Here is a 68,061-nt window from a genome sequence, read left to right on the forward strand (position 1 = left end):
GTTCTCGCTGCACCGCACCATCAGCGACTCCAACCAGCAACCAGATGTTCATTTCAGTATGTATCTGGATGGTTAATTTATCAAACAAAGTAGATGATTATTCTGCGTATATGATACCACTTATTGATTACATGATTATCTTTATGCACAAATGTCGGATGTTTTTGTCTACATATAACTGGCTATTCACAATTACTGTACGCGTGAATAGTTGGTTTTTGGACGCAAGGAAGTTCGGTGCTGCAGTTCACGTCCGCCACGGTGAATGTTCAGCTGCGTTTGGTGCAAGGCAGTTCCTTCCCGCGAGGGAGTAGGAGCTCAGTTCAAGTCGGAGGAGTTGCGCATGGAGACTGGACTACAGTTCGGGTCGGAAGAGTTGTGCGCGGAGGCTGGACTGCAATCACAGTGGGATGTGCAGCGACGACGGTACGAAGGAGTTGCTGCCAGTGAGGGAAGATGCTCGTGAAGAAGGGTGGGCGATGCGGATCTGCCTGGCACGGATGCAGGTTTTAGCACAGACGGTGAGGCGGCGTGCGGGTTCTGCGAAATGAATGGGAGGGATTTTGGTGGAGAAGAATAATCGTGAGAGCAAAAAAGTTAATGAGAAAAAATTGAAATTAAGGGTAAATTAATAGTAGGGTAAATTGAAATTGAACCGGCTATTTAAAATTAAGGTAAATAAGGATTAATTTATTTTTTTAATTTATATTAAATCAAATAAACAATCTATTATAACTATTGTATAAATATCTCATTGTGTCCCTAACAATATTTCATGCATATTGAAGGCTGATTTAATTTGTACGGAAATCATAAATCACGTTTTGGCAAATCATGAATAATGATTTCTCTTATATTTGCCAACATTTTTCTGTGTTGTACATTTCTAAGCTAATATTATAATTGTACTATTACCCCAATCTATAATCATAAGAAAAATAATTAAAAAAATACTAGATTTTTTTCAATTATCTACTATATCTTTTAATTTAATAGATTAAAGATTAATTCATCACAAATTTATTAATAAATTATTGTATGCATATATATTAGACGATAAATTATTTTTTAAACTAAGTCCAATTAAATTTTTTTTCTCTCTTATATCACATCTCTTTTTCTCGTCCTCATTCTTCCATTAAAATTTTTAGCTATTATTTTTTAAGCTATTAAATCAGTTTGATTAAATTTAATTATTAAAATAACTTGATCTCATGTATCATCATTGAAATAATTAGTGACAACTTGATTGTAATATCAAACACTACATATTTCCCCATTAGGAAATGTGTTTGGCTTTTTAAAATAAATCTATTTTTTCAAATAGTAGAAAAACAATAGCAATATATTTTGTTTCAATTCTTAGTACTCACAAACTCAAATATTAATTTTATCTCTAATATTTAAAATATTTTATTTTAGTTTCAAATATTCTATTTCATCTTATTTTAATTTTTTGATCAAAATTAAATTTTTTATTTCAAAAATATTCTTTTTTATTAGAGTTTTTTTGTAAATAACAATAAAAATCGTAATTATAATAATTATAATGATGATTATAGTGATTTGAGAGTGAAAATAATAGAATAATAAAAAAATAATAGAAAAAAATGATATTTAAAAAAAATTAATTTTAACAAAAGAACTAAGAAAAAGATAAAATTAATATATTTGAGATAAAAATATAATATTTTAAACGTTATAGATAAAATTAAGATTTAGTTCAAATATTAAAGATTAAAATAATATTTTATTCATTTTTTTATTGCTTATCTTTTTATTTATTTTTAAAAGTACAGAAAAATCAATTATTTTTATACTCTTATATTTTACATAATGAATGTGTTAAAAGACATAAATATATGATTGTAATTAACTTTCACTTAATATTATAATTAATTTATTTATATCTAAGAAACCTGATAACTCATATATAAGAACCACCTTTTTAGTTTTTATACGAAACATCTATCATGACTTTGTTTGGATAGATTTTTAAGAAAAGATTTTTTTGAGTTATTTTTTTATAAAAAAAAATTTATATAAAAATAAAAGTAATTTTATGTTTAAATATTTTATATAAATTTTTTTATCTATTAATTATGTTTAAATATAATAATATAAAAATATTTTTTTTTATTATATAAAAATATTTTTTTAAAGTTTTTTTTTGAATTATTTTTTTATAAAAAAATTTTATATAAAAATAAAAGTAATTTTATGTTTGAATATTTTATATAAAATTTTTTTATTTATTAATTATGTTTAAGTATAATAATATAAAAATATTTTTTTGTTTATTTATTATATAAAAATATTTTTTTTAAAGAAAAAATTTTAAAAATATAAATTACAACTTCTTAAAAAAAAATTTTATTTTTATTTTTTTAATATTTTTTTACTACAAAAATTTATCAAATACATTAAAAAAATAAATTAAAAATTTTTTTAATTAAAATACTTACACTCAAACAAACACAATATATAATCTTATAATTTCAGTGAGTAAAAAACACACCGTCCTGAATTAAGTTTTACAGTAAAAACAAAATAAAATAAAATAAAAAAAAGTAAAGTAAAAAACACCATAGACCAGTCCAGCAAAACAGGCCTACCATAAGTGTGGAACCGTCCTACCAAATTATATTTTTTTAACGACTCAATCAGTCAATGAAAACTGTTCCCAAAGAAACCAAAAGGAAAAGAAAAGAAAAGAAAACTACTACTAATAAGAAGAGAGGGGAATGAATGAATGAATGAAGGACAGATTGACAGCAATAGAAAGGTGGCCGCAGAAAGGAAAGAGCGAAGACACGGGAATCGTACCTACTGGAAAGCCACGTGGCTGATCTGTTTCCCCCCCCTCCCTTCCTTCTTCCCCCTCCATAAATATATTCGCATCAAAATTTGCATTCCCATTCCCAAATTAATTTTACATAACCTCTCCCACTATAACCATCTCTTTCGCGTCACAGAATTCTCGCTTCCTTACTTACTTCCAAAAACAAAATGGCTTCTCGCGTCAGCATCAACTTCCCTTCTTCTACTCCACCTTCCTCCCCTTATTTAAATCCCTTTCGTTCTTCTCATAACAACCTTCCTTCTAATAATACTCAGTCATTTTCTTCCCACTCTTCTTCGTCTCTCAACTCCTCTTTAACTACCTCTAATATGGCTCCTAAAACTGTCCTCGTTACCGGCGGTGCCGGTTACATCGGCAGCCACACCGTCCTTCAGCTCCTTCTCGGCGGCTTCAGGACCGTCGTTGTTGATAACTTGGATAATTCTTCCGAAGTTGCCATCCACAGAGTCAAGGAGCTCGCCGGTGAATTCGCTGGCAACCTCATCTTTCACCAGGTCGGTCCTACTTAATTTAGATATGCTTATTTTTCTCTTGAAGAATCCTTATGTAGCTTTTACCGATTTGTGCTTGCTGTTTTAGTATTTTATTTTTGTTAATTTCTGTCATTGGATTCGATTTGAGCTGTGTTTTTATGATTGCGGTGGGTCCGAAAACAGCAAAAGTTGTGTGTGTTTTTTTTTTCTTTTAAATCTTTTTTTCTCTCTCTGTGACATTGTTGCGTCTAAACAAGACGCCGACAGGGTAAAGTTTAGCTGTGTTTTTTAGAGTAACGGATTAGGTGCTCTCGGTTTCAATTTTCAAATTCAACTTACAAGTTCATGATGTACTATTTATTTGATTTGATGGCGAATCGGCTGGTATGTTATGTTCTTTAGATCCAATCTTGTTCTAGTAGTACTTTCTATGTATGGTGTCAAATTTGATCCACAAGTTACATCTTTATGTACATAATTCACAATTCACAATTCATAATTCATTTGTTGATGTAACCTGTCTTGCCTTTTTTAAATCCAAAATTCAACTCAATCGTGATGATTTTTTGGGAACTCGAGACTTTTTTGGGGGGTTAAAAAACTAGTGGTTTCCTTATTTATGAAGTTTGGTTATCAGGGCTGTAGCTTGATTCTACTTTGCATGTGTCATTACTAGGTAAACAACTTAAAACATACATGCTAAGCACTTTTTAATCATGAAATTATGTGTCTTATTGAGCATATTTGAAATCAGTTTATTTGGATAGGGATTGACTTGTTTTCATTATGTTTTAATCACTGCAGACTGACCTCAGAGACAGAGCTGCACTTGAGCAAATATTTGCTTCCACAAAGTAAGGATTATGGCACAAGTTTCAGTGATAACAATTATAGTTTATATGCCCTTCCTTGTTGGTGCTTAATGTTCGGTTATAGTTGTGCTTGATCTTTGAAATAACCGTTCTTATCTTTTTATCATTTTTTGTAGGTTTGATGCTGTGATACATTTTGCTGGACTGAAAGCAGTAGGTGAAAGTGTGCAGAAACCGTTACTGTATTATAACAACAACTTGATTGGGACCATCACTCTGTTGGAAGTGATGGCTGCTCATGGATGCAAGAAGGTAAATTCATTGTTGTTTTTGGTCCTGCTTGACAGTCTTCATCTGCATGGAATGAATATTATCAACAGTGTCAGACTTCTATGATACTGTAATGCATTATGTTTCTAGTTCCTTCTTACTGCTTGGAGTATAATTTGTATGGCCTATTGAATTTCCTGAATATTGCTTGTATAATATTCAAATTTCAGTTAAGTACTTAAACTACATCTGTGGAGGAATATTTTTGAGAACATTGTCAAACCATGTGTGACTTTTATGTTGCCTTTTTCTTCTGTGCTGCTAGTTTTTCCTTCCTCTAAAATGATGATACATAGTTGTAATTATGCTTATTTAACTGATTTGTTATTTATTTGAATGATTCCAGCTTGTGTTCTCATCCTCTGCCACCGTATATGGTTGGCCAAAGGAGGTTCCATGTACGGAAGAGTTCCCTCTGTCAGCAATGAATCCATATGGACGAACTAAGGTATGACTTGCAGAGTAAACGGTTTTGATATGGATCCCTACGTAGTTGCCATAGTGCTGGTTCTCATGTAAAATGAATGTCATATTCATATGGATGATCCGTTTCTTATCTGTCTTAAACGATTAAGTTGGTGTCTTTCAGCTTACCATTGAAGAAATTTGTCGTGATGTTTACCATTCTGAGAAAGACTGGAAAATAATATTGTTGAGATACTTCAACCCAGTGGGCGCACATCCTAGTGGTCATATTGGGGAGGATCCTCGTGGAATTCCAAACAATCTGATGCCATTTGTTCAGCAAGTAGCAGTTGGCAGGCGGCCTGCACTAACAGTCTTTGGAACTGATTATAATACCGTTGACGGCACTGGGGTATGTTCTCATTGGTTGTTAAGTTCTCTCCATCTCTGTTGGGTGCGCAAATTATTTCCAGTTTTGAAGATCTATTTTTTTATTTAGTCACCGAAGTTGGTTCTTGTGTATTTCTCAGGTTCGTGATTACATTCATGTTGTCGATTTAGCAGACGGGCACATTGCTGCATTGCTTAAACTGGATGAACCTAATATAGGTATTATTTGAAATTTATCATCTAGTTTGCTCAAGTTTAGATGGACTCTCAAGGCAGTAGCAATGTGTTAAAATTATAGGGCATTGATATTTATTGCGTGTGTATACAGGCTGTGAGGTTTATAACTTGGGCACTGGAAAGGGGACATCAGTGCTGGAGATGGTTAAAGCTTTTGAAAAAGCCTCTGGAAAGGTAATAGACTCGCTGCTATTTATGGTCTGGTGATCTGGTACCTGTTTGCTATATACTTCTTGTCAACCTTGGTGTTATTTGCATAGCAATCCTGGGTCTTTTTTCTTCTGGGGAATTTAGAACTTTTCAGAGAGATATTCATGTAAATTCAGTGTAGTTATGCAGATGTAACATTGGTACTCAACTATGATTATATATTTGTTTCAGAAAATTCCACTTGTGATGGCTGGCCGAAGAGCTGGGGATGCTGAAATCGTTTATGCATCAACAGAGAAAGCAGAAAGAGAACTTAAGTGGAAGTAAGTGCTCGTTTGCTTTCTTGCGAATAGCTTAATGAAACATGTTATCCTATTTGCCGATTTTTTTTTCTTCTCTTGCCATTATGTCTATTTGTTGTCAACCTGTATATGATATATGATGATGTTTCAAAAAATGGTGAGAGAAAATTTGGAGGAATAATTTTTCTCTAGAGTGAACATTAATATGCTGTGCTTGATAGGCATTCTCCTCCTGAGTATCCTGGCTAATGTGGCTATACTATGTGAAATTACATCAAATAATTTTCTTCATTCCTTTTTGGGTGATGAAAAGTTCTCACTTACGAGATCTGTTTCTTCAAGTCTGCAACTATTATGGAGAATTAGGGAACACTGACAGATCTATTTAGGGTAAGCTTTTGGCTTACAAATTTATCTTACTTGTTGGCAGGGCAAAATACGGCATTGAGGAGATGTGCCGTGACCAATGGAATTGGGCTAGCAAAAACCCTTATGGCTATGGATCTGAAGATTCTAAAGACACTACTGATTAGTTTTGATAGCCGTTAGACAAATATGTTCTTTTGTGAACACGACCACACACTATAGGTCTTGTAATTTAGTTCTCCATAGTTTGTAATTTTTTACTCTCTCCATAGTATTTTCATAGTGGTATAGTGGTTCTGTTTTGATTCACAGTTAAATGGTAAATAAGTAGTGGTTTTATAGTGCTGTAATTTTAAAGTTCCATAGGTTCCCCAACATCACAGGTTATTGTTATTATAGTACTTGGGCTGTCTGATGTTCATGTTGAACATGACAGCGCCCTGTTTTGTAAAGTAATACATATTTCATTTAGAGTATGACTAACAGGTTATTTCACCTAATTAGTCAGACTGGCGGTAATAATAATATATCAAATTTTGCATTAGTTCTCTCGTGTTTGTGTATATTCTGTCAATATTCCTGCTGTGCTAAAGCTCCATAGCTTCGAGGTTCGAGCCACGGGAATTATTGCTGAAAAAATTGTACTTAAAAAGTAGAGCGGCGTTTTAAATAATTATTGTAGTTCTAGTTTATAATTATTAGCAAACCAACTTTCATTATTAAATAGTTAATTATGATGAAAATATGGTATTGAGACACAGAATCTCAATTTCCACACACACGAAAACAGTGGTGCGTGAGCAAGGTGGGAGTAAATACAAGCCCCACACCACGGCCACACCTAAAAAGTGGGCAATTCAAATTCACAATCATCGCATGATAACATTCGAATTCGAAAATTGGAAGTTCAGTTTGGGGGAAGAAAGAAACAAAAATCTCTACAACGACTATGTGAAATGGCAAATGGCATCTTAGCGGGAAACGTAAATCCATCGCAATCCAAACTGCCATTTGTCACTTATATATACATGGTGTCAATTGTCCAATTGAATTGTTAAAAGGTAAAAAGTAACAGAGTTATCTCTTGGAAATTTTGATTGGATTTCTCATTTCTTACATAATGATTAAGAAAGATGAAAGGTGAAAACTGAAAAACACTAATTTTGAAGAAAGGTGAAAGTCTCCCCCAACGGTCCACAAAATTACTCGTGAGACGAAAATATCGCGAGTTGAAGACTTGGAGACTTAAGTATATACCGTTGTTTTGTTACAATAACACGCACGGATCCATCATCCTCTGTGGAAGCTGAACTGAAACCACGCAGTATAGTTGATAACCCACAGAATTGAGAATTGAAGTAAATGGAGAACCTAATATCTTTGGTGAACAAAATACAGAGAGCATGCACCGCTTTAGGTGACTACGGCGAAGCTACTGCCCTCCCTACTCTCTGGGACTCTCTTCCCGCCATCGCGGTCGTCGGTGGCCAGAGCTCCGGGAAGTCCTCCGTCTTAGAGAGCATCGTTGGCAAGGATTTCTTACCAAGAGGATCCGGTAATTTTTGCTGCTTACTAGTTACATTAGTTAGTTGCTTGCAACTGTCATGTTATGGAACTGAAGTGCTGCAAGGTGATTTTCGGCTTTGCAGGGATCGTTACTCGGCGACCGCTTGTGTTGCAGCTGCACAAAGGTGAAGAGGGAAGCAAAGAGTACGCTGAGTTTCTTCATCTTCCCAGGAAGAGGTTCACTGATTTCGGTATTTTTCTCAATTTCTATCACTTTTCTTCATTCTTTATATCTTGTTGCTTTCAATTTTGTTTTACCTGTTTCTGCATGCGTCTATTTTATGATGAATTGAAATTTATCATCTTAAATGCGTGTAGCTGCTGTGAGGAAGGAGATTCAAGATGAAACTGATAGGGAGACTGGAAAAACTAAACAGATTTCAAGCGTACCAATTCATCTTAGTATATATTCTCCCTATGGTATGTCTCTAGTTTCATTTTCGTATTCAGCTAGTTCCTGATTCCTTTAGACTATCCCTAGGTAGTGAATCAAGAAGCTAGAATTTGAAATTCATGTCGGGTTGTTGAATCTTTTGCAGTTGTTAACTTGACACTCATCGATCTTCCTGGCCTTACAAAGGTAGCTGTAGGTAAGAAAACAGAATTGTAATGAGTTTATTGTCCTTGTGGGATTTTTATTGTTATGGAAACTGTGGGTAGCATGATGCTAACTGATGATTTTGGAAAACACAGAGGGTCAACCAGATAGTATTGTGCAAGACATTGAGAATATGGTTCGCTCTTACATCGAGAAGGTTGGCTTTCTATTGGATTTGATTGACAAGGAAAATGCCTGTAAAAATATATATGAATTCTGAATTCTGAATTAACTAGTTTCATGCTTTAATTGATTACTAGTTTCTACAACTGGTAACAGTCCGATATAATGAATTTGACTTTATTTTGCAGCCAAACTGTATAATTTTGGCTATTTCACCAGCCAATCAAGATCTTGCAACATCGGATGCAATCAAAATTTCCCGTGAAGTGGATCCCACTGGTAATTTATTATTTTATTTTCTTTTCTTTAGGCTTCAATTACTCCTCTTTTTCCCTCCATTTAATGTATTTTCTCTTCAATTTCACCGAGATTCTAACGTTCGAACTATATGTTTTATTCGAACAGTTTGAAGTAAACAAACTCTGTGTTCTAATTCAAAATTTCCCCAACCTTTCAGGAGAAAGGACATTTGGTGTGTTGACCAAGATTGATCTTATGGATAAGGGTACTGATGCTGTTGAGGTATGTCGGTCAACTTTTTGTTCTAATTGGGCAACATGAAATGATATGATGTAATTCTTTATAAAGTATCAAAAAATCAAAGCTACTCACAAATTTACACAAAAATTGTTTCGTGCTACCATGTTATTACTGAAATCTTGAAGTTGAAGATCTCCCTTCTACTTATTTCCTTTTTTCCAAACTTGGCTATTGGTTATCCGAGTCTGAGGTGCAAAAGCAATAATTCTTGATAGCTCAAATGGAATTGGAACCTTCTGGTGGATGGCACTTCTTACACTCAGCAATAGCTGTGTGCACTTATCTTCTAAAAGAATATGATGATATTCCTTACTTTTTTGACGGTTTCCCCATCCTCAGATGCTGGAGGGGAGAGCTTTTAGGTTGAAGTATCCCTGGATTGGTGTTGTCAACAGATCACAAGCAGATATTAACAAGAATGTTGACATGATTGCTGCTAGGCGTAGAGAACGTGAATACTTTTCTAGTACCCCTGAATACAAACATCTTGCTCACAGAATGGGTTCTGAGTATCTTGCAAAAGTGCTTTCAAAGGTACTTACTGAACATCAATTGGCACCTTATATTTTTGGGTAATTTCTGTTTCATTGGTTTCTAATGATCAAATCTCATTGCTTTGATAAATCTCAGCATTTGGAAGCAGTGATCAAGTCCAAAATTCCAGGCATTCAATCTCTTATTAGTAAAACCATTGCTGAACTTGAAGCTGAATTGAGCCGTTTGGGAAAGCCTATTGCAGCTGATGACGGGGTAATTTTGCTCCTCCTAGCTCACACATAATCTTTGGTTATTTATACATGTCTAGTTCTGAAGAAGAAACATATTTTTACTCTCTTGATTAACTTTTTTTATGTGGTTAATGAAATCTCCATTCCATCTGTTCATCCATTGATTCTGATGTGCTGATTTATGATATCTATGGTGATGTGAAAATGGTATAACCTCAGCTCTCCATTTTGAAGAATCTGTCTGATAATTGATTGCAAATTGCATGCAGGGAAAGTTGTATGCAATCATGGAAATATGCCGCTCATTTGATCAAATATTTAAAGAGCATCTTGATGGCGTGTATGTGTTATATTTTTGTGTTTGTTCTAATATTTCGCTTCTCTGTTCCTTCCATTGTGCTATTATCCTTGTTCTGTTCATTTCTCTAACTTCAATATTTTGTCAATCTGTTGCAGGCGGCCTGGAGGGGATAGAATTTACAATGTCTTTGACAATCAGCTCCCTGCTGCTTTAAAAAGGTTGCAGTTTGATAAGCAGCTATCAATGGAAAATATAAAGAAACTCATTACGGAAGCTGATGGATATCAACCTCATCTAATAGCTCCAGAACAAGGATACCGTCGCCTCATTGAATCTTCTTTAATTACTATCAAGGGACCAGCTGAGGCAGCTGTAGACGCGGTATGAATAAAATGGAGAATGGTGATAATATAAATTATTGTGGCATGCTCATCATCCCCGGTCACAATTACTCTCGTCCTTTTTGCAGTTTGATGCAGAGGAAGTGACATAAATCCTGTTTTATCATTTATTATTTGCAGTTATGTGTATCTCTTTCAGTTTTGAACTACAGTGAGATTATTTTTCAAACTTTTATATTGGAATTACTAGTTTCTATATCATTGCTAAGAAATCATTCATTCATTCCTGCAAAAATAATTATTGTCAGCAATGAAAAGTATTGGTAGCAATGGGATTTCATTTATGGGTGAAAGTATGAGAACGGATACGATGGTTGGTTTATATGTGCAAGTCTTCATATTTTCTGTTTCTCTTGTTTCATATTTATTGATTTGCCATTTAAATGTGTGCTTCCAGGTTCATTCCCTTTTAAAAGACCTTGTTCACAAATCTATTAGTGAGACTCTGGTATGTTCTTGATAATGCAAAATTTTTATGCTTCTACTTTATTTCTTGCTGCTTTTGTTTATTTATGCTTAATAGGTTTGGCACTTCATGCTGGCTGGTTCTATGATATTGCCAAGTTTAATTTATCAACAAGGTTCTTCTTGCAATAATTACTAAAATACTTGTCTTCGATATTGAGGTTATTGTTAGGGACTTCAGTATTATCGGGCGCCCAAAATTCCACATCGGGTAGTATGAAATGCTTGATGTTGTATTTGAGGAGATTGATCCCCCCCACCCACAAAAAAAAACCCTAATAGCTAGCTTTTAAGGTGTAATTTCTGGCATAGGTACTTAACAGTTTAAAAAACTTTTGGAGTTTTCAGGGAGTTCTTTTGGTCAAGTAATTATGATGCTGTTTTTCCTGCTGATTAATCTTCTCATACTAAGAGCTGTAATCTCTTTCTTTTGTCCATTCATTGAATCATCTGGGGTTCCCACTCAAATCTCTCAGCTGATTTTATATGTTGGTTCGGTTGACACACAGGACTTGAAGCAATATCCTAGTCTCCGCGCTGAGGTGGGGAATGCAGCTATTGATTCCCTAGAAAAAATGAGGGATGAAAGCAAGAAAGCAACACTACAGCTCGTTGATATGGAGTGTGGCTATTTGACTGTTGATTTCTTTCGAAAGCTTCCTCAAGATATTGATAAGGGTGGCAATCCTACACACTCAATCTTTGATAGATATAATGATTCATACCTGAGGCGAATCGGTAAGTTCTAGACTTGGACTCAAAAAAATTCGTTTTTGCTTAGTGAATATGACATGTCCATCTTCAGTTTGTTGAAAATGAAGTTAACTGCTGAAACTCACCGTATATAAACAGGGAGCAATGTTTTGTCCTACGTTGGTATGGTTTGTGCGACTCTACGGCATTTGATTCCCAAGTCAATTGTCCATTGTCAAGTGCGAGAAGCCAAACGAAGCCTACTTGATCACTTCTTCACCGAGCTAGGCAAGATTGAGGTGAGAACAAATCTCTTTTCCATTGTTATATTTTATATTTTGCTTGGTTTTCATTTTGTTTTGTATGTTTCAAAAATGTAAGCATTGAGCCATTGATGAAAAAGGCTGCATAAATGAATACTTTCTTTTTAATGTAGCCTAAGCGTCTGTCTTCATTGCTGAATGAGGATCCTGCAGTCATGGAAAGAAGAAGTGCCCTCAGAAAGAGGCTTGAGTTATACCGAAGTGCACAAGCGGAAATTGATTCAGTTGCTTGGTCCAAGTAGATGTCAGATGTGTATGGATGTGTATATAATATGTATAAAATGTCGAGTATAGTACTTCTTGAAGTTTGTCCTTGACTCTTTCAGACATCTCTTTTACTTGTTCTTTTGGGCTTCGAATTGTCCTTTAAATTTCCCATGAATTGTATTGTGACTTTATATTTCATTAATGCAAGTGGTTTAACATTCTATTCTTTTTTATTAGTTTTTAACTTTTATTGACTTTTGAAAGGGGGAAAAAAAAATAAGAGGAGTTTGGTTGGGACTTGGATACGTGAAGAAGGATAAAGGGATAAAAGAACCGAATAGTCAATATCTAAATAAAAAAAAAAATCAAAAGCTTTTATTCTAATTTTTGAGCGAGTTTAACTAATTCCGCTAGCTCACTAATAAGGGGTAACAATTAGTAAATTTTTCTTTTGAATTTTTTTTTAAAGGGAATGCCAATTCAAAATCTAATAAAAAAAATCTAAAATCTAAAAAAAAACATCTAATATCATTAACGACTTAATGTCTTTTTCTACTAGGACTTGTCGTGTTGTTGTTGCTGGGTTCCGCCTTGCTACCATCGTAGGGTTTTAGCCGCTTCGTCACAGTTGGGACAGCCCTTTACTGCTCCCCATCATCTATGTGCATCCGTGGGCTTTCTCTCCGTCATCGCGGGGCCTGGCCTTTGGTTCCTCTCCTGTTGCGTTGTGCTCTACTGCACCGCCATGGTTGGAGTTTCAGTCATTCCATCGTTGCTGGGCAATAATTTCGTTGCTACCCCAATCATTGCTGTACACCTGCTCTGTCTCTCCTGTCGTGGGTCCAAGGCGTTGGTGCCTCTTCCCGCCGCGCTGTGCCCTGCTGCACCATTGTTGCGGGAGGTTCAGCCACCCCTGGCACTTGGTCTGCTTTCCTTTTGCTGTCGTGGGTCTTGGGTTTGATTTTCTCCCTGTGCTTTTTCTCTATTTTCTATTTAGAAAGAAAGAATGGGACACGATCCGGCAACTACGTCGGAGAAGCACTCTCCACAGGAGGAAGATCTGTTACTGCGAAGCATCAAGAAAGTTGAATCAAATGGACATGAAGCCTTGCCGGATGTAGATACTGAATCACAAATGCTAGGGATGAGGTGAACATATAGGTGAAAAAAATAACCTCTACGAAAGTTGTGATGGATATGGTCACTAAAGAGAATATGTTAACTGCAGTTGCGAACGAAACAGATGCTCACGCTGGGGCGTGGTCGTATAAGGACTGCAGGATGGTACTAGAATGATGCTATCACAGGAAGATATCTATCAACTGGTGGTTGAAGACTATAACCAATGTGAGACTAAGGATATGCCTTATGAAGCGTAGGGTCCCTTCAATCTAAAACCTATAGTGAAGGTGTCATTAGAAGAGTTTTGAGGATTAGTGTAAACTATGTAAATATTCACTAATTGTTAAATTATTCGAGAAAAGTCTTGGTTACTAGTCAATATAGTCTTAGGTGAGTGAGTTTGGTCTCGAAATGAGGAGGTGAAGATCATTTATCTCATAGAGGATATTTTTTTGGATTTGGTTTACGAATGAAGGAGATTATCAACATGCACTTATTGAAGGACCTTGACAACTAGCATATCACTATCTTTTAGTACAGCATTGAAGAGCTCTGTTTTAACCGTCTAGGAAGACAATGCAAAAATTAGCAATATGGGTGAGAATTCCAGATCTTCTGGTAGAATTATATACTAAAAAATTGTTCTGAAGAGCAGGAAAAAAATTAGTACAATGTTAAAAATAGACCAAAACACTTCCATCCACTCTAGGGGAAGTTTGTGCGCTTGAGTGTCGAAATTGATCTCTGGCAAAAGTTGGTATCAACAATTCAGGTGTTGGATCGATACTTTAGAGTTAAATACGAAGGATTGCACTTGGTGTGCTTTGGCTATGGCAAGTATGGCCATAGACTGAAAGCTTGTTAGGAAGGAAATTAGGGAAAAGATATTCAGTTGTTGCCGAGGTTGACTAAGAAATCCCCAACTGTTTCGCCTCAACTGGAAGAAGTAGATAATTCTGGTTTGGTTCCAAACTCCTCAAACTCAGATGTCCAATCAACAAAGACTACGGATGCAAACTACAGAAAATTAGGAGCAAGAGATAATACAAAGACAAGAAAAACTTCTAGTACGTTTGGGCCGTGGATGTTAGTGAAAAAAACCCAATGAAGGTCGACTCGTAATAAGGACGTTATTGACCTAGGAAAAAAGAGACGCATATCTCTGGATTGCGCTTTCAAATTCTGGATAATGAGGAGGCTCACATCTCAGATTATGTTTAAGCACAAAAAATGGACAGAGGGGTCAAACAACCTCAAGCCAATATCTCGAAAAGGTGAAAGAAACAATCTCCTCCAAAAATGGGCCCGGCTAGTAAAATCCAACTTCATGTCAGTCAGACAAAGAGTCAAAGTGTAAGGAATGATAGCATAAATGTGAGGAAAGGAAGTGCATAAAGTTCAGAGGCTACAATAAAAAAGGCAAGGAAGTAATCACATCCAATCAAATAAAGTATTTGAAGAAAAAACAAGAAGACTATTGGATGACGTTGAAAATGCTTAAACATGTAAGAAATTGGGTGGGAGATGGTGCATTAGCTTAGTGAGGTATCTCGTATGGTTGAACACATTTGCCATTCCAGAAAGATCTTATAGTAGTGGAAGCGATTCGCCAGAGGAATGGGTCAAAGCTCGCAGTGGCAAACACGCCAAACCTAAGTGCGCCTGGGGTAGGGGTAGCTACATCGTCAACTAGCATTCCGACCCCTGTTGAGGATGATTCGTCGAGTATGGCGGTAGAGTAACCCACCAAAGCTTTCAGTCTTGGTCAAAATTGACTAGTGCCTCATATTTGTTTCTCTCTAAGTGAGTTTTGATGAATATTCTAACATGGAACTACAGGAGGGGTTGGAAGCAAGGACTTTTCCAATTTGCTATGAGAGTTGTATTGTAGATGCCATGCTAACCTCGATTGCTTTCTTGAAACGCATGTCTCTAGTGCAAAAGCATGTAACCTTGCGAAATGGTTTGGATTTTCAAACTAACATCTTGAATAAGGAGTTGGTTTTTCTAGAGGTATCTGGATACTGTGGAACTCTAACAGCTGAAAGATTGATGTTATTAAGTCTCAAAGACAGTTTGTACACTTCAAGGTAGCATATGGTATAGATCAGTTTTAGCATTTGACGGTGGTTTATGGTTTCCCTCATTTTGGGTTACATTATGCTCTGTGGGAAGGCTTAATGAGAATTACTGATTCCTTACATGGTGAGTGGTGTGTGGGCGGTGACTTTAATAGTGTGTTATCAACGGCAGATACATGGGGTAACTCTCAACTATGAAGAGACTAATAACACTTTGCAGACTGTCTCTTAGGATGTGCGTGGCAAGATATAGGGTTTCAAGGCCAACCTTTCACTTGGCAAAGAGGATCAACTAGAAGAAGACTATAGATATATATATTGCAAACGATGCATGGTCCCAAAGATTTAATCAAGAAGTAGTGAAACACCTTCCAAAATTAAAGTCTGACCTGCTCCTATTCTTTTTCATTTTGCTGAGTCAAGTGGCGAATATTCTTCTCGGCCTTTTAGATTTATTGTAGCTTGGCAAACATATGCAGAATTTAAGAAATTTCTGGAGAGTAACTGGTAGAAAAATAGACCCTTGAATGAAAATATTTCAAAGTTTATGGATGTAGCAAGCATTGGGACAAAGACGTATTTAGAAACTTGTTCGAAAGAAAACACCGACTGTTTGCAAGATTGGATGGCATTCCTATTGCTCTTCGGTTTGAGATAAACCATTTCTTAGATAATTTGCAATCCTCTCTGTGGAAGGAGTTGGAGATAGTGCTTATTCAGGAAGAGTTTTACTAGAAGTAGTGTTCTAAACAGAGGAGGAAATACCTCCTACTTTCATAGCATTGTGACTTCTAAAAAGAGGAAGAATAAAGTGACTATGTTAAAGAATAATGAAAGGGTTTGGATAGATGATTCCCAATAACTTAAAGATCTTGAGGCACAACACTTTCACAATTTACATATAGAGGATATACCTTATGAGAAGTTGGAGTCCCCTAGCTTGTTTCCTCCACTGACTGAGGAGGAAAGTCGACTAGATAGTATAGTAACTGATGAAGTGATTTTTTTCGTCCCTCTTTGCTATAGGTGCTTGGAAAGCTCAAGGACTTGATCGCCTGCCTCCGATGTTTTACCAGAGTAACTGGGACTCGGTTAAATGGTCTTTGGCAAAGTTGGTGAAGAAAGTATTCGTAGATCATGAGAAATTCAATGCAGTCAACAGCACTTTCATCTCCTTTAGTCCAAAAAGGGACAATTCAAAATCTTTTAGTCAGATTAAACCGATTGGATTATGCAACGTCACGTATAAGTTGATCACTAAAATCATTTTTCACAGGCTCAAAACAATTATGCCAAACCTTATTAGTCTATCTCAGTGCAATTTTGTTCTAGAGAGGCAGAGCACGAATACTATTCTAATTGCTTAGGAAGTTATTCACATAATGAGGACAAAGTAAGGATAAGTTGGATATATGGCGATCAAGATCGACTTAGATAGAAAGCATATGATAGATTAAATTGGGAATTTATCCTCTCATCAAAGCTGGTCTACTAGAGAGATTGATTAATTTGACTGTGAAATGTCACACGTCAGCAGAAATGAAAGTCCTATGGAATGGTATCCCGTCTAGTTCCTTCCTTCCAACCAAAGGTATTAGACAATGAGACTCCATGTCCCCCTATCTATTTATATTATGTGTGGAGAGATCATCTCAGATCATCTCGGTGGAAGTAAATCACAAACTTTGGAAACCAATTGTCCTTAATAGAGGTGGTCCAGAACTATCTCAGCTTTCCTTCGCAGATGATACATTTAGGGATGAGGCTGACATCCAATTTGGATAAATACTTTGGAGTCTTCTTGCTGCATGAACGTACAAAAAAGGAAGATTTTCAATTCATCCATGATAGAATGATATCTCGACGCGCAAAACCTTTATCTTGCAGGCAAGGTCACTTTGGCCCAAACAATTAGATTACCACTGAGTGTGTGTGACAAGATTGATCAAATCTGCAGGAACTTTGTGTGGGACAGCAACAGTGCTGGTAGGAAGATCCATTTAGTTAGTTAGGAGAAACTATATTTGCCAAAAAAGTTTGGCAGCTTGGGATTCAGACTGGCTAGAGTAGTAAACAATGTTAATCTCTTGAAATTAGCATGAAACTTGGTGCAAAATAGGAATACTCTTTGGGTCAAGGTAATCAGAAAAAAATATAAATATAGGGAGAATATTATTCCCATCATCAAGAAATTCCAATCTTGTTCAAATACTTGGAAGGATATCGCTCAAGTATGGCCTAAATTTGAAAGAAATTTGGTATGGCAGATCGGTGATGGTGATAGCACCCGATTTTGAAAAATCATTAGATCTACGACGTGAATAAACTTGAAGACTTTATTCAACCAGATATATCAGAGGATATGCTGAATGACATGGTCAGTAAATATGTAGCAAATGGAAATTGGGATTTAAGTAAAATTAAGGAGGTTTTAGGAGAGGACTGTATCACCATTTTCTCATTCTTGAAGGCTCCAAAAGCAAACTTGGGAGATGATTAGGTAGCGTGGCTTCTTAATTCCAACAGTAAATTTAGCATTAAGTCAGCATGCTCTATCTACTTGAACGCCTCTGAGGACTCTAAGCTGAATTATTTTTGAGAATTTAAAAAGTTGAAGCCTCCTAAAGGATGCATACCTTTCTTTGACTAGTTGCTAATGAAGCTGTTTAGACAAATAAGGTTTGAGCTCGCAGGCACATGACCCAAGAGGATACTTGTCTATTTGTGGTTCTTCTTCAGATTTTTTACTCCACATCCTTCGCGGCTGCAGATTCGCAAAGAATACGTGGAAGAGCATTGAGTTCTGGTACATTCTTTAGTCAATCCCTCCTTCCCTGGTTGTTGAAGAACTTTTCATTTCAATCCCATTACCAAGGCATTTATTGGCCCTTGTTGTTTACTTGCACCCTATGCTCTCTTTGGTATCGTTACAACAAACATATTTTTTTAGAGGGACAATGCAGTAGATGAAGGTAAGATCCATGATTTGCCTGTGTACTTAGATAAATAGTATAACTTAGTGCATGAGGAGATAGCTTGGGCAAAGAAAAGGGCTGAGTGCTTTGCTGAAAAATAAATTCATTGGATCCTTCCAAACCCTCCTTTCATTAAGCTAAATTCTGATGGCTCTGTTACAAAAGACGGCCAGGTAACCTGCGGAGGTATGTATATTAAGAGATCATGAAGGTAAATTTTTAGCTTGTTATAGCACAAATCTAGACCTGTAAGGTAACTTTAGTAGAGCTCTGGATATTCTGTTGGAGTTGGGCTTAACTCTAATCATTGGATACATGAATGCTTGTATGGAAGTGGATTCCAAAGTAGTATTAAGTCTCTGTCTTCAAGAAACCATCGAGTTATACTCTACAAGACCATTAGTTTTGGCTATTAAAGATCATTGTAGTAGGATAAGCAATTGGAACATCATTCATGAATTCCGAAAAGTGAATGCCTTTGCAGATAGATTGACATGGCAAGGACATGAGCTTCAGTTGGGATGCCATTTTTTCTTCTCTATTTTTCTCATGTACTTCGTTAAGTTTTCAAATAGACTTCATTGGAACTGCTTTCTCTAGAATAGTTTCTATATACTTTTCTTTCTTTTTGGGCTTTATGTCCTGATGTTTATAAAAAATCATTTTAAAAAATTTTAAAATTTATTTTTAAAATTCTAAAATAAAAAGAAACATCTAAAACATAATAAACAAAAACACCTAAAACTTAACAAAAATGAGATATCCAAAACCATTTTAAAAGTTACAAAACCTAACGAAACAAAACATCTAAAAATTTGAAAAAGAACATCCAAAAATTAAGCAAGAAACATCTAAAACTATAAAAAAAAATTCAAAATCCAAAAAGAAGAAATATCCAAAACTTAAGAGGAAAAAATCCGAAACTTAGGAGAAAAAACATTAGTAAAAAAATCATCCAAAACGAAGAAAAAGAGCGATGCAGTCAGAGCACGACGTCCTTCTTCCCCGCTAGTCATTCTGTCGCGACCTTCGATGAGGCAACAATTGTGGCATGTGGCGATGTCTTTGGTGGCATGATGCACGTCACGACCCTCAGCGGGGCAACAACAACGGACTTATGGCAGTCTCCTCGGTGGCGTGATACGCGACCTCCTTAGTGTGATGCGTGACCTTCTTCCGCTTCTAAACAAGTGTGTGTTGCGGCAGGTGGTGGCGGAAGGTTGAACGGCAGCACTATAATGGCGTGGGTGGTGCGTCCTCAGCGATTGCGGCTTTGGAGAGAGTAAAAGTGATAAGGGTTTGTGGTTGTGTTTTTAACTGTGAATGGGAGGAAAAGTGAAATTAAGGTCACTCTTTTAGGTGTTGTCTCATATTAAAAAAAAAACTTAGCTAACATGTACCCTAAGCTTACCACTAGTGGAGAGTTTTAAATTATTTCATTTAATGAATACAAAACAAATGAATTGGAAACTTAAATTTTTTATATTTTCAATGAAAACCTTCTTGTTTTATAATCTTAACATGTGTTATAAGATAGCGTTTGTTTTGTGGTATTGAGACGGAGATTGAGGGACTGAGACTTAATATCATGTTTGTTGACTCATAGACTGGTACTAAAATTTCAGTCACCGTCCTAAAATTTTAGTATTTGAGTATCTCCAAAAAATAGAGACACAGGGAACTGAAACTTTAATAACTTTTTTTTCCTCAAATGTCCTCATTCAAAATTTTATTTTCCAAATTTATTCTTCACCCTCAACTTCATCCCACCTCTTACTCCACCACCCAACCCCACCCCATCTTTCACTCCACCACCACACTTTTGCCACCACCAACAACAGTACCACCACCAACAGTGTCGACAGCAGCAACAACAATCTCATCAATCAAATTCAACAACAATAATAATACCAAAAACAAAACAATCTCATAAAAAATAACAATTTTATAATAGAAAAGAGAAGAATAGTGAAACATAGAGGTGGCACGGCAGTGTGGAACTGGAATAGAGACGGCGCGGTGAGTACAAAGAACAGAGACGACACCGAGGACCATTGACGAGCATAGGAAACAGAGGCGCAATAGATTCGACCCCAAGTGCAAGATTGGCTACGGCGGGTTTGGCTCCATCTACCTTGCAAGCAGTGACAAAAGAACTTGATGGTTTTGGTCGAGCGAGCGAGAGTGACAGAGGAACTCGACGGTAACAGTAGAGCAAGCGAGAATAACGGCAAAGCAAGCGAGAGAGAGCGAGCAACCAAGAGAGAGAGAAAAAGAGCAGGGAGGGAGAGGCAGAGGCAAAGCGAGTAGAAAGCAGATAGAAGAAGGGAAAAGGAGAAGGGGGTAGGTGGATTTAGAGTTTTTATTTTTTTTTAATTAATAAAAATATTTTAGTAATTTCAAACATTTTAGTCTCTACTTTTATCTCAAATCAAACAGGATATTGAGACATAATTTAGTCTTATACATTTTATACCAAACATAATACTAAAATTTCTAGTCTCTATTTCTCATTCTTAGTCTTTCTTTAAAATACTACCTAAAAGCACACATAAATAACGAACCAAAAAAAAAAAAACCGCATTACCACATAATCCTTTAAAAAAAAAAAAAAAAAGAGGAAACAGACGATGGTTTATTTATTTATTATGAATTTATTATAGTAGAAGCAACTAGGTGGAAAATGGAAATGATTGGTTAAGGGGTCGCATCGGAAAGCAACCGGAGTACCACGGCTAATCAACCACCATTTACCAGTCACCAAATACCAATAATTCTTAAATACTAAACAACACTGCATCGCTTCCATTTTAAGCTCACCCCCCTCAGCATTCAGCTTCTGCATCTCTTCATTCTCATTCTATTGTTTAGGTATCGTATCAATCTTATTTCCATTCACTCCCTGCAATTTGGTTTTCTTACTGTTACAGATGCAATGTAACTCGATCTCTACTTTGCATTTTGCTAGTTGACTTTGTCGGTGAGTTGAATAATTGTTGATATGCAATGTGTTGAGAATAATGCGAGCAAATTAATTATTATTTTTTTGTTGAAAATTGAAATTATTCATCATGAGAAACCTTTTATTTACCTGGACTGGTTCGTCGTTTATAGGGTAGATTTCACAGACCGATAGTAATGACTGACAATTGATCCATTTACCTTTCCTCTTTGCATAGATGCTAATAACTAAGGAAGACATCTGCGGAGTTAGGGTGTTACTGTTACTGTAATGGCCTCTGAGAGGGAAAGTTTTGACCTCTCTGGACCCTTATATTTAACGCATGTTGACTGGTAAGTTCTTCCAAACAATCACTACTTGTTTATTCACCATGCTTATTATGCTTAATAAATCTGTGTATCAGTTTCCTTGATTATGCTTTACAGTATATGTTCACAGCAACATATAAGGAAAATTGATGTGTTTCCATTGCTATCTTTCTCTTCAATATTGAAAATACTTGTTGACTAAAGATATAGTCTGCATTCAAAATGTTTAATCTGGGGAGTACTTTCTTTTTGCCTAATAGACAAGGAGATTTTTATTACATTCAGGGATAATCCGAATCATCGAAAGTCAGTTGCTGCTAGTTTGGTCCAAGGTGTTTATGTGCTAGAAAAGGATAGACAAGAACGACGCGAAGGGACAGATGCTCTAGCATCGCCTTGGTGGGTTTTCTTCAACTTTCAGTTACTCCACAAACTTGTTGATGATGTTGATTCCTCTATTTTTGGTGCAATCTATGAGTTCAAGCCTCCATCAACTTACTGCAATGACACTCTTCATAGAAGTCCACATTATGTCGTTGCCTTCAGGGGAACCATAACGAAGGCAGACTCAGTTTCGCGTGATATTGAGCTGGATATGCATTTTGTGCGAAATGGTCTTCATCAAACTTCGCGCTATGAAATAGCTATCCAAGCTGTTCGAAACATGATAGCTACTGTTGGTGATTCAGGTATCTGGTTGGCTGGTCACTCTTTAGGATCGGCAGTGTCATTGCTTTGTGGGAAAACCATGGCCAAGAGTGGGAATTTCATTGAATCATTTCTTTTCAACCCTCCATATGTGTCTGCTCCAATTGAGAGAATAAAGGATAAGAAAGTGAAGCATGGGCTTAGAATTGCTGGCAGTGTGATAACAGCTGGACTCACCCTTGCTGTGAAAGCTAAGCAGAAGAAGAGTTTGTCATCTGATCCTTTTGCTGCTTTCTCTGCTTGGGTTCCATGCTTGTTTGTGAATCCATCAGATCATATATGCTCTGAGTATATTGGATACTTTGAACATAGAAAAAAAATGGAGGAGATTGGTGCAGGGAGCATTGAGAGGTTAGCCACACAAAACTCCCTTGGTTGTCTGCTGATGGGTGCATTTGGGAAGGAATCTGAACCACTCCACCTCATTCCTTCTGCTTCTGTTACAGTGAATTTGACTCCTTCAAGAGATTTCAAAGAAGCTCATGGGATTCACCAGTGGTGGAAACCTCACTTGCACCTCCAATCCAAACTCTACAAATACTAATACTACTTTCTAGTTGCAACTTTTATCTTTTTGGTTTTCCATGTGATGCGAGGTTAAATGGATATTAAGCACATATCACGCTGTTAATTATTAGTTATTGGACATTGTAGATAAACAGTATTGTTTATTTTTAGGAATTGTTAGCTTTCGGGAATCAAATCTCAGCTTGGTTATGTTTATTATTATACCTTATTCCTTTATGCATTGAGTAATTATGTATACAGATCAGCACAACTTATTCTTTGTTATTCAAGTATTCCTGATAGGATACATTTACAATATCTCAAGTTAGACTATTTTGCAAATGAAACACAATTTCACAATCCAAATACCAAATTCATCAATTTTATCCTCAATTTTCACCGTTTGTCGGTTGTTATGTAATGGAAATCCCCTTACTACAATTTTGAGTCACTTTCATCTGAAGCAAAAATGCTTAATCCGTTTCCATTTTTCAACAACTCATTCTCCATCAGGCCCACAGGCCATAGGCCCAATCATAAATCATCAGCCACAGATATAAAATGACACATGGGCCAGGCTAAAAGGCCAGGTCGCACCATAAGCTAACGTGTTCCTCACCGTATACAGCCTTCCCCTTCTGTGCTTATCCGATTGCAGAGTGTCCCCCATTCGCAGTTTGACACGCATCCATCCATAGACTTTAATACCGGGATGCTAAACCAACGTTTTACATGGAATCCCCAAACTACCCTCACCGCCTTCACATATATAAATAAATAAAATGGTCAGGTGATCAATGTTTAAGTGTGAAAAGGGAAAACAGCGAGAATGAAGGACGCCGGAAAGAGTCACAAGGCGAATGGGAAGCTGTCCTCGGAGGCGAGGAGAGACCGGAAATCGGCGACGGGAATCAGCGGATCGCCCAAGAAGGGAGGCCACGGCGGAAAGTTCACGTGGATAGGCGGCCAAGGCTACTCGCACGTCGAGATTGGCCCGGAGGTTCTGGATGCGAAGGATCCAAACTTCGACGATCCGGAGGACGTCGCCGCCGTGTGATCGGCAACGTCGTGGCGCCTCAGCTGAGTCGGCAACATCGACGGTGGTCAGATCTGTAAATATCAACTTGATCCATGGAAAATTAGAAATAAAATGAAACGTTCGAATGGGTTTCGTGATCGGATTATTGATATTCTATGTCTGAGTTTGTGGTGGGAGTAACCATGACTTGTGTTATTGTAAATATTTATGGCGAATTCCATTAATGAAATTGTAGTGTAGTACCAGCATCAGTGTCAGTTTCAGTCACTAGTATTGAGCTGTTTCGTTTTCAGTTTATAAATATTGCAAACTGTCTGCAGTGGTTTATATAGTTATATTATAGTATTGAAATATAAATTTTTTTATAATTTAATTTAATTTATTTTTTGTTGTATAATTGTTAAAAAAGATATTAATAATTTGAATAAATTAGTGTAGAAATAATTATGAATAATTAGTTATTCTATAATATATTTAAAAAATTTAAATTAAAAATAAGATAAGAAAAATTTTTGATAAGATAAGATTTAATAAGATAAATTTTTGATAAGATAAACTCATATTATATATATATGTATAACAATAGTACTCTAAATACAATTTTTTGTGAGCAAGGATTAATTTTTGCTGAATGCGCATAGCACCTTTGGTACTATTAGAGGAAGAAAAGTTTTTATCGATAATTAAAGGTCTTCAGATATTTTGTATCTAATTTATATTGTTTGGTTAGAATTTTAGAATTTATTTTATTACTTGTGCTCTATTATGAATACATTGTATTTCTTTTCCCTAGATAGTGATCAATGTTCCGGAAAGAATCCCAAAGCGATGGAGTCCGGAAGGGACCGCAAGGCATATAAGAAACTGCTTTTAGAGACGAAGAAAAGCCGGAAACCGGCTAGCGGACTCAGCGGATCGTCCAAGAAGGGAGGTCACGGCGGAAAGTTCACGTGGATCGGCGGCTAAGACTACTGGCAGATGGAGATTGGCCCGGTAGTTCTGAATGCCAATGATCCAAACTTCGACGATTCGGAGGACGTATGATCGGGAACGTCAGATGCGTTTTGTAATTATCTTTCAGTGTTACTGTTTATACTTTCTATTAAACTTAATCTAGTTTAACTTACCATTTGATATTATTTTTATTATTGATTTAATTTAACACTAAGGTGTCTTTGGTTTAACGATTTGAGCATCAAACACTAAATACGCGGTTTAGTTTTTTTTTTTTTAAATTTCAATTATTTTTCTAAAAACAAAGATGATTCTGCTTCTATCTTTCAATTCATGTTGACATAAAGTTAAAAATCTTAATTTGTAGGTTCCTTTTACATTAACATTAACTCATTTTTTATTAAAATTAATTTTACAAAATTAATTTTATATAATTTTTTGTTTACAAATTTTAATCTGGATTGTTTAGCTTTTCAGTAGGTTTAAGCTAAGTTAGCCTTTCGCTTCAATTAAAATAGTAACAAATTTTAAATTTAGATTTTAAAAGATGCAGCATCTACAAAGTACAATTACAAAAAAAGGAGCTTTTTTTGGTGGGGAAAGTATCTTCTAGACCTTGATGGATCAAGTAATAAAAAAAATTAATGAAAAGTATAGAGTTCGGTTCACAAATAATGAAAGATAACGTGAGGTTTTTTCCAGGCACTTCAAAAACGGCACCGTGTTCGCGTTTATTTTCTGTTCGCGTTTATTTCCTGTTAACGGCGAGAGTGACTTCATGCGCCTTAGGAGCTTGTCGCGTGGACACGATCTCGTCCGGGATTCGGTTAAATTTGAAAGCGAAGTTCACAGCTAGAAACTCATCCGCGTCGCATCCAAGCAATTCGCGGGTCAACTCGGAGAATCGCTGAGTGACCTGAATGATTTTGAACTCGAATCCGATCCTAAACCTCTCTGCCTGTCTTGCTAGCATTTCGCCCACAGATTTTAATCTCTCTTCTTGGCCGCCGGTGTCCGCCACCACCACGATCCTTACCATGGCCGGCGGGGTTCTTCCAAGCGCAGAGAGCGCGAGTAGAAGGCTCGCGTACTGTTTTCCGTGGCCTATATCGAAATCAACTACGTAGAACCTCTTCAGCTCCGTTTTGTTCTCAAATGCAGCTTCGAGGATTGCGAAATTGGCTGCCATGAACCCTACCATGAAACAGAGTGAGTTTTCAAACATCAATTGAGTTGACTCGGCGTGTTCATTGCTGAACAACTCGGCCACGGAAGGAGAGTTTTCCAGCAGGTTTACCCTTGATTTGAGCGCCGAAATCATGCAATCCATCAACCTTTGATCCGAATTTCTATTCGGATTGCAAACTTGACTCAACCCAGGATCTCAATGCCAGAATTTTGTTTATCTTCGGCTGCTATTAGTATTCTAATTACTATAATGAATTATTATTATTATTATTTGTTACGGTGGGTAACCGAAGATTAATAAGATGGATGGCGCTAGTTGCCCCAATCACCTGTGGATGGTAGTCTCCGAGCTGGTTTGCACGCTGGAGCCTCCTTCTGACTTGTGTTCGTGAGTGAATGGGGGGTGGTACCTGCAAAGACACTCCGATGCCTAAGTTAGCAAGGGTGTGAGCAGGTCTAGAGAGTATTGGGCTTAGAGATACCTGAGAGGTGTCAGTGTATTTATAGTGGTGAGCCAATAACCACCGTTGGAGTAGTGTCATATTTTTAGGGTGTTAACCGTCCCATTATCTTAGGGAGGTTAAGATATGGCTCGATAAAGTAGTTAGAGAGATTTTAGGGGCAGTTACTCATTTGAATGAGTGCTTATCTGCCAACTATTCTCCGTCCCGACTTCTTGGGAGTAAGTCGGGTTTGACACCGACTTCTTAGTGTGAAGGTTGGTGCTTAGTAAAGCTCAATCCTCTGGACTAGGTTTTTTATTTGGACCTGGGCCTTTATCATTGGGTCAGGGTAGAAACATTATTATTTTAATATTTACTTTTTGTGTTGTGAGCTGTTGTCTGATACATGATTCATGTTTTATTTGTATTTAAATTAAATATATTGAATAATTGACGAATATTTTATAGTATGTACTTATATTTTTTTAGATTTTTTTTATCTTAGTTTTTCCAAAACTTATGCACATGAGAAGGTAGAAGATGAAGTTTTAGAGGGCATAAGTGATGTTATTGGGTAGTGAGTAGTAATTAAGCTTAGACTTTTTGTTTGAGTGGATGATAGGTGTGGCCCATGTGACAAAATTAAAAAAATAATCATTTAACAATTTGTTTAAAAAAACCGGTCATTATAAAATTGGTTAAACCAGACCATACTGAGGTCGGTTTGCAAATGCATTTAATTTTAAGTCAAAGTTGATATTTCTAAAAGTTTAATTCAGATGCAATCTCAGCCATTCATTTGGAATATTTTTATATGGTCCATCAAGGTCTGGAAAATACTTTCTCCACCAAAGACAAAGCCACAAAGGAAAAGTGAAAGGAAGAAAGAATTAATTTTAGCAATGAAAACCTATGATGGATCCATCGGTGACTAAAACTGCAATTCTGCAACGAGTCTTGGCTTCCACGTGATGGCTGAAGAGGTGCAGAACCCTCACGCGCCCAGCCATCGAAATCCTCGACTCCATTTCCAATGCGGGGCCCACTCTACCAATGACGCCGCCACTAGAGACGGCGGCGGGACCCACGCTCAGCGGCTGAGATGAAGGTGACAAGGGGAAAGACTGCACGTGGAAGGTGGCGGCCATGTACTTTGTGGTTTGGGCTTCGATGGTGCCGGCGGGGATGAACATGAAGCCGACCTGGTTGCCGGAGTAGAAGAGCTGGAGGGAGCTGTCGTAGTGGGAGAAGGTAGCGCGGTTGGGGTTGGTGACGGAGGCGTACTGTGAGAAGGTGAAGTTGGCGGTGGCGTTGGAGGCGGAGAAGGAGAAGGAGGGGAGCTGGACGGCGCTGACGGCGATCTTGGGATCCTGAGGCCTGAAGAGTATGAAGTAAACAAGAAAGATGGCGATGAGGATGAAGATCAAGAAGATGGTGGCCACCAAACAAGACGCTAGGTTGGTGCCCCCTGACGGTGGCGGCCTTTGCGGCTTCGCAATCATCATGACTGGTGGCGGTTCCGGTGGAGTGGAGTGGAGTGAAGTGAAGGGAACTAAACAGGATAAGTAGATCTCTAATGAATGAATGGTAATTTTACTAATTTATGTTGGAAGCATGTGGATTTGTTATGATATGGAGGGGATCTTGTCTGTTACCTGTTAATTACCTATATGTCAGTAAAATTTCTCTCTCTGTATTTTTCTCTTTCTCAATTCTCAATGATTTCTTTTTCACAGTGATGTGCGTTACAGCTACACGAAATTATGGTCCGCTAAGAGCCTAAGATAGTGCTGTTGCTTCTTACTCTTGCCCCCTATGTGATGTCGTTTGGAACTTTGGGTCCCCATCTGTTATGTTTTTTTATGGCTCTATCTGTGTTCTTTTAGTACGCTGTGCATATTGAGATCTCAATTCAACAAGATGCAAACATCTCGTCGTTCTGCGACTGCGTTTCATAAAAGAAGATGCTATTTTTTTTTTTCTGGGGCTTGATAAAAGAAGATGCTGAATTGAGAATTCCTCTTTTTTGGAATTGCTGGATTGAGAATTTTAGATAATAGATATCTCAACAAGCCCTTTTTTTTTTGTCGTGGGTAGAATTGGCTAGGGCAACCCAGCCCGAAACTACCCGAAGCCCACCCACCCGGATCCATCACTTGGAGCCTCATCTTCTTCGAGCGCGTTTTATTTTTGTTGGTCACAAACTAACTATACAAGTTTAATTTCTTTTCTAACAATCATGTGTCAATTGGTTTTCGTTATTTCTGGACTTAATTATTGATATCTATATGGGTCACCACTTGGATCAGCGGCCCATTTATCTTTCTTGGTGTAAACTTGGCCCAACCAATTATATTTTCTGATATAAAGAAAAAGATCTAAGGCAAGTTAACAATCGGATGGACTGTGAAGCACGGATTCGCTCATGGTGCTGGTGTATCTGTGTTGGACGCAAATTCGACGTCGACAAACGGTGGATACATCAAACGAGCATATCGGTGGCGTGTCTTTTTGCGGTGCAAAATTTTAGTGAAGCGGTCACGAATTCGAACGAGTCCGACCCGATTCAGATGACGAATCTTTTTGTTGGGCTGTAAATTTGCAATTAATTTTGTGATTTTATGCCTAATTAACCGATTTTTTCTTTTTAATTTAAAATATTTTAAAATAAAAACAAATTAAAATTTAAATTTAAAAATAAAATAATTAATAAATTAAAACCTAAATCTACTTGTCGTTTGTTTTTGGTGGCTTACTTACTCACTAGTTTAGCCGTTTTTGGTTCTCTGCGTTATATTGAAGAAGAAGAAGAATAGAAGATAGAGAGGATGATGGACTTAAAGTTGTGGTGCTTGCGTATCATGGACTTTGAGGAGAAGAAATTGATACATTTTCTATTAGCGAGATGGCAAGAGTAGATTAAAATTTTTTTTTTTAATAATTACATAATTTTAAGACTTTTTTATTTACTCTTGTATTTACAATATGATATTTTATTAATTAAATATATTATTTAAATTTTAATTCACAACGTATCCTAAACGTGTCGTATCCAATTTTTTTATAAAAAGAACGTATCGGCGTATTCGTATCGTGTCGTATCCGTATCGTGTGTCGTATCGGTGCTTCCTTTTGTCAAACTTTATCTTTGAAGGTATTTTTTGTTGTTTTAATCTTTTCAGAATTTAGCACCAAAATCTTTTTGAGATTCATTTTAATGGTTATTAAAAATAAAGGATAAATATTTGTACTTGGTAGTTGGTACCATCTGCTGCATCATAGATTTCGATCTTTAGTCCCATACATAATATCCCAAGCATTTCTACAATACCCTGCTGGTCCCTGCCAATAATCTCATTCATATACTAGTATGTATGACAGCAATGAGAAACTAGAGTATACTAAGCTCCATATTGGAGCTTTAACAAAACTCGGTCAATGTTTACATAGCCGCCTAGCCAGTCCCAAGCCCGAAAAAACAAGGAAGGTTGTTCAGTGTGTGACTGCCAACGTAAAACAATGTTGCATCCCAATGGATTGTCCCGACGCAGTGGCGTCTTTGAAGCCATGTTGGGTTATGTTAGGCCTGCGACAGTCAATGTAAAACAATGATAGCTTTATCCATATAGCCGACCTCACTTAGTCGAGAAAGACTTTGTTAAGTAACTAAGTATTGCAGCTTTAACAAAATCTCCAAGCCAACATGAGTTCCTGCAATGCAGCCCTCTGCACTAGTTTTCTATTTCTATGCAAACAGAAAATTTAGCTACCACTACCAAGCACTTGTTTTACTTTCTATTCACAAAGACCAGCCTTATAGTCTTTAGCCAATCCACTAAGTTCCTTGAAAATCTTAGATCCCAAACCGATTTCAGTCTTGCAGTTATAATATGTTTTGAATCATGATCAGACCATGACATACATGATCACAACTGAATGATAAAGAACAGAAGGTTACACAAAAAAGAAATTACAAAAAGGTCTGTGTTGTAGTATATAATTGAATATATTACATGATAACGTTAATATTTTCATGCAAATCGCATGAAATTCAACAAGTTTCCTTTTTTTTCTTCTCTTCCATCAATACAAAAAATAGAAAGGAAATTTAGATTTCCAAATGGCACCTGCTTACTTACCTAGGTGCACAATTAATGAACACCTAACAAAAGACACTTATGTACAGAATACAAGGCCAAGACAGATCCAACTCTTGTGTCAGCCTCCATGAAAAACCTACAATATGTTAAATTTCTGTAGAAGACAGACTCTTCTTATTCAGACCTTTAACTTCTGCTCAAAATGACAATACAATCCTGAAAGAAAAATATGGACTACTCATTCACTCAATCCATGCACGTCCATATTTATATATATATCCTTATATACGCATATGTATATATGACTCAGAAAAAAGCCTATTTTGAAAGCTTATCGAGCCAGGAATCCATGATCTTCGAGACAGATTCAAGAAATGCAGATTCCTCCATGCCAGGTAACAATGATTCCTGTGCCTCATAAACAATCTTCTCAATCGCTGATTCTTGCTTGAAATTTTGCCTGCACATGATGCTTCCAATGTCATAAGGAGTGAGACCTCTCTCAACCCCTTTCTTCAATAACATTGTGGAGACGCGGAGTATACGTGCACACTCAACTGGAACATCCCACCCATAATATTTCAGAAGTTCTATATCTTTCTCAGCATCCAGGGACCTAATATAATCAACTGTATCAGCAGAGTAAGGTTGGCGTGCTTGGGGCCAGTATAGCCAATCAAATGTGCAATCTTCAAACTGCATATAGAACAAATAAAAAACAGGTAAGCCCTGATATTCAACTAAGGTTAATAAGAATCATCTTAATTTCAACAGGCCAATACTTTTTTCTACCAATGCAACACCCAATTTCAAGCCTGCATAGATAACACATTTATCCACATTCACCAATTTTACATATACTAATCAGATATGCAGACAAAAGATATCAATGCACAGAGAGTGAAATTGCTTACTTGTTCCGGTAGACAGTAGCCGTGATCAATAGGAATGAGAGAAATGTGGCCACCTGCCTCCTTCTTGAACAAAATGTTCCCAGCATGCCTATCTGCATTGGCCATTCTTATATCAAGAAGAGTAATCTTATGTACCTCCTCCACTGGAAAAGCACCGGGTCCAATGTCCTCGCAGTTGCCATCATTGTTCATGTACATCTGCAATGACCCCATCTTGACATGCTTGGCTGAGCAAGCATATCCATCTGGGTGATTAAATGCTTCATGCAAACACCTGACCATAGCAGTAGGTGGAACACCAGCAAAGCCTACAGCCTCACCAGACACCAAACGCGGCCCGGCCCTTGGATGATCCAATACATATGCAGCGACTTCTCTCACGGCGCCTTCCCCCACCTTTGTCCCTCTTTTCAACCCTTCGCCGTTTGACGAAAGTGGCAGGCCTTGAGGATTGTTCACGGCCATTGGCTCCTCATCAATTGGCTTAAACACAGAAACATATTCCATCCCTGATGAATCTTGCATGAGGTAAGCACCACCTGTGCCCTCAGAAGACCTAATAGGATTATGTTTATTCTTCAAACCATCAAATGTGGAGTTGATCATGTCCCAAAGGAAAGGGAAAAAATTGATCTTAGGATTCACAATAACTGGTTCCAACCAAAAATCTACACCAGGTGGAGGAATCTTAGTTGCTTGATTAGTATTCTCTCCATCTACACATGGTGCAGTTGCAGCCTCAACAGAAAGCTCCAAATCCTTTTGAACTGGTGTGGCCTTAACCTGTGCTGATGATTTCTTAACTATCAAATGAATCACATCATCATCACTCTTGCATATGTCATGGAATAGCTTTTGATCATCAAGCTTTTCCCCATCACAGAAAAATTCTTCATTTTCAATATCAATGGAGCCTTTCCCCTTCTTCTTAATATGCTGCTTGAGGTACGCAACATTCCTATGCCGATCGACACGAAACTCCACCTCCTTCTCAGTCGTGGTCCTTACAACAATGAAGATAAGATCAGAGAGACGAAGAACCAAATGAACAACATTCCCAGAAGTGACACCGTAATCCTTGATGAGTGAATCATTGCGGGCAAGCTCTCTGCCATTAGAGACAAGCTTTTGCTTCTTCCCTGAGACTCCAGTGCATGTTTGAATCCTCATTTTCACTGAAGAAATGGAATCTGACTCCAACACACGCATTGGAGTCATAACACCATCCACAGTGAGATATATCAATATGGATTCACCAGAGAGAGGTCCAAGCCAATGTGCCGATTCTTGCCGAATCGGACTCAAAGCAACATCAGCAGCTGACATCTTTCGAAGAGCAGGATCACCAACTTTTTTTGTTTTTTTTTTTGCTTTTAATTATTTTTCCCTTGATTCTAAAACTCAAGTTTTCTATGCAGATAGAAAAAACTTGAGTTCTCAAAAAGGGTACTAATTAGCGAAGTGATTCCATTAATTATGAGACAAAGAAGGCCTCCCAATCAAAACGATCGAAAAGACCCCCTCAAAAACCCTAAAACTTGAGGAAGAAAAAGAAGAAAAAAAGAAAAAAAGGATAATCAAATGATTCTTATTTTATTTTCAATGGAAAATATGTATTCACAGAAGGATACTTCATTTGCTGTATGAATAATAACAGACCAACTCAAACTAAAAAAATTGGGTGAAAGTGTATTGTGTTTGGGTTGGGATCACTCGAGAAAAAAAGCATGCGTGAAAATGCAGCGAGCGAGAATGGATTCTTACCAACGGAAAGAACCAAATGGGAATGTGCGAAAGGAGAGAGCTTAAATTGGAAGAGAAGGGAATAACCGAGAATAACCGAATAAGGAGGTTGCAGAGATTTGATTGATAATGGGTTTAGCGGTAGATTGAAACTAATTCGAGGTAGTAGAACCGATTTTGGTGGCGCTCTTCTCTGAGAGAGAAAGTTGAAGAAAAGTAACGGTATTTTAGTCGTTGCCTTTATTTATCAATACAAAAATTGGCTCCTTACTCCCTATAACGGGAACATTGCTTTCTTTCAGAGCAACACAAAGTAAATATTATTCTATTTTCTTTTCTACCAACCCCACAAGCACCAGGAAGGAGCGTTTCTATTTTTGGAGGAGTTTTTTTTTTTAAATAGAATATTATCTTATTTTAGAAAAAAATTTAAAAATACACATAAGGTATTATAAACATTATTTATAAGATAAATATAAAATATTAGTTTCTGAAACTATATAAAGACTACTATTCATATGAAGTTTTTTATATAAAAATAATAGATGAAATAATTTAACATATTTAATTAAATTATTTAAGATAATATTTTAGCCACCAATTTGTGATCCATCACCACTAAATTCCATATTCTCTTCTAATTTCATTCCAAATCATCACCACCTAATCAGCTTTATTTAACTTTTATATATATATATATATATATATATATATATATATATATATATATATATTCAGTCTAAAAAACACAACAATAATTAACAAAATAAAAAGAAATTATCAATTTAATAAATTTAAAAAAAAGAAGAAAAAAAGTTCTTTAGGATTAAGCATGTATTAAATAACATCAAAAGTCAGTGATTAAATTAATTATATAAATAAAATATATATTAAAATATAAAATATATATTAAAAATAAATAAAATTACACATATATTTATATATATTATATGATGACTGATTTAGTAAATTTTTAGTGTAAAATTGTATTTTTTTTAAATAAATAAGAGACATGTAACACATGAACACTAACTACTAAACGTTAGTTAGGGAAATATGATAGTAAGTTCTTGTTAACTAATTTCATGGTTACGACTTATGAATGAGATAAATTAACTACACACAATATGTAATCACTAACAACCAATGTACATGTGATAGAGGGTTAATAAGAGTATAAGACATTGCACCCACATTCAAAAGTAAAATTAGTTGTGGTTGTGGTAATATGGTGTTAAGCTATTTCTCTAGCTAGTAAACTACTCATTATTTTCCCGACCTTTTACCTCACGTAATCACATAATACTTTCTTATGCATCCACGAAGCATGCTTTGCATATTCAAACTAAAAGCACTCTTCAATGCACACTCATTTTATTTGTTTTTGTTTGTACAATTGATATTGATTATGGAGCGAGTATGCTTTTTATTTTATATATGCATGCTTTTGTTATACGATGATGATTCAATTAAATGAACTTGAAGAGTAGGTTCACTGAATATTGGAATTGTAATCTGTGATGTGGCACATGGGTTCGCATCTAAAATAGGCAAAATAATTTCCATTAGTGTCCCATGATCTTGATATATACATAATATATAGTAGCAGTGCTAAGTGCTAACTAATAATGCAGTATAATAATGGGGAATAAGGTTGAGCTTTAATTTATTTTATCTAGTTTAGAGTGTCATCACTCTTCATGTGCGCTTGATCCCACTATGTCCCCATAACATATTAACGTACCTCAATCATGGTATCTGAGACGAACCAACTAAAACAAAAATAATCAATGGGTGAATGAAGCAGCCGTTTTATTAGGATTCGAATATGGATAATGGATTTTACTTAGAACATATCTAATTTAAGTTTTGTGCAAGTAAGTCATTTATATAAAAATGGTAGACGACACAAAAAAAAATTGGTAGAGACTAAAAAATTAAAATATGGAAGCGTCAGAGGCGTATATACCCTGAAATAGTTTTGATAGTATGATTTAGATGTATACGAGACACGCGAAAAGCCTTTCCAATGAAAGCGAAAATTTCGTTTTGTTGGAAGCAAATTTTTTTTTAATAAAAACGAAGAGCCTTGCAAATTACAGCAATATTTTAATAAAAATGTGAACATTTTAACACATAGAATAACTTTTTTCTGAATTTTTTTTTTTATCAAAATTGTGCTCTATTTTTATCTCTATCAAAAGATATTGATCTATATATTAATATTTTACCATTCTAATTCACATTTGAATAATACACTAATATTACATTCTTTTAAAATCTACAGTTGAGATGCATTTATGTATATATACATAATTATATACATGTAAGTGAATATTTTCTTGATGTAGAAAATTTAGATACAGTCAATTTCATTTGAAGTTGATAACTGAGTATTTGGATAAAAATTTAGTCAAATTATTTAACGACTCTTAGTTATCAACTTAATGTTAAATTTTGACTGCACATAAATTTTTACCTATATTTAATCATAATATCCATTAGCAAAATAAATTATTTGTTATCTTAATCACGTGAATAATAATTTAAAAAAATAAATAATTAGATAATTATATAAAACGTTACATTAAATTAAACTCTATATTTCACACAAAGAAAACATAATGATTTTGCGAAAATATGTTTGTTAATGTTTAGGGTATCTTTCAGGTGACCGTTTTGGTCGGTGGGGCAGTTCGCTAGTTAGGCACGCGTCAACCTGAGACTATTGTTTCATTTTTTTATTTTATTTTTTGTTTTTCAAGCAATTATTAGATTCCAGATTTTTTACCGACATTTTTTATTTTATGAAATAAAGTAACAATAAACTATAAAGATTTAGTAATGGACTACTAATGGGTATGGTAGTTGAACTTATTTTTATACTTTTTTTGGAATTGGTAGTTGATTAGAACTAGATTACAAAGCCAATTACAAAAAACTAACTTGGGCTCAAAATGACGACTGAAGCCCACTATTGAAAATTTGGGCCCTTAATGGCATATCAAAACAAAACAAAACAAAAAAGAAAACAGTAGATAGCATATTTAAAAAAAATATTAGTCATTATTATGGTTACCCGCCAAAATTGCTGAGCATATCTGAGAAGTGCAAGAAGAAGAAGAAGAAATGGGTGTGAACGTTATTCTGAACCTTTTGGCAATGTGCACTCTCTTTTCTTCTTCTTTTGCTTCTTCGTTGAAGTCGGCGATTACATTTCCTCCTCTAGCGCCGGCGCTATTCGTGATCGGAGACTCCTCCGTCGACTGTGGAACCAACAACTTCCTTGGAACCTTTGCGCGCGCCAACCACCTCCCTTATGGAAGAGACTTCGACACTCACCAACCCACTGGCAGATTCTCCAATGGCAGAATCCCCGTCGATTATCTTGGTTCGTTCGTTCCTTTCAAGATCCTTACTTTACCTTTTCTTTCTTCTCAAGATTCTAATATCTCATCCAATTTTGCATAATCAGCTATGCGTCTTGGGCTTCCATTGGTGCCGAGTTATCTAGGGCAAGCTGGAGATGTGAAAGATATGATTCATGGAGTCAACTACGCTTCTGCAGGTGCTGGCATTATCTTCTCAAGTGGCTCTGAATTGGTGTGTTTCTTTTACTTTTATCCCTTTTTTCTTTCTTCCGTCTCCAAATATTTGTTGAGTTTGATTGAATAATTAACTTTGCAGGGTCAACATATCTCGTTTGCTCAACAAATTCAGCAATTTACTGACACCTTTCAGCAGTTTGTAATAAGTATGGGGGAGGATGCTGCAACCAACCTCATATCTAACTCTGTCTTCTATATTTCTATCGGAATCAATGATTACATTCACTACTATTTGCTCAATGTTTCCAACGTTGATAATTTGTACCTACCCTGGAGCTTCAACCAGTTTTTAGCTTCTTCAGTTAGGCAAGAAATCAAGGTAACAATACAGCAATTTCGCTGCATAGTTTAAGATAATTTGGTACCTGATATATGTGATCTTTGTGGCACAGAACTTGTACAATTTAAATGTTAGGAAAGTGGTGGTAACGGGACTGGCCCCTATTGGTTGTGCCCCTCAGTACCTGTGGCAGTATGGTAGTGAAAATGGAGAGTGTGTTGAACAGATAAATGACATGGCCACTGAGTTTAACTATCTCATGAGGTACATGGTTATCAAGCTTGGTAGAGAGCTCTCTGATGCCAGTATCATCTTCTGTGACGTGTTTGAAGGCTCCATGGATATCTTGAAGAATCATCAAAGTTATGGTAAAGTACCCACTTTCTTCTTTTTAAAATTTTTTTTTTTCCTTCTCGGTTTTGATATTCTGGGGCATCAAATCTCACTAAGCTTTTATGTTGTATAATTAGGATTCAATGTCACTAACGAGGCATGCTGTGGATTTGGGAATTACAAGGGTTGGATCATGTGCTTATCACCAGAAATGGCATGCAGTAACGCTTCAAACCATATCTGGTGGGACCAGTTCCATCCAACTGATGCAGTCAATGAAATTTTAGCAGACAACATATGGAATGGTCGGCACACAAAAATGTGCCATCCTATGAACCTGGAGGACATGGTAATTCGAAAGGAAAAATGATTGATTTGTGATGTTAGTTTAGGGTATTATGATTTCTTGCATATATTACTGTAAAGAACCGTGTATATATACAATTATACATATAAGGTTGTACAATGAGAATCTCTTTTATTTGGGCAAATATTCATACTGACACCAGCGAAATTGTTCTCCATTAAACCGACTGAATCAAAGACAATCCTTGCATTTCTTTTAACATTTATCAGCAAGCAGTGACCTTAGTGAGGAGGCACTGAACAAAGTGTTCACTCTTCAGTATACAAAGTGTTCTGTGTTGATTTGATAACCTTATCAAAATTGTATTTACAAGTATCCAAACTTCTACAAGTAACTGCTTAGTTATAGAACAAAATAACGAATATCATTATACTGCAGCATACAAGCAAGGTAACCCATCCTTTTATTGTCCGAGGTCCCTTATCAGCATTATTGTGTGCTTCAGAAAACATCAACGACATGTGGACTGAAGTTATCTTGAGAATCGACATGCAAACAAAAAGAAGACTCATTCCTAACACAGCAAGCTCTTTGATTTCTAGGGCTGCATAATCACTTGCAACCTTTTGAACATCTGATCTGAAATGGGATTGTATGAATGGCATGTCAGGCATCATAGAATATAAAATAGATATCAAAATAAAGAAACATCATGGAACACATGGTAAGGAACATTGGTCATGGAAGAACAGTTACAACCGGAGAAAATTATCAAACAGGAAGAGGAGTGGCTAACAGAGGTTAAATTTAAATTCGGCGCAAGACAAAGACATGCATTTTTATAACCAACAATGGGTTTTAATGAAAGGTACCACAAAGATCCATTATTTATCATATCAAGTAACTTCATTATAATCATATTAAATTAACCTTAGCAATAAATTTTGTCTGGCCAGTTCATCAAGTTGGGATGAGACAGCATCTTTCCATGACTCAACTTCGGATATTTCTTTTTCCTGGGAAAGGAAAGAGACAAAATAACTAGCACATTCAGACAGAATAACAATGATGAGAAGACATGAAATAGGGAAAGAAATAGCAAATGGTAATACCATATTTGCATTCCTCTCCCGTAGGTCTTTAATCTCTGACTTGCTTTGTCCCAGGCATTCTGATAATTTTTGCAACTCTTTCTCAAAAGCAGGTATTGTATCGCATTGTCTCCTGTTCAACTCTTTGATATAATTCCCGATTGTGGATAAGTTCGCCTCCACTGACCTCACTTTTTGCACTAAAATCCTCATAACAGTGTCACCAGCTATCCTACCATTTAGCTGTTGCCTCAATTCTAGTACAGGATCAGGAACCAAGTTCACCATTGGTGGAGTTTTTGCCACCTCCACAACAATCTTCTGAGCGTCATCATTAACAGTTGATATCTCAGTAGGCACACTATCATTCATACTTTCATTGTCTTTTCTTTTCTCAATTTGACCAGCTTCTAGCTTCAAAGAAGGGGTATCACTGGCATTGTGCTCTGAAGACTTCTCTGGCATGGCTCCCACAGAAGCAACAATAAGATCCTCAAGCATTCTCTCTATTGCATCAATACCATAAACCTCCACAACACTCAAAGTGCAGTAAAACTCAGATCCATAATGACTAAGCAAGCTCAACTTCAAATACCTGGCCCATTTGGGTTCAAGAAGCCTAAAGGTCTGAGCATGCTTCACATTTGCGGCAATGAAGTTTCCCATCATTGTCCATGATTCAGTTGGATAGCTCATACTACCAGCCAATTCAAATTCCTTGAAGTTCGAAGAATAATGCTCAAAGTTTGCAATTTTCACAGTATCAACCAGAGTCGCTTCTGCAAGCTCAATAACAACAAACTTATCTCCAACAGAACAAGGATTCCTCAAGTACTTATCATGATCCTTCCCTAGTATATTGTTGGCACCTTTGGCCTCTTTATTGTGAGCCACCACCTTGGCACCTTTGGACTCAGAGGCATAGTTGTACACTGAGCCATCAGGTTCAAGCCTGTGAGTTATATTAACGACCACAGGGGTGATCACCTCCTTGGGTTTTTCTTGCTTCACTATGGTGATCACTTCCTTGGGTTTTTCTTGCTTTGCTATGTTTCGGAATTCGACATAACTGAGGTATGAAGTAGGTTGATGAACTTTTTCATCAGCATTTTGTGCTAGTGGAAGAATCTTCTCTTCTTGCTCTTCTTCAGAAGGTTGCAGTTTACACACTAAATCAGTGCTGCTACCTAAAACTTTCCAAAATGCTATCTCTAATCTACTTGTTTTGGAAAGAGAGTAACTGTGCTTTGTAGTTTTTTGTTTAAGGCACCCGAGACTATTGGAGCTAGATGAGTCACTGAACTCTATTACAGCTGCATCTGTGAATAAAGCATTGCTTGTTACTGCTGTAGATAGGAATATAGGAATATTCATACTACTACTATTTCTGTTGTTATTGTAGTCACAGTATAGCAACTAAGCCTTATTCCACTAGCTAGAACCAACTGCATGAATCAAACCAAGTCATTGCAAACTGTTTACGATAATTTCAGTACAGAACATAATATCGAGGAACAAATTGGTATTATTAATGGAATTAGAGCTTGGATTTTTGTTATTAACATTTTTTGTTTCCTGATAAATGCGAGAGACCTAGAAATGGGGAAATATAAACATATATGAATAAAAAAAAAGGAACCTGAAGTTGCATGAAGGAGGCGAAGATTGGAGCGCAATGTGAAGAAAGAGAATAGGAAGAAGGTGAAAAGTGACGGTATTGCATGGTTGCATTGGCATTTGCAGTTCAATTTCGGTGGATAGAGAGGTTGATGCTTCATATTTCATTCGAATTGTTGAATCATCTTCTTCGTCGCTGGGTGATTGAGATGCAGCTAAAAGTGGTAAAACTACACGAAACAGTATACAAAGTTTTTGCGGTTTATGCTCAATTTTCTGTTATAGTTAGTTTTTTTATTAATTAACTCAAAATTGTCGTTAACAAAAAGGATGGCGAGGAAGGAGAGTTAGGGTGCGTTTAGTTTGAGTTTTTATTTTTAATATTTTTTTAAGTTTTGAATTTTATAAAAAAAAAAGTTAAAATAATAAAATTTTATTTTTTATTTTTATTTTTTTTATAAAATTTAAAAAACAGAAAATATAAAAAATGAAAATGCAACTAAACGCACTTTTAATTTTTTTATTTTTTATTAACTTTTAAAAAATATTTATATAATTCATTAACTAATTTATCATAAATTTAATTTTTATTTAAAAGTCTGATTATTTTATATACTGATAGTATTTAAATTTTAACCCTCGTTTAAAATGATAAAATAATTCAAATTGATTATATAACTTTTTATAGAGTAAAGTGATAATTAGATTTTCGAAAATTTTGATCTAAGACTAATTAATTCTTGAAAAAAAATACTAATTAGATTCTCTAGAATAATAACAAGAGACATATATATCCTTCAGTTTTAGTGCCAATGATTAGTGCGTAACAAAATAGAATTGATTAGGTATTTATCCTTTCATGTCAATGGAAATTAGTTATATATTTTATTATTTATAGTAGTACGTGTTTTATTACTATCACATTAACATGAAAATAATATTTTTTGGACGATAAAATATTTTTATCTAATAAGTTTTTATATAATATTTATGAACTGCTTTCTATTTATCACAAATCATACTAAAATAGATAAATTTTTGTTCCAAAAGTTGTTAGTTACATAAATTTTTATAAATAGACGCTGCAACGCGCCCGGCATCTGTTGCACTGCCCCCAGCCAACGCTGTAACGCGACCTGCCTCCGTTGCAACGCCAACTCGCCCGGCATCCGTTGCAACGCGACCTGCCTCCGTTGCAACGCCCCCAGCTAACGTTGCAAGGCCACCTGCCTCGCAGGGTGCCTGCTCACCCTTTCCCGGGCGCGTCTTTCTACGTGGACCACGTGCCGAGTAATTAACGTAATGGTACATATAAACATAACCGTTAAGTTTTACACAATAAATTAATAAAAGAGTAAAGTATCGTTTTTGTCCCTAATGTTTGGGATAAATTTTATTTGTGTTCCTAACGTTAAAATCGTCCTATTTGTATCCTAACGTTTGTAAAAGTAATTCAATGTTATCTTGCCGTCAATTACACATCATGAACGTTTTAGTTTGAGTTTTAAAAATCTCTTTTTAAAGTTAGAATACAAATGTCTAGGATAGAATCGATGATCCACTCCGAAAAATAGCTCATCAAAAGTTGAAACTAATTCCTACAATATTTACATAATTCATTTTTCTAAGGACATAATTGAATCTAAACACAAATAGTGGGTATAATATTAAAATCGAACACATCCAAGTGAGACCTAATTGAGAATAAATACATCCAAGTGAAAATAATTGAAAAATATAATCTGATTTATTAGTATAATTGATAGTAGGATAACATTGAATCACTTTTATAAACGTTAGGGATATAAATAGGACGATTTAGCATGTGTTTGGATTATAGTTTGCAAATAGGAGTTTGTATAGAATTGATTTTGCAAACTTGATTTTGATGAAAAGTATGTTTGTATTGAAGTGATTTATGTTTGGTCATCTTTATATCAAAATGGATTATAGTAAAATAAATATGGTTTGGATTACACTACTCAAAATTACTTTTAGATGAAAAATTGACATCAACTTAAATAATTTTTTATATTATCCTATCATTTTAATTTAGGTATTTGAATAATCTTATTAATTAATTTTATAATAAAATTAATATATTTTATTTTAAATAAAAATAACATAAAAATTAGCAAAATAAAATTATATATATAAGAGTATTTAATCAAATATGTTACAAAAATCATAATTATAAGAATGTATAATATCAAATAAAAATTTAAAAACAAAATAAAAATAATAAATAATAAAAAAAGAGCTCATATAAAGAAAAATAATAAGAAAGTCAATTTTATAGTGTTTCTAATAAGAATTCCATGAATAATACAATAACATGTCTATAAGATAAAATTGGTAAAGGAAAAATAGATGTTTAGGGTAAATAGCTAAAAGCTCGTTGGTGAAACGCATAAACTAGAAATTGTTGCTTTTGGTAAACATGGTTTTAAATACAAAATTACTTCTGCGTTTGCCAAACCAAAAATGAGCCAAATAAAAAAGTGAAACTTTCAAAAAGGTTAAACGTGTTTTTTCTTCTCAAACAGGTTTGTCAAACACACCCTTAAACGTTAGGGATACAAATAGGACTTACCTCAAACGTTAGGGACAAAAACGACATAACATGTTTACTCATTAATAAAATGACATAACATGTTTACCGTTTACTTCGTGAAGAATTAAATTGGTATTTTTTTAAGGACTAATTAGTTTAAAATTGAAAATTTCAAAAACCTAATTGTTATTTTACTATTTTCTATATAAGATTAAAAATAAAAAATAAAAATAATTATTCCTATAAAATTATCTTTACAAAAATAATTAAAAATTATTAAATAATTTATTATATTTAATTAAATTATTATTTTTGTATGAACATATCATTTAAAAAAGAGAAAAATATTTGAATGGAGTTTAGCACCGCCCGGGCCAACGGAGAGTAATCCGAAAAAATGAAAATATCCAATGAAGTGAGTTTTGCAAGTAACCATAACAGGACACACATGGTGGTGATGGTGGTTTTCACTTTCCACCTCATCCTTCTTCATTCTCCCACTTCCCACTTCCCATTTCCAAAATCAATAAATCAATAAACAAAGCAACAGTGAGTGTCAACTGTCAACTGGCAACTTCACCGTGCAGTGTGCACCCAACCACCATGGCTATGGTACTCTCACACACCTCAACCTTCACTACTTTCAATTTACACACACAGAAACCGCTTCTTCGCTCAACCGCCTTCCATTTCCCGCTCACTATCAGGTACCACCTGGACTTTGTTAATTTAGTAATAATATTGATATTTGATATTTCTGTCTAATGTTCCCGAGGATTATGTGTTAATCAATTGAGGTTTTAGTTAATTAAGGGTTGTTTGTTGTGGATGACGTAGATGCCAATCTTTTAACACCGATAAGCAGCGCAAATCAAACAGAAACCTGCTTGATAATGCTAGCAACCTGCTTACAAGCTTCCTCAGCGGTGGAAGCATAGGGTCCATGCCAATTGCTGAAGGTGCTGTCACCGATCTCTTTGGTCGACCTCTCTTTTTTTCGCTATACGATTGGTTCTTGGAGGTACCTACTTCACACTTTCAGTTACTTAGCTTAAAATTCTATGTTTCAGAATCAGAGTTAGTAGGCTTATTATGTACGAGAATATATGGCATAGGGTGCTCAAATTACTTGTATTTCCATTATTTTCATCTCAGTTGACTTTGCTAGTTTTAATTATCCTCTCAAGATGTTGTTGAATGTGACAGCACGGTTCTGTTTACAAACTTGCGTTTGGGCCCAAAGCATTTGTTGTTGTATCGGATCCCATAGTTGCAAGACATATTCTGCGAGAAAATGCATTCTCTTATGACAAGGTACCCCCGTCTCTTGTTATGACTGGGTCAATCCTTTATCTATAGATTTGTTAAAATGATATTCTGGTATTGAATATGTTCATTGTGATTAGTACCTTGCAGTATTGCCCAAATTGGTCGGGTTGAGGATCCATTGTAACAGTAGTGGCTACTACTTTAGCATTTCTAATAATAAATTAATTACTGTAGTATAGGATAAACATATGAATTGTGAAGTTTGTAACTGGTTGTCCATTAAAATATTGACGAAGAGGTTGTAGAAAATGTGTTGTACTTTTATGAGCTTGAATTTGTTGGTTTTCTCTGATGTGCTTTCTAGACTCTAGTTAAAACCATTTTCTAATTCTCTCTAGTTTCTATTCTGCTTGTTTACTAAAATAATTAGGGAGTACTTGCTGATATCCTAGAGCCAATAATGGGAAAAGGACTCATACCTGCGGACCTTGATACTTGGAAGCAAAGAAGAAGAGGTGTGCAAACTGTATTTATTTTCTTTCTTTTCCATTTCCCCCTTATTTCTACTGTGTTACATATCCCAAAAGAACTGCCAAAGAGCCTCTAGCACTCAAAATAATGTCAACAAATATGCTGTCAGAATGTCAGATATAACTCTCAAATCGGTGAATGGAGCTAGTATTTTCTATTGGTGGACTGCTGTCCTGAACTGGATTAACACCACTAATCTGCCGTGGTAATATTATCAAGAGTTTTATGAATGTAACCTGATGCTTAACTGGGTATTCCTGAAAATTTCAGTTATTGCTCCGGGTTTCCATGCCTCGTACTTGGAAGCCATGGTCAAAATATTCAGAACTTGCTCAGAAAGAACAATATCAAAGATCAATCAGCTTCTTGAACAAGAGGGCAATGATGGACAGAAGTTGATTGAATTAGATCTTGAGGCGGAGTTTTCTAATTTGGCTCTTGATATTATTGGGCTTGGTGTGTTCAACTATGATTTTGGTTCTGTCACCAAAGAATCTCCTGTTATTAAGGTTTGACAAAAGGTTTTATACATTTCAAGTATATGACATCGATGTTGCCTACAGTATAAAATGCAAATAGAAATGCTGCTGTTCTTTCTTATATTTCTTTCATTTTAATATGTATGCTCAATCTTTTGTATAGTTTTTGAGAGAGAATTTCTAGAAACAATTATGTGGGTAGAAAACAAACAGAATTGTCATCATTAATATAAGCAGACAGCTAAAGTTTTGTCATATTTTCAGCAATTAACTGATTGTTTATTCAATGTATGAACATACAATTCAGAATTTTAGGCTATATTTGCTGTCCCTAGCTAAGAGAGCTTACATACCCTATACTATTATATCCATTATAGGCAGTATATGGCACTCTTTTTGAAGCCGAGCATAGGTCCACTTTCTACATTCCATATTGGAAAGTTCCATTGGCATCATATATAGTCCCGAGGCAGAGGAAGTTTCAAAGTGACCTCAAGGTCATCAATGCTTGTCTTGATGAACTTATCAGAAACGCAAAAGAGAGCAGACAGGTGAGATAATACTTTGGTTCAGTGATTGATTGCACGAATAGTATCTGCATTTGGCTATTATATTGTGTTGACTTTACATAAACATCATCCTGATTGCATTCTATTTGCAGGAAACTGATGTTGAGAAACTGCAGCAAAGGGACTACTTAAATTTGAAGGTGTCTGTTTATCTGTATGAGATCTAATGTCTATGGCAAATGTTAACTATCCAGTTCATTCCCTGAAATATAGGAGTTCTATAAATGCCGCAATGTTTAAAATTTTTACAGGATGCAAGTCTTCTGCGTTTCCTGGTTGATATGCGAGGAGCTGATGTTGATGATCGTCAGGTATATCTCTTCCATAAAAAGCGATCCTGAATTCCTGACTAAAACTTAGGTTGGTTTTGGATAGTTGGTAAAAATCATGTCTTGACAACATTATCTCCTTGTCTATAAACATGTGAAACTATTCGGTTCTTTTAAATTCTGTTGAGCCAGTTATACATTTTAGGTATTAATAGTATGTTTAGTTTGGGTGTAAATATACAAGTATAGGGTAAAGTTACATGGTTAATAGTATGCTAAGTATAGGGTAAAGCTACTTGGTTAATAGTATGCTTTATTTGCTTCTTACTTCTCTCTCCATTTTGACAGTTGAGGGATGATTTAATGACAATGCTTATTGCTGGTCATGAGACAACAGCTGCAGTTCTTACTTGGGCAACTTTCCTTCTATCTCAAGTATGTCAATCTAAAAGTTGATATAATTGCCTGTTCGTGAAAGACAATTCTGGATCTTTGGTTATCGTAGCTTCTCTTCAGATTCTTCTCTTTGGCCAATACCATCTTACTGATTATTGAACTCACTGCAGAACCCGGACAAAATGAGGAAGGCTCAAGCAGAGGTAGATTCAGTGCTGGGTACAGGAACACCAACTTACGAATCACTTAAAAAACTGCAGTAGGTGCTCATTTCATGTCAGATTTTTACTTGCTTCCACCTGTTTGATGGCCAATATTTTATTAGGAAATACAAGATATATAAATTTATCATAAACGGTCAGTAATCTTATTTACTAGGGAAAAGGGAAAGGAAGAGAAAGAAAAAAAAAGGGGGGGGGGGGGGGGGGGGCGGGACGCCATGTCAAGATGAAAAACTGCCAGCATTATGCATCTAATTTCAGTCATTATTTCATCAATTGAACCTTATATTCATTTAGTTCTTGCAAAATGGGATCTGGTTTAACTTTGAGCGTTGAAGTTGGTGTTTTACACTTGAAATTTATTGCATGTATAATGTGTCAGGTACATTAGACTTATTGTTGTGGAGTCTCTCCGTTTGTATCCTCAACCACCTTTGCTGATTAGGCGTTCACTCAAACCCGATGTTTTACCAGGTATTGACTTGACTTTTAATGATTACTTGTCGAAACGGAGTGGAAAATGGAAACCCGTGTATGAAGCCTATGCACCTCTAAGTCTCTAACAAACCGTTAATGTGATTTTAGTATTTTTTTTCCCAAAACATTGATGTTAATCCTATTCATTACTTTTATGATGGATTTCTATTTGTCACTGAACATGTGACTATCTATGTTTCTTGTCTAGATAATTTTTTATTTGTTGCTTCCATCTGAGATGATGTATCTATGCCTATGGACATACGTCACTTTTTCAGGAGGGTACAAAGGTGATAAAGATGGTTATGCGATTCCTGCCGGGACTGATGTCTTCCTTTCTGTGAGTAAAAACTTTTCTAGCACCTGCTTTTCAGTGAGCAAGTGGATGCTGCATATGCATGAATTATATATATAAAAAATGTTTTATATACCCATTTTGGCATACTAAGCCCGCACATACTGAGTCATACTCCTCCACTATTGAATGGTGTGTAGTTATACTTGTTAGAATCTTGATATCTCTCTTAAAATCTTTTAGTATTACAATTTTAAATGAGTTAATAATTTTACAAATTTTCTATTAGGTTAGATGAGTTTACATATTTAATTTATTTTTCTGACGTAAAATCTTGATTCTCTACCTTGCCTATGAGATCAACGGGTGATAACTTTGAAAGAGGAAATCCAATTTTTTTTTTTGTGTGGGCAAATAAATTTATTTATTTAGTGAATAGCATTGCAAAATCTTTTAAAGTGGGCCTTTTGCGTGTTCTGTGGAGTTCACTAAACAGACATTTTGCTGATGCATTGACAGTGGTGTTGGACTGTTGGAGAGTACCCCATATTTCCTAACTTCCACTTTTATTATAAACAAAAAATAAAGCCTGTTTCTTGTGATTTTGGTTTATTTTGTACATATTTGGCAGATAATGCTAGGAAGACAATCACCAAAATTATTTTATTTTATTTAACATCTATAATTTCATCTATATCATATTTATAATTACACATTTATTACATTTAAAATCATCCAATTATTCCAACGACAATTAAAGAATGCAAAATAAAGTAACTTTGAGCTATCTTGAGTCGACTTTTTATTGTCTCTCAAGTATTTTTATATTTCACAAAGTTTACATTTTTAGTTTTTTACTCTCCCTTAGAAGTGGCTGGCTGCTCTAAATATTCCTATGTTCAGGTATATAATCTGCATAGATCTCCATATTTTTGGGAGCGTCCTGATGAATTTGAACCAGAGAGGTTTTTGGTGCAAAGAACCAACGAACAAATTGAAGGATGGGCTGGTTTTGACCCATCTCGAAGTCTTGGAGCCTTATATCCAAACGAGGTTTCTCTTTTCATAATGTTTATTTTATTGTGTGTTTTATTTATCGATTGATATATATAATATTTGATCAGATCATATCGGATTTTGCATTCTTGCCTTTTGGTGGTGGACCACGAAAATGCGTTGGGGACCAATTTGCTCTGATGGAGTCCACTGTAGCGTTGGCTATGCTGCTACAGAACTTTGATGTGCAATTGAAGGGGACCCCCGATTCGGTTGAGCTAGTTACCGGGGCAACTATCCATACCAAAAATGGATTGTGGTGCAAATTGACAAAGAGATCTAATTTGCACTGAACTTAACCATCATCAACTGTATCATCATTTATCAAGTCAAATAAAATAGTAATAATTGCTTTTGGTCTGAATTTGGCTCCCAACTGAAAACTGTTGCATTCTCAGATAAGTGTTTCATAACGAATATATGATTGTTTGGAACACTAAGTATTAAGATTACTGAATACATAATCAAAACTTCATCAAAATTATAATGGATCCTAGACCATGCTAGGTAGGTTAATCAAGTAGTTTAACTAAATGCCGTCAAAAACAACAAAGTAGACTTAATTGAAGGGTGATCTTTGTAGATTCTTTGATGAGATGCAGCTCACTAGAACAGCTTCGGATAAACTATTAAATATTTATAGAAAATCAAGTTTTTTGGCTTTTTTATTTTACCAATAAGGTTGTAATATTTTAAATAAATATATAAGCTACTTATGAGTATTAAACAAAATTGTATTATTTGTAACCATGTTTTAATTTTTCTTACAATGTCTTTAAATATTATAATGTCTCTTTAAATATGTTCTAGAAATAGTTTCAACTTTCAAATAATATTAGTCTGAGACGATAACAAAGGTGAAGAGGCCTCTACAGACTACAATCTACCTTGGATACTTTCATTTATTGGATGCGTAGACTTTTGTATATACGTGTGATAATTTAATCAACAAACTACAAAATTAAAAATATTAACATAAGAAGTAAAGACTCAATTACTCACATCTCCTAAAATTAAGTTACATACAATACCGTCTTATTCATTAAACTATTCAATAACTTTCTTTGATCCTTATATAATAATAATATTATGGACAAATTACATAAATAAATAAAGTATAGATTTAAATTATCTAATTATAATATTTTAAAAATAATTATATTTTTGATCCTTTACTTATTCTATATAAACAGTTACAGACAATAAAGATTTTAAAATTTATATGTAAATCATAATAAGTTGTAACGATTTACGAAAATATTTAAATTTTATATCCAGATTTACTAAATACATACATAAATTAGATCAATAATTTTCAATATTAAAATATAAATATTATAAAAATCTATTTAAATTTTAAAAATGTAATATTTTAAATTAAAGTGTAAATAATACCTAATTTTTTTTCTTATCTCACTTTACTTAATTGATTAATATTGGCTTAAAAAAATTATAACCTTTCTTATTTCATTTTAAGCTAATTGAATTTTAATTAATTATATTTTAAATTAAAATCTTACATTTTAAAAATATTTTTAAATTTTTTAATATTAAAATTTTAATATTTAAATTATTTTGTATAGATATAAATAACTCCTTGCAAACTTATAAATTCTTAAAATGTATCAAAAAAATAGTTCTTTAAGTTTACAGAAGTTATAAGGAGTTATATTAATATCATATTTATACTCTAAAAGAAAAAAAATTATAATTAATATTCATCAATAAATATTATAAACACATCATTGTTATATATATATATATTCTAATTACTATATGCACACAAAATTTTATTCTCTTAAAGACTTAAACACCTATGCATGTCAATTTGAACAAAACATAATGTAAAATTTATTCATACATCTTAATCTTAATTTTTTTAAAATTAATATAATTTTAGATAAAATAAATTACTATTAATTTTAAACCTTTTGAAAATTGCATATATATAATTTTTTAAAACACATAATAATATTTATTTCTTAAATTTTTGTAAATTTTCGTACGTAGTTTACGTGTTGAAGTTATTCTTCACGTTACTTTAGTGCATCTAGTAGTTTATAACCTTAGTCACTTCTCTCATCAATCTCTACTAAAATATAAATGTTTATACCTGACCCAAAAATATTAAATCAGATTCAAAAAGAATAAAAATCCACCCATAAAAGGTGGCCTCCTCCACTTACTAGACCTCCTAGAGGTAGGAGGTCCGCCACAAGAAAAGTTCTTCTCTAATTATTGGAATAAGCAACGGACTTCTTAAATATCTCCTACAATCTCTTTCTTTTATCTAAAAAGGAAATCTCAACAAATTTTCAAGAATAAGGGATGGTTATGCATTATCAAAAGTAGAACTACTCTAATGTTGATTATTTTTCTACTATAAATATTAAATACACTGACATCCTCAGATATATTCAAAATCCAATCTACTAAAAACTTGCTTAAAACCCTTACTAACTTAAGCATCGGAGTCTCTTGCAGGTATCATCTCCACCTCCTCATGAGGAACTCGGACGGCGACACCTCGACACCAGCACAAGTCGGATGCTGCCTCAGAATAAGTCTGGACCTCACGTTCAGGCCCAATATTCCGAGGGTTACAAACAATGATTTGGGCCTGAATGCGGTCCAAACTCCTGAGGCAGCATAGCAAGAGACTCCAATACTTAACTTAGCAAGGGTTTTAAGCAGATTTTTAGTAGATTGAGTTTTGAATATACTTAAATATGTTAGTATATTTATAGTAGAAAGATAGTCACCTTTAGAGTAGTTCCACTTTTGATGATGGATAACCGTTCACTTATTCTTGGGAATTTGTTGAGATCTTCCTTCTAGATAAAGGGGAGAAATTGTAGAAGATATTTCAGGAGTTCGTTGCTTGTTCAGATAAGTAAGGTAGAGGTCGAGTAAAGTGGAGGAGGCCACCTTTATTGGGTGGCTTTTAATTTTTTTTTGCTTGATTTAGTATTTTTGGACTAGAATATGAACAATAACCATTTTAAAAATGTTATAATTAAATAATTTTAGACTATATTTTATTTATTTATGTAATTTACTTTAATATTATATTTAATATTTCATAAATATGACGCAATTTGTGTGTGTACACTCCACATATAATAATAATCTGACAAAACATCAAATGAAAATGGTTGATTCGAATATACTATCAATGCATAAGGCTTAATTTTCGGTATCACTTAATTTTTATAGTTGTTATTCATTTTCGCTGATCTTCATAAATTTTATTAGTAAAAGTTGATCTAGAATCCGGTTTTGGAGAATTTAATAACATTCCGATTCGATGGATAGCAGAGTAGTTTATAGTTAAAAGACAATATAGTGATTTGGTTTGAGAGACAGGGCCACCTAACCAGCAGGTCAGGTGGCATGTTATTAGAGTATGGTAATTTCCTAAGGAATTGGCAATTTCTAAGAAGAAAAATGGAATTTAGCTTAGGGTATGTCCTAAAAATGCCACCTAAGAATCCACAAGTAGAGATAAATGTGCAATCTACTTTTGGAGGTATCCTTAACCCCCTTGTCTGTTTGTCTTAATTGAAGAAGATAATACCAATTGTATGGTCATTGCGTTTGAAAATAAAACAAAACCATGTTTTGGCATCACATTGGGAGGCTTTCTTGCTATTCTCACACTCTCACTCACAACCCACTAGGAAACAAAATTGAGGGCAATGTTTGTCTTTGCTAAGGCATGTTTGGATTGTTGTAACCTTAGGGAATATTAAAACCCCTTGGCCAGCCCCGATTCCCTATCCACCTAAGAACAAGACAAAAGAAAAAAACGTTTAAAGTTGGAAAAAGTTTTTAGGTCTTTAGAGAGAGAAAACGAACTAAAAGACAGAAACTGCCGAGAGAGAGAGCTTGGCACTCTCGCACACAAATTCCATATACTCCACTCAGCACTCAGGACTGAGTGAAGTTAATGACAAACAAAACGATAAAGACAAACGCACCCTTCACGCATTGTCGACAAAACAACGTTGCCATGAACAAGTAACAACAACAACCTCTTCCTCCTTGAATCCTGAGCCCAAACTCCAACCCTTGAATTCCACTCCACTCCCCATTACCGGTTCACACTTTTCCAAGGGGCAAGCTTTGGAATTTTCGTGGGGCTTCCTCTCCATTCTTCTTCAATTACAAAACCCACCAACCGATTAGATTTTCCTTCTCTCCTTCTCGTAACTCTGCTAATGTGCTTTTTCTGTAGGGTTCCCTTTCCTCTGCTCTTTCTCCTTCACTTTCTCGGATGAAGCTTGAGCTTCCTAATCTGATCAACCTTTTCTACTTCTAATCTTTCTTTTTCTTTTGTTTTTATCTGGACCAGCAACCACCCTGCTTTGCGTGTGGGATCTGCACAACTTGACTGTGAAATCATCTTCATTATAATAACCATAGTTCCTTTCACCAACCGCTGTGCTTGCCTTTATATCTGTATATGCTTATTCGTTATGTGTTCTTTGGGTTCTTCAAGTTTATCCCTTGTTTTGTGTTACATGTGATGCTGATATATTAGAGCCTAAAACTAAAGCCTTTTTTTTTTTTTGAGCGCTCTCTTTTCAATCATCGCTTTTTTTCTGTTGCTGTTGTTACATGGGATCAATGTTTCAAGAAGAAGGGTCATCTTCTGTAACTTCGTCACCCCTTCAATTCTTCTCGATGATGTCACTGTCACCTAGCATAGGATCTCCATACACATGGCTAAGAGAGCTGAAATCAGAGGAAAGGGGATTGGCCTTGATCCATTTGTTGCTGACTTGTGCAAACCATGTGGCTGCTGGTAGTCTTGAGAATGCAAATGTAATGCTTGATCAAATTTCCCAGTTAGCTTCCCCTGATGGCGACACTATGCAACGAATCGCGGCATACTTCAATGAAGCGCTGGCCGATAGGATACTCAAGACATGGCCTGGCCTCCACAGGGCCCTCAATTCCACCAGGATTGTCATGATTTCAGAAGAAATTCTTGTCCAAAAGCTCTTTCTGGAGCTTTTCCCGTTCTTGAAGGTGTCATATATACTGACAAATCAGGCTATTGTTGAAGCAATGGAAGGAGAGAAAATGGTGCACATAATTGATCTCAATGCTGCCGAACCTGCGCAGTGGATTGCTCTCCTCCAAGTTTTTAGCGCACGCCCTGAAGGCCCTCCTCATCTGAGAATTACCGGGGTTCATCACCAAAAAGAGATTCTAGAGCAGATGGCTCACAAGCTTACTGAAGAAGCAGAAAAGTTGGATATCCCCTTCCAATTCCATCCTGTAGTCAGCAAATTAGAGAATCTTGATTTTGATAAGCTTCGCGTGAAAACCGGAGAAGCATTAGCAATAAGTTCTATTCTGCAATTGCATTCCCTTTTAGGCCTGGATGATGAGGCCTTGCGAAGAAGATCTCCTCTTTTGTCGAAAAACTCGAACGGAATTCACCTGCAGAAAGCCTTGCTGATGAATCAAAGCACATTAGGTGATTTGCTTGAGAAAGATACAGTGAATGGCTACAGTCCAAGTCCTGACTCGGCCTCATCCTCGCCGGTTTCTTTAACAGCTTCAATGACTGCAGAGAGCTTTCTCAATGCCCTATGGGGATTATCACCAAAAGTGATGATTGTGACAGAACAAGACTCTAATCATAATGGTTCAACCCTGATGGAGAGAGTCCTAGAAGCTCTGTATTCTTATGCGGCATTGTTCGATTGTTTGGAATCCACTGTCTCTAGGACATCAGTGGAGAGATTAAAGGTGGAGAAGATGCTTTTTGGTGAAGAAATCAAGAATATCATTGCTTGTGAGGGAGCTGAAAGAAGGGAAAGACATGAAAAGCTAGATAAGTGGATCCAGAGACTGGATTTGTCCGGGTTTGGCAATGTGCCGTTGAGCTATTACGGCATGTTGCAGGCGCGGAGATTCCTGCAGAGCTGTGGTTGTGAGGGATACAAGATGAGGGAGGAGAATGGTTGTCTAGTAATTTGCTGGCAGGATAGACCTTTGTTTTCAATATCTGCTTGGAGATCTAGGAGGTGAGAACTAAGAACAAGCCAGACAATGATTCAAAGACAACAAAATTAGAGTCTTAAGGTTTATATTTTGTTTTGTTTTATTTTTCTTTGTTGGTATGGAAGAGACTTTGCCAATATGGTAAGGCAAGTCATCAAAATTAGCTTAGAGATAGTCCTATTTCCCAGTTAAACTCCATCATGAGGAGGAAAGAAAAAGTGGGAATACAGAGAAAGTTGTGAGGGAATGAAGAACTTGTTCTTTTTTTTTTTTCTTTTTTTCTGGTTCTGTTCATCAGTGTTTCAATGCTGCTCATTTTTATTTTTCATGAACTCTTATACCCTAACTTGTATCTGCCATTTGGTGTGTATATTATAAGCTATTTCTCTCATTTACTTGTTCAGTGTTAGTTGAAGACATAAATTGATTCTCTTTGTCCCCAACCACTAGTACTTCAGATGACAATGGAGCTGAAAACTTGTGTTTTTGTATTTGTAAGATCTAACCTATTTTATTTTGTTTGATTTTCGTTTGAACTATATTTCACATTGTTGTACTATGATAGTATGATTCACATTATTGTGTTGAACTCTAAAAAGAAAAAAGAAAAAAAAAACCTGGATTCTTAAAAGCAAAAGAAAAACACAGGCCACATAACATAAGAGAAAGACAAAGCCATGTTTGTCATTCGGTAAAGTTGGCAAGTTTCCTTTCTAAATCTTAATATCAATAATGGATAAATACAAACTATTTTTAGTTTGCCGTTTTGGTCACGGTTGCTATTTTCGAATGACATGTTTGAAAAGAAGTGAAGTTAAATGTTAATGTCTTGCAATTTTAGTACAATCAATAGCATCTTGTTCCAATTCATGTTCTATCACATTTTATTTAAACATATCTATTTATATAAATTTGATTGGACTGGTTATTCTTTATTGGAAAGTCCTCAATGAGAATCCACTAGAGGAAGAACATGATATTCCCTATCTTATGCTGGAGTATTTAATTCTTCTTTAATTTTTTTTATTATCTAATTGTTATTAGTTGGGAATTGAACTCGGTTGTAGCATTTTATTTTTAAGAGACAACCAATTTGTCATTCAAGTCTCAGTTGCACTACTAAGTTATAATTATTTGTATATATATACAGGCATACACAGCACTCTCACAAACACTTTTTTTTGGCTAATTTTGTTTATTTCATTTGGAAAGAATTATACAATATTATGAACATATAATTTTGTATTCATTAATAAAAATGTGTACCAAATTCAGGTGAAGAGAAAATATACAAAATTTAGTTTTTATAAATATTTTATTTTGTTATTTTTCAAAGTTCCAATTTGGCAATTCGAACGGAGACCTTCTGTATAATATTTATTTACACAATCGGCACAATTTGTAGCATCATATGTGGGGTCAAGTTTTTTTATTAATTATATAATATTCGAGCGAAACAAAAAATCCGAACCATTTATCATTTGCTTTCTTCTCCGAGTAGCGAATAAATACACAATTTCCGTTGATTTTTAATTATGATTAAGGAAATCTATTGGATAATAATTAATAATTTTAAATTATTTTAATAAATTTAAATTTCAAAATATGACATTAATGAGAAATTTGAATAATAAAGAATTAAAGATTGTGTTGAGTAAAACTTAGATTGGTCGAGTGGTCAGCTTACTCGTCCATTTAAGCAAATGTCGGGGGTTCGAATCCCACTTTGTACATGCAGCAATTCATTGGCCAGCGACATACCCTTAAATAGAGTTTAAATCCGTGACGGATTAGTCATTGACCTCCATTACCAGACACATCCAATACAAAAAAGACACCTCCATAACCACAAAAAACACCGACACATCCAAAAACCCACCCCTCTTTAGGTGTTGTCGTCATCGTGGTACTTGCGCCGTCGGGTCGAGGCTGCCGGTGCGGTTGTGCGAAGGTTGACGGCGCAGGGGGCTTTCTTTGGTGATGGTTCTGGTTATCGCCTTCTTCGTCTTGTTGCGGGGGACGCTTGTCGGCACCGGTAGGGGGCAGTGGTGCAGCTGTCTAAGATTTGTGGGCACTGTGAGAGAGGGGGGGTGCGGCGCAGCTGCTTAGATTAGGATTAAGTTGGGATGATTTTTTTTTTTTTTTGTGTTAGTAGGTTTTGGGCCCAGTCCAATAAGAGTTAGCAGATTCTATGTTAGTTAATTAGCGGGATTGTTATTTTGGATCTACAAACACACTCACACACACTGACCTAGTTAGGGGTGGCAATGAGGCGTGTTTTTTTCTACTCGATCCCGCCTCGCCCTACAATAACCTGCATCGAACCCGCCCGTTCCCATCCGCATGTTGTAAAATATTAAACCCTCACCCACTCCATCCCTACCCGTCCCTATAATTATTAAAATCTAACAAATAAAATTAAATTTTAAAATTTATATAACTATCATTATATATATAACATAAATTAAAGTAAAAATTTAAATATGATACAATTTTATTAATCATTTTATTAATTATTATATATATATATATATATATATATATATATATATATATATATCAGGACGGGTTTAGGCTCGTCCCACCCCGTCTAAGAACTCGTCCTAGTGCGGAAGCGAGTAATTTATCTGTTCCAATGCGGTAGCGGATAATTTACCTGCTTCGAGTGGATAGGAACGGAATAGATATCCGCAAATTCGAATAATATTGTCACTCCTAAATTTAGTTAATTGTTAAAATTTGAATTTGATATGGTTTAGTTTGAGACATACACCTTTGCCATTCCATCACATGCTTCAGCCACTACAATTTCCGTTTTGAAAACAACTCTTAAGCATCTAGACTTTGCCAAAAAAAAAAATTTGATGTAAGTAGTAATTTATTTGATATAATAAAAAAGTAAGAAGTATATGATGATTAAAATTCTTTTAAAGCTAAAGTATTGTTTTAACTATATTAGTTTTTAAGGTTTTTGTGACTTTTTTTATATAAATAAATATTTAAAAAATATTAATTCAGGAAATACGCACCGCATCAATTTATTCCACAAATGCGTAAGGCCAACTCAAGACCGGCGCCTGTAAAATGGAGTTCCTCGTCAACACAGGCTCGGTGCCCGGGAAATGGGCTTGACAACAGCAGGGGCCACCTTTGGTGCGGTGCACACGAAATGGTAGGGCAGCCATTTAGTGGCTGGCGTCTGCGAATTGATGATATCAGGGGTGGCGGTCACGAATTGGTTCCAAGTCAGAGTTAGTACACGCGAGATGGTGCACTTCATGTGTACTGCCAACGAAGTGGGATCTTAATGTGCCTATATAAACGCGGGTGGATCATTCACGGAAGGAGCCATTTTATCTGCACTTTCCTCCTACTCTCCAAAATTGCTCTCAACGTCACAAGCTTCTTCCTCTCTAAAAAATTTTGAGGTATTAAGTTTGGTTTGCTTTGTGTATGACTTTGGAAAACGTTTATGTGATTATATACCCTAATGGAGAAATTTCTCATACGGCAGAAGGTATTACATTCGTTTGCGACGATCCACTTTGGATAATGATTCCGCCACAGATATCGTTGCAAGATTTGAAGAATCTGATTCTGATGCATACCATAATAGTTGGAAAAAAAAGAAATCACAAAGCTGACTTACAGGATGCCAGTTGCAGTGGCCAACTCATTTGCGTATCAAAAATGCAGATAAAATCTGATCAGCATGTGTCGATGATGTTTTCTTATCATCGCAGCATAGGAAGCATATATTCGTTGGAGCTTTGTCTGAATCTTCAGGATATTGGTGGAAGCTCATCCAGTTCCAATAATGTGGAGGGTGTGAGAAATATGGGAGCGGCTGATTTTGTTCCGGGTCGGGATACCAGTAGGGCCCGTAGTCCAAGCTTTAACGCGTTTGTTATGCGGGAACATAATGCAGATATTCGTGAAGCAGCCCCTCCCCTTCTACCCTTATTGGCTTTGATAATTATCCTGATGCTGGCATTGCAGAAACGTCTGATGAGGATGAGATTGAAGATTTCAGCGGTGATGAGGCAGAAGCCGTTCCAGAAACGTAGCCTCTGCATGGCGATTCTGTTCCTCGAACGCATGACGCATCGGGAGGTGGTGGTGTATCCTCCAGCACACCAGCATACTACCTGTCTTTGAATCTTGGAGCAGTGCATTCGAGTACCGCAAAGGACAGACCAAGCAGCTACGCTTTGTCAGGCGAGATGGAGCTCGAGATTGGGTTGAAGTTTCTCAACCAGGAAACAGTAATGCTGGCAGTCAAAAACTACAACATCCGTAGGAGTACAGAATATAAGGTGGTAGAGTCAGACCAAAATAGGTATGTATGTCGATGCAAGCAGTTCGGGGATCAATGTTGTTAGGTGGTATGGGTCGCGAAGACAAGGTCTTCCAGATTTTGGAAAATTCGAAAATACGAAGGGCCTCATAATTGCTTGGCAAGTTCGATATCTCAAGACCACACTCAACTTGATAGCAATGTCATCTGCCAGCATATATTCCCCATGGTGCATGCTGATGCGATGATTTGTGTAAAGGTGTTGCAAGGATCGGTAGAGTCAGCGTACGGATACAAGGTGTCTTACAAGAAGGTTTGGCACGTGAAGCATAAAGCAATCGCAAGGATCTATGGTGATTGGAACGATTCACATGACCAGTTGCATAGATACTTCAATGCGCTGCAAGCTTTCATCCCAGGTATTACTTGCATTTCACTCTGATATGGTCTTTTCTATTCATTGTCCATTTACTCCTTTACATGTTTGACTAAGTAAGCATTTTCGCACCAGGGACAATTGTTGACCTCCAAACGCGGCCGTACTATGTCGGGAACACTCTAGACTGTGATAGTGTCATGTTTCATCAGGTTTTCTGGTCGTTCCCGTCATGTGTTCAAGCTTTCAGGCACTGTAAGCCCCTGGTGTCGGTGGACGGTACACACCTGTATGGTAAGACGCAGGCACCCTTCTCATGGGCATAGCATAGGACGGAAATAACAATATTCTACCCGTCGCTTTCACAATTGGGGAAAGAGAGAATAGAGATTCATGGTACTTCTTCCTTACCAATCTGAGGAGACATGTAGCAACTCGGCCAGGAGTTCTGCTTATCTCTGATAGGCATGCGGCAATAAAGGCCACATTGGAGCATGAAGGGTGTGGTTGGGAACACAATGTTTATTGTGTACGACATATTGCCTCCAACTTTGCAACTAGTTTCAAGAGTAAGGAAGCCAAAAGACACATGGTTAATGTCGTGTATTCGAAGACGCAAGAGTAGGTGCAGTACTACCTGGAGTTAATCAGTAGCGAGGATCCCGTAATATCTCCACAGATGATGGCCTGGATCCGAGGGTTAGAGCCACCTAAATGGCTCCAGCACCGTGATGACGGGTGACGATATGGTCACATGACAACCAATCTTTCTGAGTGTATCAACTCTGTCCTCAAGGGCACTAGAAATCTACCACTCTGTGCAATTGTCAAGTCTACCTACCATTGCCTGAATGAGTTATTCATCATCAAGGGTCGGCAAGCACAAGCGCAGATTGCATGCGGTCAGGTGTTCTCACAGTTCTTGCAAAAAGCCATATTAACGAACCGTGAGGGAATTTTCTAGATGCTAGTGACGTCGTACGACAGAGCTACTTCCATATTCACAGTCGATGAGATAGCAGCTGTCGAGGTGCAGTCTCGGTTTCGGGTTTACCTTGAGCATCGCAGATGTGACTGTGGTTACTTCTAGACGTTACAGTACCCCTGTGCTCATGCTCTGGCCGCTTGTGCATATGCGAGACTGGACTGGCAACAGTATGTCGATGTGGTTTACCGGGTGGAGAGCGTGTTTTGGGTATACGAAATGGAATTCCAGCCAATGCCGGATGAGGAGATGTGTCCCCCGTATGAAGGACAACGTGTCCGTCCCAACCCCCTCTTACGACGTATAATGGAAGGATGTTTGGTGTCTACGAGGATTCAGAATGAGATGGACGAGGTTGAGCCGGGACCAGGTAAGCAGTGTGGCCTTTGCAGGCAACCAAGACATACAAGGCGACATTGTCCGCATGTTTCTACCACCTAGAATGCCACCAATTTGGTTTATTATAGTATGTTAGTGCAGTATTTGAGTTTCGAGTACAAAAGGTTGCGGGTAGTAGTAGTCTCCGGGAACTTGAGCAGCCTGCGGTGGAGTATGGTATCCCATCTCTGGCTCAAAACTGGGTTGGTCTTGTTTCGATAAATTTGGCTCATCCTCCCCAAGGTCAGCATGACCTTGAACTCTGCCTCTGCGTGAAAGGCGACGCCGATGGTCTTGTGGGATCGGCGGCAAAATAACCACAGGGGCTCTTCCATACTCTGCCGGCACGCCTGCGGGGACAACGTCAACCCGTGGATCATGCAATGCATCAGAGGCAGACAAAAACCTCCTTATTCTGTCACATTACCACCTATAGTAATCTTGGTTGGGACGCAATGTATCTACATGATCAATCCGCAGCCGATATGCATCAGTGCGCCGGTTAGCCCATACCTCAAACCACTCGAATAGTCGAACTGGCCACCATCCGTCATCATTGCGGGCCGATTGTCGATGAAAGGTATCAATATTAAGCGGAGGGTTCAGAGGTCCTTGCTTTCCTCCAAACTGACGCAACACCCGGTCAACATTTAAGATCTCAATCCACCTGAAAAATATGAGAGGCACAATTGCGGTATAAAAATCTCCATGTGGGTGGCCGAGAAATTCAGCCAGAACTCTAGACAGAATTCGGGGGTCCATGTACGGCTACCAAACAAACTACACAGAAAAGAAACTCCTCACTACATGTATATACGCAGTTATTGAAAAGATATTAATAACAACCACCATGAACCTCATCCACCTGCAGATTGTCCAACCTCAGATGGTGCCTCAGTAGGTGCTGCTCAGCATAGTCATTTTGTCCTTTTTCTCCGCCCACCTGTTGGACAACGACAACCTTAAAATAAATCTATTTCCAACCTTAAAGGATAATTTAAAAAGTCACAAAGTAGGAAGACTGATAACATATCTCGTGGCTAAAGGAAAACTGTATGGTGTCATGACATTCGGTGCCCAGAAAGGTAATCTATAGTATATCCACGACATAAGCAATGTATGACACCCGGCTATACCCTCAACACTGTAATCTGTTGCTAGGAACATAGCACGATATAACCAACAGAGCACGGCGCTACCCCAACTGTAGGTACGGATGGCATCATAGTCAGCCAATAACGGCAGATGTCGAACATGCGCCGTGTTGTTGGCCTTGTCCGGAAGAAGCACGCCTCCCAACAAGTAAAGTATGTAACAACGTGCATATTGTATGAGGCCATTATCTTCTAAGTCAAATGGCATCTGCTGAAGACGAGTCCTGAGCCACTTCAACTTGATGTTGAATTTCGTTGTCCCTACGTGGCCAGCGAGAACCTCACCTAAAAGTTCATGATACCATTCCCAAATATATCTTTGGTGAAACTTGCTCCATGACCTCAAAGTACCACTGACAGGCTAACCATCAACAGGTAGACCTAACTGCATTGCAACATCCTGCAGGGTTATGGTACACTCACCCCAAGGGAGGTGAAATGTGTGTGTCCTGAGTCGCCATCGTTCAACAAAGGCGTTAATAAGTAGATTGTCATATTTGAAGCGCTTTATCAAAGAGGCATGGTAACATCTTGTGCGTCTCAGTTAAGACTCAAGTCTCTGCCGCCTAATTTCCATGCTTGGATCTGTAGGATCTAACATGAAAACATCGACGAGTGTGCCATGAGGAGTAAGAACACGTGTGGCTGCAATATAAGGTAGCAAGAAAGACAATAATTAAAAATACTATAACAAATTTTAATATCAAAAAAATTAATTCTAACATCATCGCTAACAAGATCAATCATCTTAACGACGTAAACTAACCTTATGGAGCAGATGTGCCGCTATATGAAGTTCGTCCAACCGATTCAGGTTCTCTTCCACGTTAACCCCACCCCCACTCATATTAAGTTAATTTTTTTAAACTCAGCACCACAGAAACACCTCTTCCCAGCTTCCTTTTACCACTCAAACATTTTTTTTACCCCCTATTCCTTTCAACTGTGCATGAGGTCCCCTCCCCACAACCCTTTTATAATTGTCTTGGCTCCCTTCCCAAGTGTCTCCTGCCACCCAACACACCCAATGCATGTGAGGTACGATTCCTGCTGCTTCCTGAGCTCCTGCCGCTTTGACCAGCTACTTCGTGGGCGCCACACACGAAGCTCCCCAATTCGTGTTCGCTGCCGGCGCATTGGCCCATTTCGCTGCCGTTGCCCGTGATATGCTCCACTTCATGTGCGCTAGGCTTGGAATGCAGCATTTCTTGGATGCCAGCCGCGAAATGGTGATGCCTACCAGTGTCAGCTCCATTTCGTTGGCTCCACCCTTGAGTTGAAATGCAAACCCATTTCGCAGGCGCCTCCCAAAAATTGGCCCTGCGCATTTGTGAAACAGATTCATGGGTGCGTATTTTCAGAAATAATATTTTTCTAATATTTATTTAGATAAAAAAATCGGTTTATGTTAAGTCTCGATTTAATTTTTAATGTTTGGAACGTTTTATTTTTGTTCTGAATATTTTATTTTTTTTATTTTGGTCATCTAGGTAAAATTTAAAATTATTTTAAAGATATCTTTTATTTTATTGTAATTTTTTTTAAATAATGACAAAAGTTATAATTATAGTATAGTTGTTCTAGTAACTTAAGAACGAAATTATAAAATAATGAAAAATGAAAAAATTAATTTTAACTATAAAATTAAAATAAAATATAACTTATTTAGAGAGAGAGAGAGAGAGAGAGAGAGAGAGAGAGAGAGAGAGAGGTAGAGGTAGAGGTAGCTATTGGAAGAGAAGAAACGGATAAGAGAGTTGATGATAGTCAGAGTCTCTGAAGAACCGCAATGGGTTTCGCACTGTCATTGACTCTAGCAGCTCCAACCTTCTCGAATGTTCCTACTCTTCAATCTCGCTCTCCTCTCTTTTGCGCTCTGAGATTCGGTTCAAATAATTCGCGCATTCAGAGGATCCGTTCGGAATCCCAAAATGGAGCTGTTGTCGCTGCAGAGAGTGAAATTCCAGAGTCTTCTAATTACGGAAGACACTACTTCCCACTCGCCGCCGTTGTTGCCCAAGATGCTATCAAAACTGCTCTGTTGCTTGGCGCCATTGACCCTGCCATTGGTGGAATTGCCATTTCTGGTAGGCGTGGAACCGCCAAAACTGTCATGGCACGTGGATTGCACGCGGTCCTCCCACCTATTGAAGTTGTCCTTGGTTCCATTGCAAATGCTGATCCATCTTCCCCTCAAGAGTAAGCTCACTCACCTTCATTTTGCTAGATTCGATGTCGACTATAGTAGCAATTTATCAATCATAATCCTGATAGGAACTAGGAAGTTGTAACGATATTTGTAATTGTAGGTGGGAAGATGGTCTTGACCAGCGCGTGGAATATGATTCCGATGGAAATGTTAAAACTCGTATTGTAAAGTCTCCCTTTGTGCAGGTAGTGTCAATAATCCAGCATTCATTTTCTGTTAACTGTACATGGGAGAGTTATTTTTCTATTGAAGAAAATCCTCATGTATTCATTTAATCTTAGATTCCTCTTGGAGTCACAGAGGACAGACTCATTGGATCGGTTGATGTTGAGGAGTCTGTGAAAACAGGCACAACTGTTTTCCAGCCTGGCCTACTTGCGGAAGCTCATAGAGGTGTTTTATATGTTGATGAGATCAATCTTTTGGATGAGGGTATTAGTAATTTGCTCCTTAATGTACTGACTGAAGGAGTCAATATTGTCGAACGCGAGGGAATCAGCTTCAAGCACCCCTGCAGGCCCCTCTTGATTGCTACCTACAATCCAGAAGAGGGTGCTGTTCGTGAACATCTATTAGATCGTGTAGCAATTAATTTGAGGTACTGATTGCTTTGACAGCCCCCTTTTCTTTCTTCATGGTCTCTTTTGTTTGCTGAGGGAGGTCCAAGACCTAGGGTGGGAATGTCAAGAGTGTACTAAATTATTTCCTCAAACATGGAATTCTTTTCCACATCTTGACCGGCTATCTTATTTCTAACTACGCACCCGTCTGCAGCGCAGATCTTCCAATGAGTTTTGAAGAACGCGTTGCTGCTGTTGGAATTGCTACAGAATTTCAGGAAAAGAGTAGCCAAGTGTTTAAAATGGTCGAAGAGGAAACAGACAGTGCAAAAACTCAGGTATTTCTAGGAGGGAAAATGAAGAGAATAAATAAGAGTAGCCTTAGGACTGATATATGAACTTAGGAAATGAAAACACCTAAAAGTGATGTTATACTAGCTACTATAGTTTTTCGGGCGGGGCTATAACTAAAATGACATTTTCTCAAAACTGATAATGTCAAGAACTCAAGATTGATAGGCAGAAGCCATAGGCATTTATCCGAAAACTTTGCTTTTTAAGGCGGAGATATGTACATTCTACAACCAAACAACTGAATTTACAAAATTTATTGGCCCTTGTTCTTTTTAAGGTTTGTTGATATTAGCTTTTATCTGTAGGTTGTCAATTAAATGTTATAGTATTTGCAATATTTTCCTACTGCAGATCATCTTGGCTAGAGAGTATCTAAAGGATGTTTCCATTAGCAGAGAACAATTGAAGTACCTGGTTTTCGAAGCTTTACGAGGTGGTTGTCAGGTTAATTCTCTATAACTTGTTAAATTTCAGCACAAGTTTTTTTATATATTTGATGTGTCGCAGGAGATATCCAGAAGTTATTTGAACTGATCGTGATTACTTTGATCCTATATTGATTTCATTCAGAACATTTTGTCCCTTGAGGGTGGTAACTGATTCTTCTGTCTTGTGAAATACATTAGCATGGAAGTCTCATTCTTTTGTTATTTGCAGATAAATACATCCTTCAAATTTTTTGCTACAGTTTTTAAAGATACAGAAGTAGTTGAACTTTTGCTTCAATAAGAGATAAAACTTTAAAAAGAATGTTGAAGCATTCTGACATCTTGTTTTGTCATCTACAAATATACTTAATTTAATAGAGAGAGATAAAAAAAAAATTGCTCTGTGATCACAGTAGTTATACCAAGCCATTTTTTGCAAGCCCTCATCATATGGATTGATCATTTTAAATAGTTATGATGAACAACAGGGGCACAGAGCTGAGCTATATGCTGCTCGTGTTGCAAAGTGCTTAGCTGCTCTGGAGGGACGTGATAAGGTTTATGTGGATGACCTGAAAAAAGCTGTAAGCTTTCTTTAAGTGCAAGTTTCGCACATCAATGTTACTTTCTAAAATAAACAGTCTTTCTGATAAATTATTTAACATTTCTTTTTTGATACAGGTAGAACTGGTTATTCTTCCCCGGTCAATTGTTAGTGAGAACCCACCAGAGCAGCAAAATCAGCAGCCTCCCCCTCCACCTCCACCTCCCCAAAACCAAGAAGGCGATGAACAGAATGAAGAGGAAGAACAAGAGGTTGAGTAAAGCATCTTTCAAGTCAACAAAACTTTGATTACAATATGTTTTTGAAAGCAATAGATGTTGGCCAGAAAATATATTAGCCATTCCTGTCCAGTGGGTTTCCTAATTCTTTTAGTATCCACCTTGCTGTTCTTATACAATTTTAAATATTTTTCATTCTGCACAGGATGAAAATGATAAAGAGAATGAGCAGCAGCAAGAGCAATTACCTGAAGAGTTTATCTTTGATGCTGAAGGTGGCTTGGTAGATGAGAAACTTCTCTTCTTTGCCCAACAAGCTCAGAGACGCCGTGGGAGGGCTGGAAGGGCAAAGAATGTCATATTTTCAGAGGATAGAGGCCGGTACATCAAGCCAATGCTTCCAAAGGTCAGCTACTCCAAAAGTCATTCATTTTTCCTAAAAAAGATAATATCAAATATCTATCTGATTTGCAGGTGTTTCTAAATTTTTCTTGGAACATTGATGAATGCCTTTAGGTTATATAATTTAATGATTTGATTAGTTTGTAAACTGTATTGGGTTGCATTTGTATCATTTTTTCTAGTTTGACTATATTTTTGCTAAAAAGTAATTGAATCAAGATTACTTCTTTTCATTACAACCTTATATTTGATATGCTTTTTTTCCACAAATGTCATTACCATTTGCAGGGCCCTGTAAAGAGATTAGCAGTTGATGCAACCCTTAGAGCTGCTGCACCTTACCAAAAGTTGCGGAGGGCAAAAGACTCTGAAAGTCGTAGAAAAGTATTTGTTGAGAAAACTGACATGAGGGCGAAGAGAATGGCACGAAAAGCTGGAGCTTTGGTATGTATATCTACATTTGAAGTATTTTACTAGAAAGTAAAAAGTAATCATTTTAGATAATTGCACTTTGCATACTCTAATATGGATAATCTAAATCGAAAGTAGTCTGAAGTGAAGTTTGTTATGGTAAGCTTTTATACAAGCTTTTGTTTCCTTAGTCTAAAATCTATAATTACTGCAGGTGATATTTGTAGTTGACGCAAGTGGAAGCATGGCATTGAACAGGATGCAGAATGCGAAAGGTGCAGCACTTAAACTTCTAGCTGAAAGTTATACAAGCAGGGATCAGGTGAGCAGGTCTCATGTTTTTAACGTTGAAGAGGAATCTCTTTATAATTTAATGGTGAATGAAAATGAAGCATCAGAATATGCAGAAAGTACATGTGCTCCCTATCCTGTAGGTTTTATATACAAGGTCCCAAATATGGGATAAGGATATTGCAATACTTAGAACACAGAATATTTTTAGAAGAAAACATTTAAGTTGCCTGTATGATTCAACTGGTGCAGCTAAATTTAATATATATTAGTTTAAAATTTATGGCAGATCAAAGAATATATGTGCCGGACTTAACAGAAAAACATGTTTCCTTTTTCTGTTTGTTCAATAACGTGCTAATTTTTATTCCAAAGAAACAAAAAAAGGGATCCCTTGACTAATAAATAATGGTTATTTGCTCTTCATACATAGGTATCTATAATTCCCTTCCGTGGAGATGCAGCTGAAGTTCTCTTGCCACCTTCGAGATCAATTGCAATGGCAAGGAAACGGCTTGAAAGGCTTCCATGTGGTGGAGGTTCACCTCTTGCCCATGGTCTTACCACGGTATGCAAATCATGCTTGCTTAGTACAGTAAAATGTCATGACACTGCCACATAATTGATTCATGTTGTAAAGATTAAACAATGCCTTAGTGTTATGACATAATATGATGCTTTAACGTTCATCTAAATCTTCTTAAGCCTGATGTTCCTTTTATGGTAAATCTTTAGGCTGTTAGGGT

General features: G+C 36.3%; 11 protein-coding genes across 15 annotated transcripts in view; 7 read left to right on the forward strand and 4 right to left on the reverse strand.

Annotated features, from left to right (window-relative positions):
* Nucleotides 1–2,921: 2,921 nt before the first annotated feature.
* Nucleotides 2,922–6,872, forward strand: LOC130982977 (UDP-glucose 4-epimerase GEPI48). 2 transcript variants are annotated; one of them, XM_057907135.1, is made up of 9 exons: nt 2,922–3,357; nt 4,141–4,190; nt 4,325–4,460; nt 4,825–4,926; nt 5,068–5,295; nt 5,414–5,492; nt 5,602–5,684; nt 5,892–5,983; nt 6,393–6,872. In XM_057907135.1, exons 1-9 carry the CDS (start codon nt 3,010–3,012, stop codon nt 6,493–6,495), a joined length of 1,221 nt encoding a protein of 406 aa, XP_057763118.1. In that variant the 5' UTR covers nt 2,922–3,009; the 3' UTR covers nt 6,496–6,872. The 2 variants fall into 2 exon arrangements, with proteins under 2 accessions (XP_057763118.1, XP_057763119.1); XM_057907136.1 differs by lacking the exon at nt 2,922–3,357 and adding an exon at nt 3,580–3,720.
* A 633-nt stretch (nt 6,873–7,505) lies between these two features.
* LOC130982978 (dynamin-related protein 5A-like) lies at nt 7,506–12,498 on the forward strand. Its single transcript, XM_057907137.1, has 15 exons — nt 7,506–7,883; nt 7,978–8,085; nt 8,213–8,314; nt 8,434–8,484; nt 8,588–8,649; nt 8,804–8,894; nt 9,073–9,137; nt 9,495–9,689; nt 9,786–9,905; nt 10,153–10,223; nt 10,340–10,565; nt 10,983–11,033; nt 11,560–11,788; nt 11,903–12,042; nt 12,180–12,498. Exons 1-15 carry the CDS (start codon nt 7,691–7,693, stop codon nt 12,306–12,308), a joined length of 1,833 nt encoding a protein of 610 aa, XP_057763120.1. The 5' UTR covers nt 7,506–7,690; the 3' UTR covers nt 12,309–12,498.
* An 8,632-nt stretch (nt 12,499–21,130) lies between these two features.
* LOC130981924 (GDSL esterase/lipase At4g10955) lies at nt 21,131–23,221 on the forward strand. Of its 3 annotated transcripts, none has more exons than XM_057905690.1 (3): nt 21,131–21,322; nt 21,631–21,745; nt 22,007–23,221. In XM_057905690.1, exons 2-3 carry the CDS (start codon nt 21,684–21,686, stop codon nt 22,971–22,973), a joined length of 1,029 nt encoding a protein of 342 aa, XP_057761673.1. In that variant the 5' UTR covers nt 21,131–21,322; nt 21,631–21,683; the 3' UTR covers nt 22,974–23,221. The 3 variants fall into 3 exon arrangements, with proteins under 3 accessions (XP_057761673.1, XP_057761672.1, XP_057761674.1); XM_057905689.1 differs by having other exon boundaries at nt 21,162–21,431; XM_057905691.1 differs by lacking the exon at nt 21,131–21,322 and having other exon boundaries at nt 21,652–21,745; nt 21,982–23,221.
* Nucleotides 23,222–27,339: 4,118 nt separating this feature from the next.
* Nucleotides 27,340–28,461, reverse strand: LOC130982788 (uncharacterized). The gene has a single exon (XM_057906880.1). It carries the CDS (start codon nt 28,063–28,065, stop codon nt 27,457–27,459), a length of 609 nt encoding a protein of 202 aa, XP_057762863.1. The 5' UTR covers nt 28,066–28,461; the 3' UTR covers nt 27,340–27,456.
* Nucleotides 28,462–30,530: 2,069 nt separating this feature from the next.
* LOC130979865 (phosphatidylinositol 4-kinase gamma 2-like) lies at nt 30,531–33,494 on the reverse strand. Its single transcript, XM_057903412.1, has 2 exons — nt 31,575–33,494; nt 30,531–31,356 (listed from the first exon to the last, which is right to left on the reverse strand). Exons 1-2 carry the CDS (start codon nt 32,898–32,900, stop codon nt 30,979–30,981), a joined length of 1,704 nt encoding a protein of 567 aa, XP_057759395.1. The 5' UTR covers nt 32,901–33,494; the 3' UTR covers nt 30,531–30,978.
* Nucleotides 33,495–36,440: 2,946 nt separating this feature from the next.
* LOC130982878 (GDSL esterase/lipase At5g08460) lies at nt 36,441–38,044 on the forward strand. Of its 2 annotated transcripts, none has more exons than XM_057907008.1 (5): nt 36,441–36,708; nt 36,793–36,920; nt 37,005–37,244; nt 37,318–37,573; nt 37,676–38,044. In XM_057907008.1, exons 1-5 carry the CDS (start codon nt 36,447–36,449, stop codon nt 37,906–37,908), a joined length of 1,119 nt encoding a protein of 372 aa, XP_057762991.1. In that variant the 5' UTR covers nt 36,441–36,446; the 3' UTR covers nt 37,909–38,044. The 2 variants fall into 2 exon arrangements, with proteins under 2 accessions (XP_057762991.1, XP_057762992.1); XM_057907009.1 differs by having other exon boundaries at nt 36,656–36,712.
* Nucleotides 38,045–38,110: 66 nt separating this feature from the next.
* Nucleotides 38,111–40,659, reverse strand: LOC130980514 (SUN domain-containing protein 5-like). Its single transcript, XM_057904185.1, has 6 exons — nt 40,576–40,659; nt 40,433–40,529; nt 38,958–40,282; nt 38,776–38,861; nt 38,289–38,484; nt 38,111–38,239 (listed from the first exon to the last, which is right to left on the reverse strand). Exons 1-6 carry the CDS (start codon nt 40,657–40,659, stop codon nt 38,111–38,113), a joined length of 1,917 nt encoding a protein of 638 aa, XP_057760168.1.
* Nucleotides 40,660–43,490: 2,831 nt separating this feature from the next.
* On the forward strand, nt 43,491–49,299 carry LOC130979237 (cytochrome P450 97B2, chloroplastic). Its single transcript, XM_057902621.1, has 14 exons — nt 43,491–43,814; nt 43,945–44,128; nt 44,314–44,421; nt 44,807–44,891; nt 45,178–45,416; nt 45,764–45,937; nt 46,048–46,095; nt 46,207–46,266; nt 46,573–46,659; nt 46,791–46,879; nt 47,224–47,315; nt 47,597–47,658; nt 48,517–48,666; nt 48,738–49,299. The coding sequence occupies exons 1-14, from the start codon at nt 43,711–43,713 to the stop codon at nt 48,960–48,962; spliced, it is 1,707 nt and encodes a 568-aa protein (XP_057758604.1). The 5' UTR covers nt 43,491–43,710; the 3' UTR covers nt 48,963–49,299.
* Nucleotides 49,300–52,526: 3,227 nt separating this feature from the next.
* On the forward strand, nt 52,527–55,096 carry LOC130979154 (scarecrow-like protein 3). The gene has a single exon (XM_057902518.1). The coding sequence runs from the start codon at nt 53,290–53,292 to the stop codon at nt 54,712–54,714; it is 1,425 nt and encodes a 474-aa protein (XP_057758501.1). The 5' UTR covers nt 52,527–53,289; the 3' UTR covers nt 54,715–55,096.
* A 6,050-nt stretch (nt 55,097–61,146) lies between these two features.
* Nucleotides 61,147–62,268, reverse strand: LOC130980516 (protein MAIN-LIKE 1-like). Its single transcript, XM_057904186.1, has 4 exons — nt 62,244–62,268; nt 61,753–62,162; nt 61,580–61,666; nt 61,147–61,491 (listed from the first exon to the last, which is right to left on the reverse strand). Exons 1-4 carry the CDS (start codon nt 62,266–62,268, stop codon nt 61,147–61,149), a joined length of 867 nt encoding a protein of 288 aa, XP_057760169.1.
* Nucleotides 62,269–63,569: 1,301 nt separating this feature from the next.
* LOC130982708 (magnesium-chelatase subunit ChlD, chloroplastic) overlaps nt 63,570–68,061 on the forward strand; it is a 5,323-nt gene continuing 831 nt past the window's right edge. The window contains exons 1-12 of the mRNA XM_057906779.1: nt 63,570–64,076; nt 64,187–64,271; nt 64,368–64,684; nt 64,861–64,984; nt 65,352–65,444; nt 65,917–66,012; nt 66,110–66,244; nt 66,417–66,617; nt 66,902–67,057; nt 67,239–67,346; nt 67,749–67,883; nt 68,051–68,061. The exon at nt 68,051–68,061 is cut by the window's right edge and continues 151 nt beyond it. Coding sequence (XP_057762762.1) covers nt 63,667–64,076; nt 64,187–64,271; nt 64,368–64,684; nt 64,861–64,984; nt 65,352–65,444; nt 65,917–66,012; nt 66,110–66,244; nt 66,417–66,617; nt 66,902–67,057; nt 67,239–67,346; nt 67,749–67,883; nt 68,051–68,061 — 1,871 coding nt within the window. The 5' untranslated portion in view covers nt 63,570–63,666. The remainder of the gene's footprint in view (nt 64,077–64,186; nt 64,272–64,367; nt 64,685–64,860; nt 64,985–65,351; nt 65,445–65,916; nt 66,013–66,109; nt 66,245–66,416; nt 66,618–66,901; nt 67,058–67,238; nt 67,347–67,748; nt 67,884–68,050) is intronic.

The sequence above is a fragment of the Arachis stenosperma genome, chromosome 5 (assembly GCF_014773155.1).
Source record: "Arachis stenosperma cultivar V10309 chromosome 5, arast.V10309.gnm1.PFL2, whole genome shotgun sequence".
Classification (NCBI taxonomy): domain Eukaryota; kingdom Viridiplantae; phylum Streptophyta; class Magnoliopsida; order Fabales; family Fabaceae; genus Arachis; species Arachis stenosperma.

What these genes read in the sequence shown, in the direction of transcription:
- LOC130982977 (XM_057907135.1), top strand. Translation starts at nt 3,010, where the DNA reads ATGGCTTCTCGCGTCAGCATCAACTTCCCTTCTTCTACTCCACCTTCC. An exon ending in CTGCTCATGGATGCAAGAAG is followed by an intron (nt 4,461 to 4,824) that starts GTAAATTCATTG and finishes GAATGATTCCAG; the next exon opens with CTTGTGTTCTCATCCTCTGC. An exon ending in ATACCGTTGACGGCACTGGG is followed by an intron (nt 5,296 to 5,413) that starts GTATGTTCTCAT and finishes TGTATTTCTCAG; the next exon opens with GTTCGTGATTACATTCATGT.
- LOC130982978 (XM_057907137.1), top strand. Translation starts at nt 7,691, where the DNA reads ATGGAGAACCTAATATCTTTGGTGAACAAAATACAGAGAGCATGCACC. An exon ending in TTCGCTCTTACATCGAGAAG is followed by an intron (nt 8,650 to 8,803) that starts GTTGGCTTTCTA and finishes TTTATTTTGCAG; the next exon opens with CCAAACTGTATAATTTTGGC. An exon ending in AATCTATTAGTGAGACTCTG is followed by an intron (nt 11,034 to 11,559) that starts GTATGTTCTTGA and finishes GTTGACACACAG; the next exon opens with GACTTGAAGCAATATCCTAG.
- LOC130981924 (XM_057905690.1), top strand. Translation starts at nt 21,684, where the DNA reads ATGGCCTCTGAGAGGGAAAGTTTTGACCTCTCTGGACCCTTATATTTA. An exon ending in TATTTAACGCATGTTGACTG is followed by an intron (nt 21,746 to 22,006) that starts GTAAGTTCTTCC and finishes TATTACATTCAG; the next exon opens with GGATAATCCGAATCATCGAA.
- LOC130982788 (XM_057906880.1), bottom strand. Translation starts at nt 28,065, where the DNA reads ATGATGATTGCGAAGCCGCAAAGGCCGCCACCGTCAGGGGGCACCAAC.
- LOC130979865 (XM_057903412.1), bottom strand. Translation starts at nt 32,900, where the DNA reads ATGTCAGCTGCTGATGTTGCTTTGAGTCCGATTCGGCAAGAATCGGCA. An exon ending in GCTACTGTCTACCGGAACAA is followed by an intron (nt 31,357 to 31,574) that starts GTAAGCAATTTC and finishes TTCTATATGCAG; the next exon opens with TTTGAAGATTGCACATTTGA.
- LOC130982878 (XM_057907008.1), top strand. Translation starts at nt 36,447, where the DNA reads ATGGGTGTGAACGTTATTCTGAACCTTTTGGCAATGTGCACTCTCTTT. An exon ending in AATCCCCGTCGATTATCTTG is followed by an intron (nt 36,709 to 36,792) that starts GTTCGTTCGTTC and finishes TTGCATAATCAG; the next exon opens with CTATGCGTCTTGGGCTTCCA. An exon ending in GAAGAATCATCAAAGTTATG is followed by an intron (nt 37,574 to 37,675) that starts GTAAAGTACCCA and finishes TTGTATAATTAG; the next exon opens with GATTCAATGTCACTAACGAG.
- LOC130980514 (XM_057904185.1), bottom strand. Translation starts at nt 40,659, where the DNA reads ATGCAATACCGTCACTTTTCACCTTCTTCCTATTCTCTTTCTTCACAT. An exon ending in CCTCCTTCATGCAACTTCAG is followed by an intron (nt 40,530 to 40,575) that starts GTTCCTTTTTTT and finishes CCCCATTTCTAG; the next exon opens with GTCTCTCGCATTTATCAGGA. An exon ending in AGACAAAATTTATTGCTAAG is followed by an intron (nt 38,485 to 38,775) that starts GTTAATTTAATA and finishes ATCCCATTTCAG; the next exon opens with ATCAGATGTTCAAAAGGTTG.
- LOC130979237 (XM_057902621.1), top strand. Translation starts at nt 43,711, where the DNA reads ATGGCTATGGTACTCTCACACACCTCAACCTTCACTACTTTCAATTTA. An exon ending in GAATCACTTAAAAAACTGCA is followed by an intron (nt 46,880 to 47,223) that starts GTAGGTGCTCAT and finishes ATAATGTGTCAG; the next exon opens with GTACATTAGACTTATTGTTG. An exon ending in CAAACCCGATGTTTTACCAG is followed by an intron (nt 47,316 to 47,596) that starts GTATTGACTTGA and finishes TCACTTTTTCAG; the next exon opens with GAGGGTACAAAGGTGATAAA.
- LOC130979154 (XM_057902518.1), top strand. Translation starts at nt 53,290, where the DNA reads ATGGGATCAATGTTTCAAGAAGAAGGGTCATCTTCTGTAACTTCGTCA.
- LOC130980516 (XM_057904186.1), bottom strand. Translation starts at nt 62,268, where the DNA reads ATGCAGTTAGGTCTACCTGTTGATG. An exon ending in GTTAGGTCTACCTGTTGATG is followed by an intron (nt 62,163 to 62,243) that starts GTTAGCCTGTCA and finishes ATGAACTTTTAG; the next exon opens with GTGAGGTTCTCGCTGGCCAC. An exon ending in ACAATCTGCAGGTGGATGAG is followed by an intron (nt 61,492 to 61,579) that starts GTTCATGGTGGT and finishes TTTGTTTGGTAG; the next exon opens with CCGTACATGGACCCCCGAAT.